This window comes from Mytilus edulis, chromosome 8 (assembly GCF_963676685.1).
Source record: "Mytilus edulis chromosome 8, xbMytEdul2.2, whole genome shotgun sequence".
NCBI lineage: Eukaryota > Metazoa > Mollusca > Bivalvia > Mytilida > Mytilidae > Mytilus > Mytilus edulis.
The window spans coordinates 53263397-53335485 of record NC_092351.1 but is presented as its reverse complement, the minus strand read 5'-3'; the positions used below and the strand labels follow the sequence as shown (position 1 = coordinate 53335485).

General features: G+C 32.1%; 2 protein-coding genes across 2 annotated transcripts; both read right to left on the bottom strand.

Annotated features, from left to right (window-relative positions):
• Positions 1 to 32080: 32080 nt before the first annotated feature.
• LOC139487042 (uncharacterized) lies at positions 32081 to 42024 on the bottom strand. The gene is made up of 2 exons (XM_071272060.1): positions 41930 to 42024; positions 32081 to 34101 (listed from the first exon to the last, which is right to left on the bottom strand). Exons 1-2 carry the CDS (start codon positions 41934 to 41936, stop codon positions 32228 to 32230), a joined length of 1881 nt encoding a protein of 626 aa, XP_071128161.1. The 5' UTR covers positions 41937 to 42024; the 3' UTR covers positions 32081 to 32227.
• Positions 42025 to 53004: 10980 nt separating this feature from the next.
• On the bottom strand, positions 53005 to 54927 carry LOC139484192 (cyclic GMP-AMP synthase-like receptor). Its single transcript, XM_071267924.1, has 2 exons — positions 54003 to 54927; positions 53005 to 53150 (listed from the first exon to the last, which is right to left on the bottom strand). The coding sequence occupies exons 1-2, from the start codon at positions 54925 to 54927 to the stop codon at positions 53005 to 53007; spliced, it is 1071 nt and encodes a 356-aa protein (XP_071124025.1).
• Positions 54928 to 72089: the final 17162 nt, after the last annotated feature.

Sequence of the window (72089 nt, the reverse complement as noted above, 5' to 3'; positions counted from 1 at the left end):
GTACGTCTGATGCCGGGACTGCTGTAAGTACCGTCCCGACTACCCCTACTACCCAGACTACTACCACTACTATTACTACTCCGCCTAATCCATCGTCTTCTTCTATCGTTGTAGGCTTCACTACTCCTGTCAAAGGATTCGCAGCCTCCTCTCCTCCTGGCCAGGAAATGCTCACACCATCGCCGCAGAAGAGAGCCAGCGTGTACGCAGCCCTGATCAAAGAATTTGATCCTGTGGACGAGAACACCGAATTTCCACCGCCACTAGCCGTGGCAGCCAGGTTCAAGTGTAAAAAGGACAGGGCAAGGCAGATATGCGACTCCTTACGCCACTACAAGTGCAGGATCATCCACGAGAAGGCTGCCGTCCAGCTGTTGGAGTCGGTAGCCAGGCGTCAGAGGGTCCAGCTGATGGATCTGCGGGTCGATGACGTGACCTCACTCATTCCCCAGGACCAGAAGAAGTTCAACGCCTTGTCGACCAAGAACCTCCAGCGTACAGAGTTTACCCGACAGTTGCGGCTGTATTACAACATGCTGCAGAGTGGGTCCTCGCCAGTGGTGACAGCACAGGATGAGACCAACATCAGCTCCCTCATCGAGAGCCAGGCATGGCCGAACATCACCCTCCATGCCACTACAGCGACGGGACGAGGAGTGGTAGTAGGTGACAGGTGGATCCGCAGCGGTTCCGTTGTGTGTGACTACCACGGCAACTTAGTGACGAGAGCAGAAGGCCGACGTCGCATGTACGAGCACCAGGTGGAGGAAGACGGTAATTACATGTTTGAGTTCAAGTATGCCGAGCAATTCATGTGCATCGATGCCGCGACTGTGCCGTGTGAGTGCCATCCACGCCTACCCACTACATTCGGCCGATTGATCAATCACTCAGCCAAGGCCCCGAATCTGAAGACACACAAGATGGTGATCAACAAGAAAGTGGCGGTACTATTCGTAGCCGTCAGAGACTTGCAACCCAACGAGGAGCTCAAGTTCGATTACGGGGTGCGGCGAAATGAAGACGGTGACAGGCTGTCCTTCCTGGTGAATTCATGAGTCCGTCAGTCACACACATACAACGGTCCCCTGCTGCCACCTACCTTTTAATTTTAGTGACTTAAGTGCTTCAATCAACCTACGTCATGTATACGAAGGTTTAATCGGTGCCATGTAACATCTCAACCTACGTCATGTATACGAAGGTTAAGTCGGTGCCATGTAACATCTGAAGTTTCTTAAGTCAAAATAAGCCTACTTTGGACAATTTTAATTGCGGTTAAATTATGTAAGGGATATAGAGTAAGGGATATAGAGTTCTGTTTAATAGCTGTTGTGTACATAATCGGTTAATTTATTCCATTTATTTATTTATTTATTCATATGTATATATGTATATATCTGTATATAGTGCTTAGCTAAATTTTATCTGCTGTCTCATTTCAGACACCAACGAGAGACGGATCGACATTAGTCCCAGGCCTACGTCCTGTATACGAAGGTCTTATTGCGTGTACGGTCATATAGTCAGTCGATCGACATTAGTCCCAGGCCTACGTCCTGTATACGAAGGTCTTATTGCGTGTACGGTCATATAGTCAGTCGATCGACATTAGTTCCAGGCCTACGTCATGTATACGAAGGTCTTATTGCGTGTACGGTCATATAGTCAGTCGATCGACATTAGTCCCAGGCCTACGTCATGTATACGAAGGTCTTATTGTTTGTTCTATTCTTCGGTCAAACGTCAGAGTTAAGTTGTTTATTTGGTTTTGTGTCGTCAAATTGTTTGGTTACTTGTATTCGTTTTTCTTGTGGTATCACTCCTGTGTTCTCATCGTAGATTTTTTTGTAGGTACGTATTATTTGGAAGGTTTTTTTTATTTCTTTTCATTTTTTTTCTTTATTTCTTTATTTCTTTATTTATTTATTTATTCATCGTTCATTGTGCAATATTACTCAGACTATTTGTTTATTTCAGTGTTTATTTGCCTGATATTTTTATTTTTTTCTAACGTTATCTTTCTTTTTTTTCAGGTCGGGCCGGTACGCTAGATACGTCCTCGTTCGTCCGGCCTGGGTAATGCCAAAATCTAGCAGAAGATAGATACAGCTTCTCCTGTAAGTCATGACTCGCAAACAAGAACAACAGAGTTGACGCGGGGCCACTAAGCTAATCTGCCCGCTTTGCACCAGCAAACGTAAGTACACCGTTTAAAGCTTAGGGTGGGAATCGAACCCACGTACGTCAACTCCGATGTTCTATTTCTTCAACAAATTAAACACAAAGTCCACAAACACCAGTTGCCAAAGGCGCAAAAAAAAAAAGATAAAGAAAAAAACCCGTGGTAGCCCGCTATAGGCCAGCCACCTGTACCTACCCTCGGTCGAGACCCGTGATAGCCCGCTATAGGCTGGCCACATACCTACCCGCGGTCGAGACCCGTGGTAGCCCGCTATAGGCTGGCCACATACCTACCCGCGGTCGAGACCCGTGGTAGCCCGCTATAGACCGACCACGTACCTACCTTTTATTCGCAAAAAAACAACAAAAAAACCCACAAAGTCCACAAACACCCCCTCTCAGGTGCCAAAGGACGCACAAGAAAAGGCAGGTGTATATACCACCTGCCGGACCTTGCTGTGCTTTTATCAGATCACTGCTGAAGAACATGAATTTGGTGGATCATATAAGGTCCAAGCTGAATCTCTCTGTGGACCATATAAGGTCCACGTGGATCATATATGATCCATAATGGACCATATATGGTCCGCGGCCGCTATAGGCTGGCCACATACCTACCCGCGGTCGAGACCCGTGGTAGCCCGCTATAGACCGACCACGTACCTACCTTTTATTCGCAAAAAAAAAAACAAAAAAACCCACAAAGTCCACAAACACCCCCTCTCAGGTGCCAAAGGACGCACAAGAAAAGGCAGGTGTATATACCACCTGCCGGACCTTGCTGTGCTTTTATCAGATCACTGCTGAAGAACATGAAGAAATTGATGGAACAAAACAAAAAAAAAAGACAACAGAGACGGCCGGCTGTTATAGGAGACGCACACATGTATTATTATTATTATTATTATTATTATTATTTTTTTTTTTTTCTCTATATCTCCGGGGTTTCTACGGAGGGGAGTGGCGATGTACAATTCCTGTGAAACCCGACCAGCAGGAATTGGCCGGCCGTGTAGGTAGGCTATAATTAGTCACTACCCGTGTGCTATTATTCTTGTCTCCTATAACTCAACACTTACACGATGAAGTGTTAGCTGCTCCCATGATATGACGTTGCACATGCCGCCTGGGGATTCCCAGATTTTTGGTCGATCACGTACCTACCCGCGGCCGAGGGTTGGGGATAGAGACCAGTGGTAGCCCGCTATATATGCCGGCAACGTACTTACCCGCGGTCGAGGCCCATGGTAGCCCGCTATGTAGGTCGACCCCGTACCTTTTATTCGAAAAAAAAAAACCAACACAAGTCCACAAACACCCCCTCTCAGTTGCCAAAGGGCGCTCAAGAAAAGGCAGGTGTATATACCACCTGCCGGATCTTGCTAGTCACGCATCCTGAACTGATAGAAAGAGTAATTGAACAGGGAATAATAAGCAGCAATTCAGTGGAACAATGAAAGAGACGGCCTGCTGTTATAGGAGACGCACACATGTATTATTATTATTATTATTATTATTATTTTTTTTTTTTCTCTATATCTCCGGGGTTTCTACGGAGGGGAGTGGCGATGTACAATTCCTGTGAAACCCGACCTGCAGGAATTCGCCGGCCGTGAAGGTAGGCTATAATCAGTCACTACCCGTGTGCTATTATTCTTGTCTCCTATAACTATTACACGATGAAGTGTTAGCTGCTCCCATGATATGACGTTGCACATGCCGCCTGGGGATTCCCAGATTTTTGGTCGATCACGTTGAGACATCCTCGTCCGTAAAGGTTTGTTACCATTTGGCGGCCTCGATGGTCGAGAGGCCCGCAGTAGCTCACCCGCGTCTTACGTGCGGTTGCCTGCCCTGATGAAAATGGTCTCGATGGTCGATGGTTCACCAGTTGGGACCGACAACAGAGTCGACGTGGGGCCACTAAGCTAATCTGCCCGCTTTGCACCAGCAAACGTACACCGTTTAAAGCTTAGGGTGGGAATCGAACCCACGTACGTCAACTCCGTTGTCTGAAAAATTGACAAAGTCCAGAAACACCCCCTCCTAGTTAGGGGTATGTTGCAGAAAAAAATAATAATCTCCACGTACCTACGCGCGGTCGAGACCTCCATACACACTCGCTATCGGGCCATCCCAGATTTTTTTCTGAAAAATTGACTAAGTCCACAAACACCCCCTCTCAGTTTGAGGGATGTACCAGAAAAAAGCCGGTGATTAATCCACCGGCAATCTCCTGTGATAACTTTCTGTAGTACGGCGACGGGCATGTAGAAGTCCACAACTTCAAGAATTAGAAAAGAGAAGGAACAGGCACTTGTCCTGTCCAAAACGTACGGGTAATAATGTGGGATTTATAAATATATTATTATATTTTATTATTATTATATTTTATTATTTTTTTTATCCTGGTCGAGTGTTCATGTACAAGATATCCACCTGTACAGTCGAGATAGGGCATACAGATTTAACGATCACATAGCAGAAATGCAAAGTCGATCGTAAAGCAGAAATATTGGACGAGATGAAAAATCATCACCCAAGAAACACGCCAGCAGAAATGTAAGCCGAATTTGATAAATGAAACTGATATAAGCATAATACCTATGCACCTCCATCAAAGTAGGATTAAAATGAATTAGGAGTGCCGTACTACAGAGGGAAATAAAACCCGACGGAAATGGCGGTGAATATGATTTCCATAAACAAAGACAAAGATTATGTCAAAGAGTTTCAAAAACCTGCACTAAGAATGACCGGAACGCTATAAAAGTAACCAATGTTGACAGTATACCAGTTAACTTCCACAGAACGGAAGAAGACGTACGATGTATCTGCTAGAGTAGTATTGTGGGATTTATAAAATATATGTACTATTATTATTATTATATTATATTTTAGGAAATAGATATATATGGTACAGTAGGCCAGATATCATGTTATTTCCAGGAACAGGAGGTCATTGTCAAATATTTGTTATAATTTAATAAATTATTATTATATTTTATTATTTTGTGCCAGGAATCAATACCATATGTTATACACAGAACAATGCAATATTTGCTGTGGAAGACACTGAGAATCATAAAGACAACAATCCAATATTTGCTGTGGAAGACCTGCAAACCACAGAACGGAAGAAAATGTATGATGTATGTGATAGAGAACTCATTACCCAGAGTCCTGTCAATCAGTTTTAGACCTATTAGGTAGGTCAGATTATTGATCTACACCATGCAGAACCATATTCCAATGTGGTACTGATCCCTACCTCAGACCTAGATGAAATAGATTTAGATCACATACAATACTACAGAGGCTTTCAGCAGACAGTTCTTCATTCTTCATATCTCTACGTGCACCCTCCCCAATTTCTCAAACCGGCTGGGGACGGTCTACGGCTGGGTTATGCTTGTAGGAACAACGCGGACCATATATGGTCCAATATGGATCATATATGATCCACAGAGAGATTCAGTTTGGACCTTATATGATCCACCAAGTCGCGTCAGAGAGAGGGTTGGTGCATATATGGTCCAATTTGGACCATATATGGTCCAACCTGGACCTTATATGGTCCAAGAGACAAGCTCAAGGATTGGAACACAGCAAAAGATTTCGATCAGTCTTTCGTCAAGCAATCATTAAAGGTTGAAAATATCGATTATTGTAGTTGTATATCATCTTTCCTTGTTTGTATATATTGTTTTTTTCTTTTGATAACTAATGGAGATTACATATTGTATAATCTTTATTGCAAAACATAAAAACCCTGGTGGGTTAAAATGCAAACATAGTACATTGTATACACAAGTGACAAGAAACAATAATACAAATGTATACGTAGTTTATTCAAAAGTCCACCATTTGAATTATTTGGAACTATAAATATAGAACATTATTCTCACACAATTAACTCTCTATCTTTTAATATGTAACCGCTTCCAACAATTTACATGCAAAATATACACGTGTTATATGTTTTATAGCGTGTAGTTATAATCAAATATTGAGTATGATTTTTAACATTTGCTCTCAATTCTATTTTTTATTTGATATGAAAGATAGCATAACTAACATGAATGATGTCACTATTTTGATTGTCACATTTATGATGTTTTTGAAAATTTAACTACGGGGAAATTAGTTAATCCAACAAGCATGTACAATGGAGTTCTATTGATGATATTATTAATTTCTTATATCATTAATGAAATAATGAACTTATTTTGAAGCATTTTACAAACCAAGAACAACACAGCGTCAAGAGTCAAGTGTTGCAGAACTTTTTACCTTTGTAACAAGTTTAAGATAGAGTTGAGCAAATACAAAAACTGTCAAAATTTTCGTTCATAAAAATGTATAAATTTCGAAAATATTTTGTTTCGCAATCGTTCAACTACAGTTGAAACGAATTTTACATCTTGAAACAAGCAACAATTCGTATTTAAATTTTGAATTCAAATTTTTTAAAAATCTAGGAGTTTGCCAGCAAAGTCAATCATCAGATATATACTACAAAAATCAAATATCATAAATAACAACATTTGGTGACAAGCTGATGAATGTGTACGTTTCAATTACACTTGATCAATTTCAGAATTTGCATATAGTTTGAAGGTGTAATGCCACCATTGCTTTAACCCTTTTCAGTCTTTGTTATATTTGCACTTTTAAAAAAAATTGTGCAGAATTTATTTTTGTCTAGAATAAACAAATAATATGCACGAGAAAAGTGGTATCATGCCCAGTACTATTGACAAAATTTCACATAACATTGCTTTGCATATCAGACAATACCCATCACTGGAAGTTAATCAATCAAATGTTCACCTATTTCGCCTGTTTTTGCAAGCTTCATTAATAGTTAAGCAGCTTACCACACACATCATGCAAATGGTGATACAAGCATGAAACTTTGTAAGAACATGCCTTAGGTGTATGTAATCACATTAGGGTAGTAGCCACGTAAACATTTCATCTGATCATGGCAGGTATCTTGAATTTTCGAAATGGCGTCTTCTCATGGAAACCATGTAACCCCAAGTTTTTGAAATATTCTATAGAAACACTAACAAAAAAATGATGCTTTGAGACACCCAAGATATAGGTTTATGGCTCAGAAATTTTGTACTGCAATGAAATGTAGGATTAATTTCCAACAACTGTCAAATTCAAGAGAACATTTTTTCAAGCCCTTTCCGTATGCAACCTGATTTGACGTACTATAACTATGTGGTGTTACACACGCAGGACACAATAAAAGAATAAAATAAAAAAATATGACAGATTTCAAAGTGAATTATAATGAACTCTTTGTCATCGGATTCAAATGCAAGGAATACAATAGTAACATGTTCACAAACGTTATTGTACCCAAAAGGAAAATTACTAAGATATTAAGGCTTCACATACCTCAGCCAAAGTTCATCTTAACTGAATTTGTCTGATCTTTTTGTTAGATCATTTGTTTTAATTTAAGGGCAAACCGTTACTGGTGCAAATATTTCTAGCAACACGGTTTTGACGTGTTCAATATGTAAAGTGTTATTTCAAGTGTCCTTCGTGATAAATGAAGTTGCAAGTTGTCAAATTTCTTGTAAAAACAAGTAATATATTTATAGCATTTCATAAATTTTATTTGGTGTCCTTCGCCACAGAATAACAACAGTATATCTACAGTTCAACTGAACGAAAAACTGTACATTTAACGCATAAACATGAGTCTTTTTACGGCAGAATTATCCAAATGACCTGGCTCTAAATCAACAGAATGTAAGAATGCTTGTCGTGCTGATTCAGTATCACCGAATAACTGAAAGGCAACACCAAGAAGGTTGAAGGCCTGATCTTTGAAATAATAATTTTCTTGTATAACCATTTGTAGACTGTGAAGGGAAAACTTACATTGTCTGACATTGTTCAGATGATAATGACAGAGAAAATTGAGGAAATAAGCATACACTGAAGACGAAAGAAAAAACGGTGCATCATTGACGTCTAACAGTAGTTCATCCGGTATCAATATAGAATTCTTTGTAAATTGAATAATATCTATAAGAAAGTATTTCCACAGATTAACAATACATTTCTTCCGAATCGATTTAAGTTTTAGCATTGGGTAAAAAACATCCGACACATGCATGAAGTGGTACAGTTTTTCCGGAGTGAATTTCGCAATAGAATACCTGATGATTTCTAAAGCTTCAGTATATCGATGCTCCTTGTAAAACAACGAAGCTAACATCAGCCATCCAGATACAGCGTCATGATAGATACTCTGCAGTAGAGTACAGATACATGTGTTGTACTGTTTGTAATTACATTTATTATTGATGTGTTCAATGTTCTGGGGTAGATATTGGGCATTTAATGCACGTAACTTTGACATGTAGTATGCATATAAGTACTTTATCGAAGATTTGTCAGATGAAGCAATATGTTGTATTCCTCTACTGAATACACCCCCGTCGTGTGTTGGTATTCCGCAAACGAGGATATTTGCCACAAACATTAAACCTGACCTTATTGTTTTGTCAACTAAATGCACATACAATGTATGAGATTCTATATGAAAATTCCTCTTTGATACATTAAAGTTAAATATTTGATCTGAAAACAAGATGCATTGCCAACCGTAACTATACAAGTTAAATAGTTTTTCTAAAAGTATTTTACGGGGACGTCCCTCTATTTTATTCTCAAACATGTTGTACTCTGGAATAAAATAATGCAGGCAGACTGAATATTTGACACTATATATCAACCTGTTCAAGCATCGCATAAACGAAGGTATTATATTTTCACGTGTCCATACGGATAGAGGCAGTTCTTCAGAAATCCAGAATATAATTGTTTTCAGGAAATACGAGCAGAGTAAATCTTTACATTCGAAATAGGTGGAAAGTACATCCTTAACAAGAATTTTCATGAGACCATAGCATAATAACTGAGTGTGTGTAAAGGTATTTATCAAAATTTTTTCACCAACAGAAAATGATATTCGCCATTCTAAATTCTCTTTTTGTGATCCCTTAACTCCGATTGGTACAAAAAGTACTCCGTGTTCTACAATACTTTGCTTGACATTGTGACTGGGCCATTCGTTACTTGATCTTGTTATCCATTGCAAAGCAGGCGCTATCCAATTTTTGCAATGTAAGGAAGCTGCAAGGTCCAACAGCCCAGTTTTATTAGTTAGACACGGTCCATGAACTTTTGGATAACCATTAGATAAGAACCCATGTTTATATAAAGCACTCGATAAATAATATTTACCATTTAGTTCATCACACTTTGGAACATGTAGAAGTTTATAATAATTACTAATATGTTCTAACCGCAACAGACTATAACACGGTTTAATATCGTCTGTATCCATTGAAACATATGTTATATTTGGTTTAAAAGGGGGTTTCTTAACATAAACCTCTATACTCTTGTCAACCTGCATAAAATCATAATCACTGCCTCTCATCTCTAATCCTTCTCCAAAGCTCCCACTTGTTATATCTGTATAAATCTTGTTTCTTGTTAAACGGTCTTTGACAGCATTCATTAGTCGTATTTGTTTTACGTGATCTTCTGTTCCTACTATATTCTCACACAAATAACGATACAGTGCTAATGATGATATTTTCGTTGAGTGGTCTGTAATATGGAGATATATATTTATCTATATAGACACATGTTTATATTAGACGTGTTAGGAAAGTCGATACTACTGCTGGCGCTCGTGTTGGTCGGAAGATATATACAATATGATCGGGGACCGTCTCAATGAGTACAAAAACTGAACTCTTTTGTTACCTGTTTGGGCGTGTTTGATACCGCTGAGACAAATCTGTAACAATTGTATTTATTAGAGTACGCAGGAAAAGATCAAATTATTTGTTTAAGAACCAGAAAAGATTCAATAAATACATTTTTAGATAAATTGATATTAGTTTTGTGAATACTTTATCTTGTGTTAACATCTTGTAAGCCTTTGTTATTTTATTAATACTTTTAGCTTTCAGTAACTGCAAGTACTTTGATATTGGTACTGTGTGTCTATTGTCTTTATGTTATTTCTTTTAACGATTCCTTCCGATATAATGAGTCATGCTATTTTCAATCGATTTGCATAGTATGTACTTATGAATTACTGTTACAATTACACGACTGTCCGATGTTAGAAAAGGGTTTCGTCAAGAGCGCTTACGAACATATTTAACCCCGCAATATTATGTATGAACCGGTCACACACCATCAGCCTCTTATTCAGTAATTGACGTTAGATTTTGAATGCGAACACTGGTAGTATACAGCAAATAAAAGTAAGTAAACACAAAACAAATAAACACAAAAATAAATACCCCCCCCCCCCCCACACACACACACTCCTCATCTGTTATAAGACTATAAAAAGGTGTCCACGATTTTTGATTCTATATCATAAGCATACGTCTTTGGAAAGATCGCTATGAGCTTTTCTGATAATTCTGATTTTAGAAACAAAAAGTTTAAACGTCAAAATTTAAGTTGGTCACCGATCTAATTTCCGAGTTCCAATCATCTGAAAATGGTTAGGAAACAACACTAAGTATATAGAGATAACGTCAAATTTTAAAAAAAAATACGAAATTTCAAGCTTTAGTTCATCTGCAGTTTAAACCAATCCTACGATTTTTCTATAAAAATCAAATGTTTTTAAGGTATTGTTTTTCTTTATTTTGATATATAGTTTTCATTTTTATATATCAGCTGTTGATAGGGTGTTGCTGACGGGAAAAGAGAGAAAAACCACGACGTCGCCGAAAGGATTACGCAACGTCAAGGCTATATCAGCAGAATTGTAAAGACAACGACTCCTTCATTATAATTTGTTTGGCTATTATTACATTTTATTTTGCAGGAATTTTGTTGATTCTGAGAATAAAACAAAAACATCCCCTCTTTTTCATGTGTATTCTTAATTTACAAATGTACCACGTAATTTACAAAATGATTTATTTTAATATTTACATTTGAAAATCAATTTTGGTTCTTAACAATGCCCGATCGGTCATGTATTGCACACTTTAAATAACGTATTTCAGTGGCCATACAGGTAATAAAAAACGATAGCGTATTTATAATTTTGGAGATGACCCCCCACATCTTATTGTATTTATCTTCCATCCAACACGAGCACCAAACAGTAGTATCGACTTTCCTAACACGTCTATTTAAATAGAATAAGACAACATCGTATAACTGTTTTGATTAAATACTTTTAACAAAATAATTTAAATATTTTTATACATGTTTATGCAATTAAATAAGGTATTTAATGTAAGACATGTAGGATTATTAAATTTACTTAAGGTGGTATGGTTGTCTAAAATAAAAGATTAAAATAATTATTAATGATTAAATAATAGATTTTTCTGAATCTTTACAATATATACGTCGAAACATAAAAAAAAAAGAATAAGGGATGGGGACCGGTCATATAAGAACATTGTATGAATCTAAATTATTCAAATATTTTAGAGTATTTTGTATAAATTTATCATGTATATATATGGGAAAAGTCAGCCTTTTAGCTAAAAGTCGTAATTACATTAAAAAATATAGGGATTTCTCATATCTTAGAGATTAAATACTTTTATTGTATAGCAATATAATATTTCCCACAGAAAGTAACCAAAAGTTAGCGTGCAATAAATTCCAATATTGCACTAGTGCAATAAATCTTCAAAAATTTATGAGGTCATCAACGTCAAAATCTAGTTTAAACCAATTTTTACTTTTAAATATTATATTGCTATACAATAAAAGGGTTATTGCATAAATATTGGGGAATATTGTCCCTCGTAGAACATATATTGCACTTGCAAGCTCGTGCAATATAAGATTCTTCTCGGGACAATATTCCCCAATATTCATGCAATAACCCTATAATATTACATGTATTATAAGCTTTATTTTTTTCTAATTCAGAGAAAGTTATTGTCTCAAAGGGTGGCAAAAGTGACAGATTTTCTAAATCCTTTGTTAAGTTCTTTGTAGACGTCAACCTTGCTACATAGGTATTTGAAAAATACTTTAATATTTTGGGATGACCGGCCATTCAATTGTTTTTCACTCATTGAAAAAGGGAAAAGGGCAAACAACGTGTTTGGTTAAATATTCACAGCAAAAAAATAAAAAAATAAAAGCAGTTCACCATTTTCTATGACATAAAGCTTGAAATACTTACCAATTGCAACGACTCACCTTTACCACTTCAGGGCATACGATACAGTTTTGATCCCATGATCATGGTTTTAGGTAGCATACAAACTACTTTTCATCTGAGCAATTCAAATATGTAATAAATATACCTTCATGTGCTACTTTAAGAGATAAAAGGGGTTGAACCTTTAGACATTTACTCAAAACTTCGGTTTTTATTAACATTTCTACCCTTTAGATAGACATGCCTTACTTTTTTTTTTTATTTTAACAGAGACACACAAGCGAATTGGGTAAAATATAATAGAAATCTTGTTTACATAATAATGCATTTAATATGTAGAACAGTTCTTTGGAAATAACTAATTTTAAACAAAGTTTCAGGATTGTAGATAAAAAAAACGGGATTTTTTGGTGGTATAATTATCAAAATTAACAAAAATTCAATGTTGGCTTTTTCATTAAAATTGGTACCAATAATCTTCAAACATAATCCAACCCAATGCCATTTAAAAAAAAGATGGATCCATGCATTTGTTTTAAAATTAAATCAGTTAATATCATTAAGAAACAGTCGAAAATTTATCTTTTCCCCGAAATGTCACAGTTTGACGTCGCGAAAATAACAATTTACATTAACAACGTCGTTACCTCCTCTGTAACTGTATCGTATGCCCTTTGATCCCATGTTGATTTTTTTACGAAAATTTGCATACAAGCTATTTTTCAACTAGTAAATTCAAAATTATTTTGTTATTAAAAATAGACCTGTATGTGCAATGTTTTAAAAGAGATAAATATTGTCGAAATTTTAGACATTTACTAAAAATTTCAGTTTTTTGGACATTTCTATCCTTTGGATACTATTTTTTGTTTCAAAAGATAAACACAAGCGGTTTTTGTTAACTGCTAGATCATTTTCTCAACATAGGAATGCTCTAAAATTGTATAAAAATTATTTTGTATTAATCAATTTTTATCAAAGTTTAAGGATTAGAAAAAAAACAATTTTTTGCTGTTTATTTATCTAATTTCATTTTTTTTTTTTACTTTTTAAAAAAAATTGGTAAATATTCCTCATACGAAATGAAGCCTAATGCCATTTTTAATAAGAGTGTATGAATGATAAAAGAACCTGTAGAAACAAAAGTCACATATCTGATAAATAATAAGGTTCATTTGTACGAGTCGACAGTTTAATAGTATATGTTGTTTTATTTTCTTTCTTCATATCATTTTTGAAAAGTCAATAAACAAAAAAAAAAAATAAACAAATTCAATTCTGCTGTAGGAAAAAAATATGTAAAAGTCAACAATGGAAATCACAAAAGTTCCTGTAAAATTTTGACGTCGTAAACGGAATTTAGAAAATATATGACGCCACAATGGAAAAGTGATTGATGTATGACATCGAAAGTTCAAGCGGTCATAGTAGCGATATGGTGTATTTTTCCTCAGCATTAATTGGAAATGTAACACTTTAAGTCTTTTGATACTTACAATTCTGAGAATTAATATATTTATTGTTAATTATTTGCTTTACTTTTCACAAAACTTTGTGTACTCACTGTGATACATTTTTTTAACTTTTTTGTTACATGTTTTTTTGAATTTTTGTTGAAAATATCAAACATTATTTGGTATATGCTATCTTTTTTCTCTTGCTTAAAAATATGTGACAAATGGATTATTACATGTCATTTTCCATATGGTCCGTGGTATCAGCCCACGACCCATATCAAGCCCTCGGGCTAAAGCCCTCTGGCTTGATATGGGAGTCTAGGGATAATATCAGGGCTAATATGGAATATACCATGAAATAATCTATAATTACATGTTCATATTGGCTATTTTTAAAATGAAAAGTACATTCATAAGTTTTTAAGAAATAAAAGTACCCAATAACATGAGTAACCTTTTTTTTTCATTTTGAATACTGATCGGTCATTATCAAGTTTTGTGAAACGATTGAAAAATTTAAGATCTTGCCAATTTTAAAACAATAAAAAGACTACAAAGGTAAACTTTCAAGTTTTTTTAGATGTTTAACCATAAAAAAAAACTTGACTAAATAGTGTATTACAAAGCAAATATTACAGAGTTCATGTTGTTGACCAATGACCAATGACCATAATTTTTATTAAAGATGTTTTTAGCTTAAAGATAAGAATGTAGGAAAGATAATCGCAGGACAAAAAGTCACAATTCAGTTTTGTGATATTTGTCACAGGGGTTAAGAAATCCACTAGCCCGACGCCCGGGGCTACAACATTTAGACCTCGGGCAACCAAAACTTGTAATCCAATATGCCCGACGGACTACTAGTAACAAAAAATTCTTGGCGTTTCCAAAATAGAAAGTGGAAAATCCTCTCATCACTTTTCTATCTTAGCCAATCAGATTCGACTACGTCATCCGGGATTCTTAAAATTTGAACTGATTTGTACAAGTTTTAAAATAGAACAAATAACTTTGGGTGGATCCCGTACTTTCAATATCGATGTGTCAGTACAGGAAGTGGTATTGTACATTGCTTATGCAACCTGATTGTACCTTCTTCTGATTAATTTATTGTAATATAAATGTGAATCCCTTTTGAAAGCAGAAACCTGACTTTTGTCAGATATAAATTTGAAACGTGTGCACATGTTATGGACGCCATTTGGTTGTGTTTACATACTGTGAAGAAGCCTCCAGAACCATGACCTAAACAATAACAGTCTTCAGAAAACTTAAACTTGATGCAATAATAGTTCATCAATCATTATTATCTTCATTGATAATCAAATGAATTTGATTTTTAAAGAAATATAATTAATAACAAATACAGTTTCAGTTAAGAGACTGTGCTCAGGTTGTAATCTATTTATAGCCCACGATTTGCAAACCTGTGATAAATGTAAATATGGACATTACTGTACTTCGTTTATAAAACAATTATAATCTTGAGAATAAAAGACAAACTATGGATGGTGATATTTATTCACATAAATATTTGAGGTCATTTAACATGTTTAATTTATTTTAATAAATAGAATTTTAAAACTGAAACAAATATGAGTATTACATAATTAACCAGCTGATAATTCTTTTACACAAACGTGATGATGTACCTCCAATCCTTTTATATACCCATGTATATCAATGGTCAAGACTTGTATCATCTCCGGATTTGGTCAACTCTTATATCAGAATATTCAGTGAATATTCCATTATCGATTAAGGTTTATGTATCCTTCTGTAGCCATTTTTGTACGAACTTTTCAAACTTCAATTGTATCAAAACTACAGATATAATGAAGAATAGAGATAGGCCATTTTGTACATACTCCAAGGGGAAACTTGATGCAAAGCATTATTTTTTACTGTTCCATTGCACTTAATAGAAAAAGAGGACTTTGTGGCAAATATATCAAGATTTTTATAGAAAATCCACAGCCTTTATCCTTGTTCTCTCATATTTGGTAATTTGATGACTGATAGATATAGGATTATTGCATGCAGTGCTAGCATTGATTTCTTTAAAACAAGTTTATAAATGTAGCTATTGGTTAAGACAAGTATAAATATGGCCAAAATCAAGTACACCTTTTAGGGTGCGCTCGACTTTAGTGACTCAGCACGAGGTGTTTTGGAATTTACAGGTTACTTAGAACTTTTTGTAAAAAATAAACACTAGCACATCATAGAAAATCAAGTGAGTAATTTATGTTTCAAATTTTATAACAAAAATCTCTGTATTAAAGGCTGTGGATTTTCTATAAAAATCTTGATTTATTTGCCACAAAGTCCTCTTTTTCTATCAAATGCAATGAAATAGCAAAAAATAATGCTTTGCATCAAGTTTCCCCTTGGAACATGTACTAAATGGCCTATCTCTATTATTTATTTTATCTTTAGTTTTGATACAATTGAGGTTTAAAAATTCGTACAAAAATGGCTACAGAAGGGTACATAAACCTTAATTGAATATATCTGCTAAGAAGTTTTGGGTATTCAATTTGCAAAAATCTTCTGTACAATGGATAAAAAAATTGTTAAGTTTATAGAATTCATGGTTATTGCAGCAAACTCTGAATGTGTAAGGCATATTAGGGCTAGTGTGTCAGTTTTGTTGGGCTAGTAGTTCTTCCAATACGGCTAGTAAAATCCTGCTAATTGGTAGCCCTGGGCTAGTGAGCTATTACAAAATTTCTTAACCCCTGAATTTGTGTGATATGTTTTCTTATATATAAAGTAACTTTGTTAACAGACCTTATTCATGCCATCCTTAAACAGTTGAAAATAGTGCCATGGATAAGGGGCACATAAAAAACCACATCCTACCTCAAAATATTTGAATTTGAATTGTAATGTCACCCATATGATAAAGATGGTAACTGGAAGCATTTTTCGGAATTTCTTGACAATTATTTGGATGGTATTGGCGACCTTTCCTCGTAATGATCATTTTGTAGTGGTCGGCGAGATTGATTATATGTAAGCATTTCTAAGATTCTAAATCCGAAAGACCTGTCGTACCAAATAACATTACTGTTTGAATTCTTGCATGTATCATTTGTTGGAATCTTGGGTTCTTCATGGCGTTTTAATTTATAAAAAATATTGCCCCAACTGCTGCGAATGGCACGCATTGAGTAAAATATCATGTCTAACATTTGTTGAAATCGATAAAATATATTTGTTTTGTTTGCATCAATCGTGTATGAATTGAAGTGAACTTTCTTTTTACATGCATGCAACTTAAAAATGCTGAATAAAGAAAAAAAAATGATAACCACTTATTTGAAAATTTTCAAATTACATCCTCAGATAGATTATCAAAAAGTAAGAATTCCAAAATACGGACTTCGTTAAAAAGGGGAGGTCCTTATATTCGTGCAGAAAACGCACACAAAAGCTGTTCCAACCAATAAAGGAGGAAGAACCACCAAAATAGACACTACATAACTTTTACGGTTCTCATCAAGAATTGGTTGACTGAAATAATATATCGGTTTCTGAACTCCCTAGCGACATGTTCGCGGTCCAAATTTTTATTACCAGTATATAGTCATCCGATTTGTAATTTTAAATCGACAGGGGTAACTTAGATGGGTGTTTGAATAAGCTTTAATACTGCTCTTGTGAAATTGAATAGAAGTTTATCATTAATCCGGCAATAAGAAAAGTAATACAGACAGTATGATAATATGACACTTTTCCTGTTGGAATTTAGGGTGATCAATTTTAAAATTTAATTCAAAGTTTTAATCCAATTTTATAAAAATATTGATATCTATGTATTGATCTACTTTTCTCCTAATTCAAGTTTCACAAATATTTAAATAGAAACATAGTAACACAAATATCGGAACAGGAATATCTCTTAGAAAATCAGAATGCCTCTTTTGTATACAATTGAAAAGGGACACAAGCTGCATTTTTTATGTCACAAAGGTTAGATAAAGTACTCAGTGTCCAAGTGGTCTACGAAGTCACTAATCACTAGGCAGTCAACACCGAGGTTGTGAGTTCGAACACCGCCCGTGCGGGAGCACTGGATTATAATCTTAATTGACTAGGATTGTCAGTTTTCTTATCGGTGTCTTTCTCCGGGCACTACGTCTTCCTCAACTAATAAAAACTAACCACCACGAAAAAGCAAAAAAGGTGGCGCTTAAAAATGTCGTTAAAACACAAGCACTCAATAAATAAATCATTCACACAACTAACAATTGTTTTTTCCTTTTTTTAGTTAAATCCCTACTTTTACATGAATGTTTTGGACCATTTTTTTTACATACAAATTAAAAGATGTGTTATGCATGTAAATAAAATAACATTCCATCAGAGGTATAACAACAACGTTCACGCAATTATCGGTCATCGTATGGCCCTCAGCAATGTGCAAAAACCATAAACCGTATACCCATTTACAAAAAGGTCCCGAATAACGAACGTTCAACAATTAAGATGTAAAAAAACTAACGGCCTGAATTGATATCCATAAAAATTACGCAAAAACATAGATGACAGTTAAGCACTGAAACACAGGTTTCAGACCTGGGACAGGTACATACAGAACTTTTGTATTAGAAGTCAACGATTTGAGATTTTAAGATTGAATCTCTCTCAACTTTCAAATGTTCTCATTTTAATTTTCATTTTGTTATTTGTCTCATTGAAACATTTTTTCACGCCTTTATCAAAACATATTTCCAACTTGAAATTTAACTCTCGAACTCTAAATGCAATACTACAAATTTGATCTCTAATTTTCTAGTTTATTTTCAGCTTTATAACTTGTTTTCAAATTTTATTTGTCCATGTGCTGAAAAAAATAACTTATATGTAATTGAAAATAATATTGACGAACTTCATGCAACGTATGCTTAAGTAATTTTATACCTGCCATCTTGTTGAGTCCTTTGAAGTGTTCTTAAAATCTTCTTCGTTTCCATTTCCTTATTAAAACGTTACAACTACGTAATACTTGGCATTATCTTGTCAGGAATAACAAGTATTATTTCCCTTACGTTTTGAAGTACACATTATCTAGCTACGATAACAAATGTTCAAAATTTAAACTACCATCAAAAGTTATACTCAACGAACTTACATATAGCATACTTTTAGTACATAAATTTGGCTGTTACATGTAGTTTTCCCGTTTGAATTGTTTTACATTTGTAATTTCCTGGCCTGTGTAGCTGACTTTATGCAAGGGCAATATCCGGTTTAAAAAGTACCAGTGCCTTTAACTTTTATTCGTTACCATTCAAATGTCGTACGTGAAGTCCTAAAACTGTCATTAGGTTTTACAATTTAAAACTTTGTTCAGTCACTCTTCCTTTACAATGTGTTCTTTTTTTTACAATGTGAAGTTTGTGTATTAATTCATTTACCATTACCATGTAATCTCTAATTCATGTTGTCATTTTAAAAGACGAAACAGTCTTCCAAAAAGTATTTTCTTGAGTATTTTAAGAAGTCAAATTGTTTTTCGAACTTCTACAATATCATGAAATATTTATGTTCCTTTTCTGCTTACATATGCAAGCTACTTTATCCTAGTTCTGGCTATGATTAATTCATTGTTAATTACTTGTCTTGAAAATGAAGAAGAATGCTCATCGTATAACTGAACATGACTGAACCTGTTGTATGCATACATGAGATAAATATATATGAGCTCATACTGCAATGTATCTCTAGTAACAATAATAAGAGTGTGTCTAGGTAAATGTTGTTATCCTTTAAAATAAGTTTCAAATTATTTGTTTGCAGTTAAAATTAATGAATTTATTCTTTAAGGTAGTACCTAACCTAAAGGGAGAAAACTCTGTAAAGTCAGCTTAACGTTTTAATTACGTTGTGCTGTAAAAGGAATATTAAGCTTCTCAATGATCAATATTGGTGTTTGTAAAACTGCTATATAACCAGTGTAATTTTTATGACAAAACTGTTGGTTCATAATTTCTGAATTTTTTTATATTTTTGTTAAAGGGTCAAAGTAAGTACTTTGACAAAATTTTATGAAAAATTAAACGAGCCAAATTAATTTTAGTGCAAGTGTTGGGTACAACCTTAAATGCTACCCAGGTTAGATTTTCTATTTTAACATATTATTATTTACTTATAACTTTGTCGAATGATTCAAAATATCAACTATATGTACTTGACTCGATTTTGCTGATGTACTATGTACTTACTTAATATTTATTTATATGATTGTTTATACATGTATTTTTTTTTAAATAAACACATTATCAAAAGTAATATTCTATAAATGCCGTTATGGTGTCACATTACGTTGTCTAATAATTCTTACGATAAAAACTGGTACTCTTTAAACGCCGTTTTTTTTATACATGTATAGATATATCAAGAAATCCGGCATATTACTGTTTAAATCGTTACAGTAATATCTCCATATGTACAGAGACTAGACTTTAGAAAATTTTGTCTAATTAGCGGATTTGAAGACACAAACCGTTACCTAAAGATTTTGATAAAGAAGTCTTAAATTTAATATCAAAATGAATAGTAGTAGTTTTAATTACATTTTCGACTTTCAACTTTAAACTAATCTATAACTTAAATTTTATTTGGCCTTCGATTATACACAAAGTGGAAATGGATTAATATAAATTGCAATAACTTGTTTCAATTATAGTACACTCAAATTTTAACTAGATCTCGATCTGTAATTTAATTGTTGGCTACCATATCATTGCAGCCTTTGGCCGAATTTGCTCTTTTGTCGGGTTGTTGTCCTCGATACATTCCCTGTTTTCATTTTCAAATGTGTTTGTTCATATAAATGCGCTTGAAATTCAATTTAAAAGCATATAAAACTTAAGATGATAAAATACAAAATTAGTATCTTTAACCCTACAATACATGATTTTGTAGAAATACATCCTCAAGATATGGCTTATCTCGAGCGTTTTGAAGGTTGTTAAAGAAGGGATGTTAAATTGGGTTTCTTCGTGAAATCAGTATCTATTTCCTTTCCGTTAAAAAAATTTAAAAAAAAACCTATTCAATACGGAAGTAATATTTAGTCATTAACGATGAGTAATTTATAAAATCAAATGTGTGTTGTTATTGTTATTCAGTTTCAAAGTCCAACCTTATGTGCATCTTTTGACATGCAATTACTCTCACCTATATCTATATATGTAACATCTCTAATATCAGATTGAAATCATTTCTGGATTCAATAAATGTACAGTTTTATGGTAGATCAATCCAATATTCAAAATCATATATCGTATCAAATCCTTTATTTGTCTCAACTCCACAGCTTACTGTATACCTAGTTTTAAATAGAAGTTCACAATTCCTGCCTATAATGGTCAGTTTAAATATCTTGTCAACATAATATAACTATATATCTAACATTAATTTGTTTATATATGACCTTTAAGTGTTAAAAAAAGCCATATTTGAAAAATGTGTATGCATAAAGCTACTAATTTGATATATAATTCTTAAAACGTTTTATAGAAGTGACTACTTAAATCTGTTTTTTGTCAATTTTCATTGCAAGTTTATTGTTTTTTCATTGAAATCTCCCAAGTTACACCTGATTTGGACGAATTTTAGTGATTTTTTTGTCCTCCAATAAAGGTTGTACTTCTGTTTACGTTTACAATTCATTATGCCATAGGACCTCAGTTTTACTACATTTGAAAAAGACTACCATAATAGAAAAGTGATTGGGCATTCAAAAAAGGTGTTCAATGGTTTCCTCACCAAGATAACAAAAAGTACACATCTTGGTGTCTTTTAATTTGATTTTGTATAAAACGTTATAAGTTGCTATGATTCTGTGCAAAAATTTGAATTGAAAGGTTCTTAAATAAACATCTCTACAGGATTTTTTGGTTATCCAGATATATTCTACCCATTTTGAAAATTTGACTGTTGGTAGTTTAATAACTTTATTTACAAATTTTTCACATAAAAATTGGGCTTTCACATTACCTATAATTATCTTTAAATATATCACCATTATCAAGCTTACCCAAATCTTGCTTTAAACAGTTATTTTTCTCTTTAAGTCATTTTTTCATAGTCTGAGTGATTCTTGAAATCAGACCATGATAGTTGATAAAATTGTTGATTTTTACTCTTTCTTGAAATTGTTCGAATTGATAACAAATCATATTCTCTTTATTAATTCGGTCACTTACTGACTGCACACCTCCATGTTTCTATTGAGTATAATATGGAAAATCATTCAAAGAAGAAAGGTTCAAAATATATAATGACAAAATGTCACTAAAAGAATTCTCAGTGTTAGGTTTTGCGATAAAAAAAGCATAGTAAAACATCCTTCCAAAAAGGATTTTTACATCTTTTAGAAATCTAAATTAGTTTTTCTTTCTGTAGATGTAAAACCCTTTCACACCCATACTGTGTGAGGTCTGCCAGTAACAACTGCTGCCAGCCACCAACTGGGCTTGACATCAGTCTTTTTATTCAACTAATATTTCAATAGATATTAAAGGAATGAAGGTGTACCATATTAAGTTAACCTTGTCTAAAATATCACCAATAAGTGTGTTACGCTTAATTCTGTCTGGTTTTCCATTCCATATAAAATTATAAAATAATAAGGTGAGCTCTGTTAACCTAAAGAGTATGATAGGTTTGGTAATGCTGTCATAAAGTGTACCAATTTCGAAAGAACAAGTGATTTAACTACTGTAATTTTCTGTCATCTGCATACTGGCTTAAAAGTGATTCATTATTATTTACAGTTATCCCCTTTATTTCAGGATTATCTTTTAATTCTAAAGATAGTAATTCAACCCCAATTATAAAAAATCCTGGTCTTTGTCTGCAGCCTCTTTCCAATTGAAGAAAAAAAAGAAGTATGTCCAATGTTTATAACACAACTTGATGGCCCTGAATATAAACTTTCAAGCCATTTACAAATGTAAGGCCCAAAATTAAAGCTTTTTAAAGATTTAAAAAAAAATTAACATTCGATGGAATCAAAGGACTTTTCAAAATCAACAAGTAATAAAAGACCTGTCATATTATTTTCCTCAAGATAGTGCATTAAATCATAAAAAAGGCGTGTGTTCTCATCCATAAATCTATCTTTGATGAAACTTTTTTTTGTGGATCACTTATAACAAATGGTAAAATGTTGTCTATTAGCTATAGCAGCAGAAGCTATTTTCATATCAGTATTCAAAATACTAATAGGAAGCCAGTTACTTATTATACTGTCTGTCTTTCCCCTTCTTAGGAGTGCATGTAATTACACTTTGATACTGAACATCAGAAAATTTTCGAGCCTTGTATCCAAAACGAAGAAACCGAAATGAAAGCGCCAATATCTTTCCAAAATAAATTTCAAAAGTGTACTGTGTACCCATCAGAACATGGATTTTTACCATTTGTCATAAATTTTAACGATCCAGCACACTCTTTAAAAGATAAATTTTCCTCGCAAAAATTTCTTTGTTCTTCTGTGAGCCTAATGTTATGATTAAAAAATGATGAATCATCACACACATGTCACAATCTCATTTTTTGCTTGAGTATAAATTTCTATAAAAATTTTGTTGTTCCGTTACAATTTTTGATTGCTCTGATATATGTTGACCTTTATCATCTATTAGTTCTGTTATTGTTTTCTTTATAAAAATTTTCTTTTCTAATTAAAAATAATTTTGAACATTTTTCACCATTCTCATGCCAGTTAGAACGGGACCTAAGCAGCAAACCTTCAACTTTCTTTTGTCGACAATTTTCTAATTCAAGTTTTTATCACGTTAAGATGTTTGAACCTCCTCATTTGGAGAATGGTTCATAATAGTTTCTAGATGTAAAATATTATTTTCAAGTTTCAGGGTGAGATTTTTTCCTTCTATGATTTATGTATGCTGCAATTTATGGACAAAGATCAAATCTTCATTTTCAATATTTCAAAAAACGTTTAATCATTACATGACAAATCAACAGAAAGAAGATCTTCCATATCAGATATCTGACGGATAGTATTCCAAAATAGTATCCTTAAAGCATAATTTAACCTTTTGTATATAATCTGCATCTCTGAGTAACTTAGGGTTAAATTTCCAGTAACTTTTGCACCGTTTCTCTAAACAAGCTGAGAGGGTGAAAATAATTGCTGAGTGGTCAGTTCTATAACCTGGTATAATTTTAGTATTTTTCATTAGTGTAAAAAAGGTCTTCTAAAATAAAAAAAAAAATTCTAAACGACTTTGTATATGTATGCATAAATTTATCTATAACAACATTCCAGTCACCACATTATAAAACACTTGTGTTTTTAAAGGATAAAATGTTCTGCATTAGTATATCAAAGAATAAAGGTTTATCAAAATTATTACCATACAAACAGGCAAAACTCAATCTTTGTGGAAAAAATTGTTAAATCTAAAACAATTTAACGACCATTATCATCAGTAACATAATTCTGCACAACAAAATCCAGACCCTTTTTAAACATAACAGAGACACCCGCACTTTTACTGTCTTTATGACTGACAAAAACATGTACTTCCCCATTTATTCTTCCGGTTTTTTTTCAATGTCTTTAATACTGTGAGTTTCCTGGAAACATACTATTGAAGTATTTTTACTCTTAGCCCAATAAAATACCTCAGCCCTCTTTTTGAAATTTGAGAAAAGACCCCTCACATTCATTGATAATATCGTTACATTATTATCCATTTTTATAGATGAAGTGATGTTTTATAAACCATATAAAGAAGTTCATAAGTACAAATATACAATTGTAACAAATTTGACATACACAAACGTACACACATACAAACATAAGATGTCGCATATTATTTTGTTCATTCAACATTGAATCTATTAATTAATTTACAGTATGGCATGTAACAATCATACAGAAATCTATCACAGGAATAGATGTTCAAAAGGGGGATAAAATTGAATATTTATATCATTATAAATGTTAGAGTTATTTCCTCTTTACTGTAAAGTGACAGTATAATTTATTTTAAACAAATTTATCAAGATGAATATCTCTTAAATTCTTTACTACAAATTAATGTATGTATATAGGAATATATAATTCATGACTGATATAAAATACTTTTTACTTCAGCAATTATCTTTTACATTAATATCTATCTATTTAAATTTGATCTTTTTTGTCGCATTATCCGTATTTTAGTGTCAGTGCTTCTAACCTTCACGATAACAGGCTTCTGACACCTTCTTTTCTATGTATTCTGTGGATGGCTAGCACATCACTGGGCTCAATTTTTACAATTAGGTCACTATTTACTAGTTCAACAAAGGCTTTTTTTTCAAGTTCTCACTATGTCAAGTTGCTTTTCAATTATTATTATTTGGCGTGCATGTTTCATATTAGTGATGGATATCAGCTTAGTCAAACAAAAAACGTATATTTAAATAAATTTATATTTTATTTTCAATCGACGCATTTTCAATTTTTATGAAATGTTGTCAATCTATTTAAGAATCGGTTATTGATATCATATATCTCATAGGAATAATCAATTTAGCTAAATTATATACTATTTAAAAGTGTTTGATCTTGTTAATGATAAACCAACTTTTTTATTAAACATGTTGCTATTGTTGAAAGTTTATTTTCACAGTAACATAAAAAACACGCATTAACAGGTGAGCAGTACCGTATTTGTGGCCATTGTTAAAACTTCGCCAATGAAGTCCAAGGTTCAATGTGAGTTATCAGTGATATACTGGTGAATTAGACTTTGTATCTCCAACTGTTAGTTAGGTTAAAGATCCGTATTAAAACCTTTGTTAAATTCGACAGGTATCAGAAACGATACCAAATACGACTAGCAGTGAAGGTACATCCAATGCATGATCCCCCTTTTGACAAACAAAAAATACAAGGGTCTTATCTTTAAAAAATATATTTACAGTATTACAGTTGAATTACTTGTACGACCCAGTAATCATTCTTATTTAAAAGATCTTATGAGCATTCAATATCAGGTCTGTTGATTTTCGTAGTTTTTTGTTGTATTTTTTTAAGGGATAATATATGCCTTTTCTTAACATGGTGAACATGGCGTTTTTGCTGTGAGTCGAACATTATTGGTTAACGTTGTGTGTCCAAAACGCACATAAGGCATATTATCTTATCACCTATATATTTATAGAGATATGATTGGTTAAAGGAATACACGTGGTGACTATGTATACTTGATATAGAGTGTCATAAAAATAGGGTAAGTTACCATACATGGTTAGTTACCATATGGGGTAAGTAAGGAGTTACTTCCCTTTCAAAATAAATCAGATGCCACAGCCCTTTATAAAAACAACACGGTGTTGAGGGAAAATATGAAAGGATTCAACAGACGAAGAAATTGATTATGAAAGATTGAAATGTATGCATAAAACATAATTCAAACGAATACAATGTTATTGTTGGCATAACGGAGTTACTGTCCTTTCAAAACAAAAACAAAAAAGAAATCTGAAAGGATTCAACAGAGGAATAAATCGATACATGTATTATAATGAAAGATTGAAATAAATTCATAAAACAAATTTAAAACTAACAAATTGTTACAGTTGGCAATAGGTTTCTGTATAGACCAATGCAAGTTTAATACTAAGTATTGAAGACTTGATCACTTTGATAGGCCGCTAGTCAAAATAACACTTGTGAATTTTAAGATAGTCGGTCTCACCCCATATGTAATTTTTGACCTCATATATATCGTATTAGGTCACGAACACACCATATAACTAATATTATCTTACCTCCTATGCATTTCTAGGAATATGATTGGTTAAGAGAGTCCTTGTGGAGACCATGTACATTTCATATTAGGTAAGTAGGGAGGTGAAGCTTATTTTATACACGGTTAGCAGTAGTTTTACGTCCCTTTATAATCATCATTAGGTTCAAAGGGAGGCGGTGCTTTTTCATACACGGTTAGTAGTGGTGTTACGTCCCTTTATAAAAACAAAACGGTACTGAGAAAAAAGTTGAAGGGTTCAACAGACGAAGAGATTCATTTTGATGATTAAGATTGAAATAAATTCATAAAACACATTTAAACTTGCAAGTGGTTATTGTTGGCATCTGTTTTTGTAGGATCATTGAAAGTTGTTTCGTAATGCTGACAGTATTGAAGACTTGCTCATTTTGATATTTCACTAGTCTAAATTTTACACGTTAAGATAGTTTTCCTTTTTATAAAAAAAGATCATCGGAAGGTAGAAGGTACCAAGACCTTGTTGATAAATATTCCGTATCAACTTCACACATAATACATGATGGTCTTGGTGTATATATTCTGTGTACTGATGTTGTTCATCATCTTAACAACGTGTTATGTTGTTTTTTCATTTGTCTTTTTTCTATTATTAATATTACTTTTATTGTTGGATTGCTTTATGAGATATCCATTCGTTTGATGTGTTTGGACTTTTGATTTTGCCTTTTGATTTTAGACTTTCCTTTTTGAATTTTCCTCGGAGTTCAGTATTTTTGTGTTTTTACTTTTTGTACTTATTGTGTTTCTTTGGTATACTTTAAAAGATCCCGTTAGTATGTTATTGTTATATAATATGTCAGTATGATATTTTTATATTATGCATTAGACAATCCTGTGAACCACAAACGTAAATATTATTCAATCACGTCGTGGAATGAACTTTTTGTGGATTCTTATAAATTCCATTGAACTTTTGAAATATTCAAATATCGGTCTATTTCTGAAATTAATTCTTACATACTTTTGATTTTTTAACCCTGCATGCTAACATTGCCCATGTGAAATTTTAAATTTGTATGTATAAACATTGAACGACAGTGACGTATAAAATGTTCTGACTTCAGACACGCGAATCAATGAATGTGTTTGTAGATAGATAGTTTTGTGTTCTTTTAAATTGTTCCTTTTTAAATTGTTACACGATGATGACTGCTGTACCCATGTTTTGACTATTTTATTTGTTATGTCTGTTTAGTTCCATCATCATTGTAAGTATAACGGAATTTGATGAGCCTTTCAACAAAGTGAGAGGTTTAGCGCTATAAAACCATGTTTAATCCACCATTTTCTACATTTAAAAATGCCTGTACCAAGTCAGGAATATTACAGTTCTTGTTCATTCATTTTTCATGTGTTTTGTCATTTGATTTTGACATGTGATTATGGACTTTCCGAATAGATTTTCTTCTAGTTCAGTTTTTTTGTGATTTTACTGTTTTCGTTACATAGTGTGCTAGTGACGTAATACGGTATATATGGGGTCAGTAAATTCAATATGGGGTTTCAAGCTTCGCTCTCGCCCCATATGGAATTTACTGAACCCATATATACCGTATTAGGTCACTAACACACTATGTTACTAATAATATTCTTTCAGAAAGAGTAGAGTAATTAAAAGCATTTCACTCATTGAAAATTATATTCTCCATAAAGATAGTAACACGCTCTTATAACATAGTCTTTGTATTGTAAAAAGTAAAAACACAAAAATACTGAACTCCGAGGAAAATTCAAAAAGGAAAATCAAAAATCAAAAGGCAAAATCAAAAGTCCAAACACATCAAACGAATGGATAACAACTGTCATATTCCTGACTTGGTACAGGCATTTTCTAATGTAGAAAATGGTGGATTGAACCTGGTTTTATAGCTAGCTAAACCTCTCACTTGTATGACAGTCGCATCAAATTCCATTACATTGTCAACGATGCATGAACAAAACAAACATACTCAAAGAGTAAAAATGTCAAAAATAGGGGTACAACAGTCAATATTGTGTTATCATCTTAATATCACTACATAAACAACAAATGTAACAAAGTAGGCATACATCAAATTTAACATTCTCATTTTGCTTTTCTTATACGGCTGAATTTATCTATGTAAAGTCTACCCATAGATGAAAGAAGGTTTTCATTACTGGTGTAAATTTGCGCGTTTGAAATTCGCACAGGTAGACCTAAAAATAATTTTGTCATATGACGGCATACATAAATGCAGACTCACGTAAAGTAGATATAACAAAAAACAGACTTACAGTAAAAATAATAAATAAAATAATGGTGTGGTTCAAAGTATGACGGGACACATAAGTACAGTTTCACGTCAAATACGGCTGAATTGTATGATGATTAAAGTAACACGATATCAAATGATGTTACACTATAGAATATCGTTCCTAACGATAAATGAAGAAGGTGCATAAGAAACATGCAAGGAATGTAGCAGGTTCTCGCTTGTTCCGACAGTGGGTAACAATACACGTTTCTTCGGCGTTTATTATCGTGAAAACAAAATAATAAAATGACTTCATTTCCTGTAAGAGTGTTGAGATATTTGACAATGATGCCTTCTATCGTCTTTATCCTATTCTTTAAAAATTCTTCACATATATATATTTAAACGTCTGTGTTAATTAATATTTAAGCATTTAAACGATTTATTTGAATATGTTCTTATGCATACTAGCGTTCTTTTTCAGGGTTGAGCTTTTTGGCATTACATTCTTATTCATGTTGCACGCTGTTTCCCGATGATTTTATTTCATCAGATAATTCAAAATTATTTAAAGCATTCATGATATGTGACTATTACAGTTATGTCGTTAAGATACTCATTTGTTTTGCAAAAGCAAAAAGTGAAATTTATTTGAAAAAAGAATAGATATATCAATTACCGAAATACTCACCTAATGGATCAAAATGAAATTTAAACATTCAGATCCCGTTAAATTATTTTTTCTTATTTCATTATAAAACATATAATTATTTCTCCATATTTATAATAAAACATAAATATAACAACAAGTTGCCCTCCAATGAATCGATAATTGGTGCTTTGATGAAGGTAAACCTAGAATTGCGATGCAAACGCAAAACTATAAAGATGTATATACATGATATATGTTAACCTATTAAGGTGGTACCCAACACTTTAACTAAAATTAATTTGGCTCGTTTAATTTTCTTGAAATTTTGACAAAGTATTTATTTTGATCCTTTGACAAAAATATAAACATTTGAAAAAATTTGAACTCAACGTTTTATCAGAAAAATTACACTGGTTACATAGCAGTTTGACAAACACTTATTTTGATTATTGAGAAGCTTAATATTCCTTTAACAACACACCGTAATTAAAACGTTAAGCTGATTTTACAGAGTTATCTACCTGTAGTGTTAAGTACCACCTTAAATCCAAACGACGGAAACAAACTTAAAAAAGCCAACGACTTTTAGGAATTTAGATTCCTGTAAAACCAATGCTTTGGTGAACAGGGATGGGTGTATTAATTGAGTTGAACATGATGTACAAGTACAGATAATGACAAGTGTATCGTTTCATAAAGTGATGGGACTAAACGACTCATAAACAATAAAAACAAAAGGGTGATTATTTGGGGCGGGGAACATTACTAATATCACTGTCGGTAAAAGCCAGAAAGTATTCATTTTTTTATATAAATAAGGTCGTTTGAATTGTTTTACATTGTCATTTCGGGGCCTTTTATAGCTGACTTTGCGGTATGGGCTTTGCTTATTGTTGAATGACCTATAATTGTTAATTTTTGTGTCATTAATGGTCTCTTGTAGACAGTTGCTGCATTGGTAATCATACCACATCTTCCTGTTTATATGGTATCTTTAGGAGATTTCATAAGCAGTACATATACAAGTATGCATGTCAAAGAAAGTGTATGTATTGCTTTGCTAGTATAAATGGGGAAGTGGGATATACAAAAAGACAAGAGTTTGTGAATTTAAACCACAGAAAACTAAAGCAATCTAGATAACACATGACATATTCAGAATGGACGAGTATTTGTTTTACTGGTAATTTGTAGATTTGGTTAACTTTGTTGGTCCCTTTAATTTGAAATTAGATAAGTATATTTATTAGAGCAAATTTATCAATTTATAACTTCACATATTCACAAAAATACTTAGAATTTCATTATAGCAATGACATATTTAAGTTTTATCAAAACTTACATTGGATTATACCTATAACACAGCTATCATAGGATTTACGAAACGAGGTCAATTGGATATGACACCATTTTCAAAAGAAAGCGGTGGCCATCTTGAAAAAATGGATTTTTTTTATGGCCAGCATTTTTTTTTATTATTATAATTTTGTCAACCTTTATACAAAATTTCATACTCATTTTTGATAAACAGAATTATGGATCCGTTAAAGAAAAGATAAAATTAAATCAGAAGAATCGATAGCAAAACGAAACCAGATTGGGTTAATGAAAACTAAATAACAAAAACCATTCTGTTCTCATTTCTTTTTGCAATACCGTTAGCACAATAACGTCGTTATGTTTTCAGTAACGTCACCCTCTTTCCTTCAAATTCTTTGCATATGGGTCAACTTTGAAGCAATTTCTCTAAACAAAATGTTTATATAAGTTTTTTATACATGCAAGAATTCAGTATACAACCCTTGATATTGTGTTAGTTTTTACTCTCTCCCCGTATATAAGTACATACCCAGCCTTTGCATAATTAAAAAACGAAAGTATATAGACAGGGTATTTTCCTGACATATCTATCAAAAATGACGTTTTATTGTGAAAATTACAAAAATAAATGTACTTCCGTTTTCTTATTTCATATTCCGATGTAACTAAAATAAAATAAAATAACCTGTGTATCAAAATCTAAGAAATCAGAAGAAAAGCCATTAGGTATCGTGTAACCTTAATTTTCCGATACAATACAACAGAAGTTAAAAGCTATAAAATCGAAATGCTACTCATAAAAGTATGGTAACTATCAAAAATTAAAACACAAATATAATGCCAATTTGTGTTCGGAAAGTAAATGAAATTGATATACTTTTTATTGTTTGTGAACTACACGAACATATAATTATCAACACAAATGAATGCTAGTTACTAACATTCAGTACCTAGTTACAGAAAAAAACAATAAAACAAATCAATTTTATTGGATAACTTTATTTTTTTCAAATAGAAGAAACCAGCTGTCTTGTTATGAATTGCGAATGCAAACAAATCAAATTTGCGCCAATTTGCTACTTTCCTTAGATTTTTAATGTAGTTAAAAAAACATTTAGTTTGTAAATATATTTTTAAATTTTACAAAAAAGTTCACTCGGTACAATATGAGTGAAATATTGAAGGAATTTTCCTAAGCTTTGTATTGTCTCTGAGAACCAAAAAAAGGATCTAAATATGTTTTATCTTTGTAACCATTGAATGCATAAATATACCAATCAATCTATTAATCGAAGTCTTTTTATCGCAGGATTAAACGATTCTGGGAGTAATTCAACAGATCGTAAGAACGCTATTCGTGCGGATTATGTGTCGCCTAACAGCTGAAAAGCAACACCGAGAATATTATTGGCTACAGCTTTTAAACCCAAACCTCCAATTAAATAATTTCTTTTTATAACAAGTTGTAAATATTTGATGGTATAATGACACTGTCTGACATTATTCAGCTGATAATGACAAAGACAATGAAGAAAACAGGCATAAACTAAAGACGGAATAAAAAAACGCTTTTGGTCAACTTCGATTTGTAGTTCAAATGGTATTAACATAGAGTTCCGTTCGAATATAATACTGTCTATAAAAACAAATTTCCACAGATGTACAATGCTCTTTTTCTTAAATGGTTTCAATTTATTCAATAGATGGTGAATTTCAGACATTTTCATAGACGGGAACTGTCTTTCAAAAGTACATTTTGATAACGTATACATAATGATACGTAAAGCTTTGCCGTATTGTTTTATTTTGTAGAAAAACGAAGCTATCATCAGCCATCCAGATACAGCATCGTGATAGATATTCTGTAGCAGAGTACTAAGACATGATTTGTACTGTCGGTATTGGGATTTATTATTACTGTATGTACTGTTGAGAGTTATACGCTGGGCACGCAATGAACAGCCAATTGACATGAAATATGTATACACGTATTTTATAAACGATTTATCAGATGTAACTGCCTTTTGAATTATCCCTTTCAACCAAGAACTAAACGAAATATTTTTGACATTGAAACTCCAACGGAAATTAATTTTTGCTAATTGAAATAAAAAGGAATTCGTTATTTTTGTAATATTATAAACACACAATTCATTGTAATCCATATTTAAATAGTTCATTGATGCGGCAACATTGTATACTTGATCTGAAAATAAAATGCATCGCCAACCGTAACTATGCAATATTTTTAGCTTTTCTAGAAGTACTTTACGAGCACAACCCTCCATTTTATTCTCAAACAAATTGTTCTGTGGAATGAAGTAATGTAAACAAACTGAATATTCAACGCAATAAACCAGTCTGCTAAAACATCGCATGAAACAAGGTATAAGATTGTCAGGTTTCCATACGGATTGTGGCAGTTCTTCAGAGATCCAAAAAATAATTGATTTTAAGAAATAAGAACAGAGGAAATCTTTACATTCGGAGTAGGAAGCTATAACATCCTTCAAAAGAATTTTCATCAGAACATAGCATAATAATTGAGTGTGTGTAAAGGTATTGATTAATAATTTTTCACCTATTGAAAATGATATTCGCCATTCTATATCCTCATTTGACGACCCTTTTACTCCGATAGGTACAAAAAGGACTCCGTGGTTTATGATACTTTGTTTTACATTGTAATTTGGCCATGCGTTAGTAGATCTTGTAATCCAATGTGCTGCAGATGCTACCCACGTCTTACAATGTAGACAGTCGGCAATGTCAAATGCTTCTTCCATGTCAGCTATACACGGTCCATGAATCTTTAAAAGGTTTGTTGTATCGACCAGCTGGTAACATAATTTACTAGATAGATAGTACTTATTAGTGAATTGCACACAGTTCGCCAATAAAGTCTGACTACTGGTGTATTTTAGTCTCAACTTAGTAAAACCAGGCTTTACAGCGTTTGTATCTATGGACAGATATGACATATTTGGATTTACGCAATGGGGTTTCACAACATAAACCTCAATATTTTTCCGAACAAACATAATATCTAAGTCACTGCCTCGCATCTCGAGTCCTTCTCCAAAACTTCCACTCGTTATACTTAATCTATGCTCCTCATTTAACAAGCTATCCCTTGACGCATTTAACAACCTGATTTGTTTAACATGCTCCTCTGTCCCTACTATATTAAGACACATATAACGATATAGTTCTTTTGACAAATTTTGTGTTATGTTATCTGTAATAAACAAGTTGATGTTATTTAAAGATGAATCATTTTCAAACATCATTAAAATAGGCGCAAGCCATACATATACATATAAAGTATTTTCCATGAATAGAAAATCAACTTTCCTTGTTAAATGTGGCACAAAACTTAAAAATGAAATTTAATATGACAGAGAAGATCATAACGGATCATAACGAGGGTCTCGATACATCAGAACATTTTGGAAACTTTAATATGATTTATATGTTTAGCCATGGAAGCATATCGGTTTAGAAATGTTATGAAAATTTATCCTATCTATATGAAACCTAGTACTTTGTGAGATTATTATATGCAGCTGTGCATGTAGGTAGAATGCTTTGTGTTTCCCAAAGAGTTTTGGCCCTTTTTAATCCCTACCTGAACATGGAAAACCATTCACATGATTAGTCATATCCTCGTGGTGTATGATTATATTATTTAATCATAATATTCAAGTTTGCATGTTGATAGTATTATAAAGACCAACGATCATGAGTTTTCTAGAGTATTGTCCAATGAATTTAAGATATTATGGTTTCGTTCCGCTACTACCTTGTCATGGTAACACCTCAAAGACTGTTAAAATATGTATGTTTAATTGGTATATTGTAACATCCTTTTGTGGAATGTGCATGTTTGTTCAATGTAGAATTATAATTTCATATAATGATTTCCGGTGTATTTCAGTCGCTGGATAACTAGTACTTAAACTTCTTTAAACCAGGTGTATGTTAATCTTAAATGTGAAATTCCGAAAATTGATATAAAGAATAAATAATATCATAAAAGAATCTTTGGAGGGTGAAATTACTTAAAGTGAATTAACGACAGTATTGTAAAGAATGAAATATGAAATAAACCCTGGATAAGATGGTTTACAAATGAACTTTTCAGGTTTTTCTGGAGAAATATAGGACAATTTTGCTCTATTGTTAATGGTTATAAAAAGGGGCAATTGTATATTACTAAAAGAGAAGGTATGATGAACAATATTCCAAAGGGAGATACCCCTATGCAGTACATATAAAACTGGCGACCAATAAGCTTACTTAATACCATATATAAATTAATAACGAACTGCATAACAGAGCGTATAAAATTAGTCCTACCTCAAATTATTAATAGTGATCATACGGGTTTCATTCCCAGTAGGTTAATTGGTGAAAATATTCGTCTTATCTATGATACCTTTTTCATACAAAACTTAATGATTTACCAAGAATGCTCCTGGTTATAGATATTGAAAAAAGCTTTTGACTATGTATGGGTCTTTTTCAAAATATGTACATATTTTCAGACTGTCCTGTGCGGAAAATACGATTTTATCGTCATATGAATTTTGGTGTTTTGCATAATGCAACATTAGCTCAAAACTTCATTGGTTCCAATATCGAATATTACATAGAATTATAGGCACAAATGAATTTTTATTTAAAATTAAGATAAAACACACAGATAAATGTTCTTACTGTAGTGAATCTATTGATGATATTGAGCACATTTGTGGCTATATTTTAAGATATCAGATTCATGGTTTAAACTAAGTGATAAGATTTAAAACCAAACAAAACATATATAATCCCATTTAATATGTACATTATTTTATTTGGAAATTTAGAAAAACATTGAAAACAATAAATTAAAGACTGAATAATACTGTTGACAAATTTCTTTGTTTATGGAACAAAACTTTGTGAAAATCAGGTAAAGTTTACCGAATTAAAGAAGTACCTCAAAGAATCTCTTACACTGGAAATGTGTTTATTTTTTAAAAGAAACACTTTCAAGATTGCCAATATCTGCTGGAACCCCTGGCTCTCAATACTAGAATCATTTCTACTATAATATTTTAATTTGTAGGTACTTTATATACCTAAACTAGTCTTTTTTATTACACTTCTTTACCGTATCCACATATGTTCTTTTTCTCTCTTTTTGAAATATTGTTTTTTACTAATAATTTAATGAAATTTTCTAGGTAGGAAATATAAACTAATAGAACGTTGACAATTTTTGTTTTAGCATTCTCGTCTTGACGTCACATTAAAACCAATTATGATGTCACACGAAAATTTAAGAAAATGTTTAATCGCTGTTGATTTTTTTTTACATATAGCTTATGCGTCGACATATTAAATAAGGTAATGTAAGTTTACTTATCATATTAAAAAATCAACTTGTCGAAGACTAAGCTCTAAATAAACTCATTATACATGTTATAGATACAAGGATTGAAATTTTACATATGCGCCAGAAGCGCAGTTTGTCTACAAAAGACTCGTCAGTGACGCTCGAATCAAATAGTTATCAAAGGTACCAGGATTATAATTTAGTACGCCAGACGCGCGTTTCGTCTACATAAGACTCATCAGTGACGCTCAAATCAAAAATATTTTTAAACCCAAACAAGTACAAAGTTGAAGAGCATTGAGGATCGAAAATTCCAAAAAGTTGTGCCAAATACGGCTAAGGTAATCTATGCCTGGGATAAGAAAATCCTTAGTTTTTCAAAAAGTTCAAAGTTTTGTATACAGAAAATTTATAAAAATGACTACATTATTGATATTCATGTCAACACCGAAGTGTTGACTACTGGGCTGGTGATACCCTCGGGGACGAAACGTCCACCAGCAGTGGCATCGACCCAGTGGTGTAAATAGTTATCAAAGGTACCAGGATTATAATTTAGTACGCCAGACGCGCGTTTCGTCTACATAAGACTCATCAGTGACGCTCAAATCAAAAATATTTTTAAACCCAAACAAGTACAAAGTTGAAGAGCATTGAGGATCGAAAATTCCAAAAAGTTGTGCCAAATACGGCTAAGGTAATCTATGCCTGGGATAAGAAAATCCTTAGTTTTTCAAAAAGTTCAAAGTTTTGTATACAGAAAATTTATAAAAATGACTACATTATTGATATTCATGTCAACACCGAAGTGTTGACTACTGGGCTGGTGATACCCTCGGGGACGAAACGTCCACCAGCAGTGGCATCGACCCAGTGGTGTAAATAGTTATCAAAGGTACCAGGATTATAATTTAGTACGCCAGACGCGCGTTTCGTCTACATAAGACTCATCAGTGACGCTCAAATCAAAAATATTTTTAAACCCAAACAAGTACAAAGTTGAAGAGCATTGAGGATCGAAAATTCCAAAAAGTTGTGCCAAATACGGCTAAGGTAATCTATGCCTGGGATAAGAAAATCCTTAGTTTTTCAAAAAGTTCAAAGTTTTGTATACAGAAAATTTATAAAAATGACTACATTATTGATATTCATGTCAACACCGAAGTGTTGACTACTGGGCTGGTGATACCCTCGGGGACGAAACGTCCACCAGCAGTGGCATCGACCCAGTGGTGTAAATAGTTATCAAAGGTACCAGGATTATAATTTAGTACGCCAGACGCGCGTTTCGTCTACATAAGACTCATCAGTGACGCTCAAATCAAAAATATTTTTAAACCCAAACAAGTACAAAGTTGAAGAGCATTGAGGATCGAAAATTCCAAAAAGTTGTGCCAAATACGGCTAAGGTAATCTATGTCTGGGATAAGAAAATCCTTAGTTTTTCAAAAAGTTCAAAGTTTTGTATACAGAAAATTTATAAAAATGACTACATTATTGATATTCATGTCAACACCGAAGTGTTGACTACTGGGCTGGTGATACCCTCGGGGACGAAACGTCCACCAGCAGTGGCATCGACCCAGTGGTGTAAATAGTTATCAAAGGTACCAGGATTATAATTTAGTACGCCAGACGCGCGTTTCGTCTACATAAGACTCATCAGTGACGCTCAAATCAAAAATATTTTTAAACCCAAACAAGTACAAAGTTGAAGAGCATTGAGGATCGAAAATTCCAAAAAGTTGTGCCAAATACGGCTAAGGTAATCTATGCCTGGGATAAGAAAATCCTTAGTTTTTCAAAATGTTCAAAGTTTTGTATACAGAAAATTTATAAAAATGACTACATTATTGATATTCATGTCAACACCGAAGTGTTGACTACTGGGCTGGTGATACCCTCGGGGACGAAACGTCCACCAGCAGTGGCATCGACCCAGTGGTGTAAATAGTTATCAAAGGTACCAGGATTATAATTTAGTACGCCAGACGCGCGTTTCGTCTACATAAGACTCATCAGTGACGCTCAAATCAAAAATATTTTTAAACCCAAACAAGTACAAAGTTGAAGAGCATTGAGGATCGAAAATTCCAAAAAGTTGTGCCAAATACGGCTAAGGTAATCTATGCCTGGGATAAGAAAATCCTTAGTTTTTCAAAAAGTTCAAAGTTTTGTATACAGAAAATTTATAAAAATGACTACATTATTGATATTCATGTCAACACCGAAGTGTTGACTACTGGGCTGGTGATACCCTCGGGGACGAAACGTCCACCAGCAGTGGCATCGACCCAGTGGTGTAAATAGTTATCAAAGGTACCAGGATTATAATTTAGTACGCCAGACGCGCGTTTCGTCTACATAAGACTCATCAGTGACGCTCAAATCAAAAATATTTTTAAACCCAAACAAGTACAAAGTTGAAGAGCATTGAGGATCGAAAATTCCAAAAAGTTGTGCCAAATACGGCTAAGGTAATCTATGCCTGGGATAAGAAAATCCTTAGTTTTTCAAAAAGTTCAAAGTTTTGTATACAGAAAATTTATAAAAATGACTACATTATTGATATTCATGTCAACACCGAAGTGTTGACTACTGGGCTGGTGATACCCTCGGGGACGAAACGTCCACCAGCAGTGGCATCGACCCAGTGGTGTAAATAGTTATCAAAGGTACCAGGATTATAATTTAGTACGCCAGACGCGCGTTTCGTCTACATAAGACTCATCAGTGACGCTCAAATCAAAAATATTTTTAAACCCAAACAAGTACAAAGTTGAAGAGCATTGAGGATCGAAAATTCCAAAAAGTTGTGCCAAATACGGCTAAGGTAATCTATGCCTGGGATAAGAAAATCCTTAGTTTTTCAAAAAGTTCAAAGTTTTGTATACAGAAAATTTATAAAAATGACTACATTATTGATATTCATGTCAACACCGAAGTGTTGACTACTGGGCTGGTGATACCCTCGGGGACGAAACGTCCACCAGCAGTGGCATCGACCCAGTGGTGTAAATAGTTATCAAAGGTACCAGGATTATAATTTAGTACGCCAGACGCGCGTTTCGTCTACATAAGACTCATCAGTGACGCTCAAATCAAAAATATTTTTAAACCCAAACAAGTACAAAGTTGAAGAGCATTGAGGATCGAAAATTCCAAAAAGTTGTGCCAAATACGGCTAAGGTAATCTATGCCTGGGATAAGAAAATCCTTAGTTTTTCAAAAAGTTCAAAGTTTTGTATACAGAAAATTTATAAAAATGACTACATTATTGATATTCATGTCAACACCGAAGTGTTGACTACTGGGCTGGTGATACCCTCGGGGACGAAACGTCCACCAGCAGTGGCATCTACCCAGTGGTGTAAATAGTTATCAAAGGTACCAGGATTATAATTTAGTACGCCAGACGCGCGTTTCGTCTACATAAGACTCATCAGTGACGCTCAAATCAAAAATATTTTTAAACCCAAACAAGTACAAAGTTGAAGAGCATTGAGGATCGAAAATTCCAAAAAGTTGTGCCAAATACGGCTAAGGTAATCTATGCCTGGGATAAGAAAATCCTTAGTTTTTCAAAAAGTTCAAAGTTTTGTATACAGAAAATTTATAAAAATGACTACATTATTGATATTCATGTCAACACCGAAGTGTTGACTACTGGGCTGGTGATACCCTCGGGGACGAAACGTCCACCAGCAGTGGCATCGACCCAGTGGTGTAAATAGTTATCAAAGGTACCAGGATTATAATTTAGTACGCCAGACGCGCGTTTCGTCTACATAAGACTCATCAGTGACGCTCAAATCAAAAATATTTTTAAACCCAAACAAGTACAAAGTTGAAGAGCATTGAGGATCGAAAATTCCAAAAAGTTGTGCCAAATACGGCTAAGGTAATCTATGCCTGGGATAAGAAAATCCTTAGTTTTTCAAAAAGTTCAAAGTTTTGTATACAGAAAATTTATAAAAATGACTACATTATTGATATTCATGTCAACACCGAAGTGTTGACTACTGGGCTGGTGATACCCTCGGGGACGAAACGTCCACCAGCAGTGGCATCGACCCAGTGGTGTAAATAGTTATCAAAGGTACCAGGATTATAATTTAGTACGCCAGACGCGCGTTTCGTCTACATAAGACTCATCAGTGACGCTCAAATCAAAAATATTTTTAAACCCAAACAAGTACAAAGTTGAAGAGCATTGAGGATCGAAAATTCCAAAAAGTTGTGCCAAATACGGCTAAGGTAATCTATGCCTGGGATAAGAAAATCCTTAGTTTTTCAAAAAGTTCAAAGTTTTGTATACAGAAAATTTATAAAAATGACTACATTATTGATATTCATGTCAACACCGAAGTGTTGACTACTGGGCTGGTGATACCCTCGGGGACGAAACGTCCACCAGCAGTGGCATCAAACAATGTTAACGTGACCAACTAAAGTATGAAGTTGAAGAGCATTGAGGACCAAAGATTCTTGAAAGTTTTAGTATTACAATGAAAGTTGGGTGAACAGTTTAATTATAGTTATGATCATGTCAATGATAACACAACAGTGCTGACTAATGAGCGAATAGTACCCTCGCGAGGGATAAAAACTCAACTAACGGGGGCAAAAAAGGTTGTAAATAAACTCATCATATTTACCAGGATTGAAATTATATATTTGCGGCAGACCTACAGTTTCCGAGACCAAAATGTGGTACGAAATAATTTTGTCGAATTTCATCAAAATCTCTACTGGTGGCCTATTTGAGTTATATTTCACTCTTTTACGTGTCTTTCGTAAACATAAAAAAATCTTCTTCAAATAAGAGATTTGTTTTTCAGACCTTTATCAATCTTGTAAATAAATGTGTTTCTCTTTTCTCGTTCTTATTAGATTAGACCGTTTGTTTTCCTGTTCAAATGGTTTTATACTTAGTTCAGTGATTTTTGGGGCCAATTCTAGCTTGATGTTCGATGTGAACCAAGGCTTCGTGTTGATAGCCGTACCTTGACCTTTAATGGTTTATTTTTACAAATTGTTACTTGGATGGGGAGTTGTCTCATTGGCACTCATCTCACATCTTCCTATAACTATTTACCCGATTGTGCGGATTTCAATTGCAGGCGATGTATGCATATCAAGCAGGTTACGCTTTAACTGTCTTATTCTTTTTAAACTTCGAGCCGTTTCATAAGTTGGTGTGTGATCTTTTCTCTTTATCTGTTATGAATATGAACATTCATTTTGTTCACTCATATTTCTTTATTGATTGGGTTATAAATCTACAAATTGTGGTGAATTTTTCAACATCTTAACACTGCTACCTGCGCATTATCGCGCGCCTAATTCTCTTTTCTTCAAAAATATATGTAATAGGACCTCATATATGCAACACTGTTGAATAAAAGTACATGTTAGTCTGTAGTAAACCTTGGAAACGTCATAAACTTGATTTTTTTAAAATACATTTAAAATTTGTACGGGGAATAATCCTATAAATACATTGTATACAGTTTCTTTTTTCAATTATATCATCGTATTCAGATTGTGTTTATCATTTACGTGCATTTACATCCTTTTAGATTTAAATTTTCTATTTTAAAAACATAACCAACATAATGTTATAGTGTAAAATAATTCTTAAGAAAACTTAAATCAAGTTAAATAATAGAATATATGTTTTTACCTGACATCTTCTTTAGTTAATTCAGATTCAATTGCAAGATGGATTTTTATGTGAAATGTTCTTTCGTTTCTGTTTCCATTGATACGTTACACTAACAATGACTAATACATACACAATAAATGATGGATTACATAGAATTGTATACAAAATCAACGTACCATTAAAAATGAGATTCAAATTTTATTTACGATAATTACATATAGAATTTCACTTTTAGAATAGAGATTGTATACACTCGACGCAAAAAAATTGTAACATAATCTGTTGTCGTCACTTTAATCGTTGTTTTGTGATTGAAATTCAGCCATATTGTGTTCATATGACTTATTACTTGTTGAAAACTATAGATAGTAATCTTATTTTTCTGCGGAGATGGATAAATTTTACATATATCTCAGATAAAATTGTGGACTATGCACATGCACACATTACACATTAGGCCATATAAATGTAAGATCAATTGTCAATTCTGGATGCGAAGAGTATTTAGTTCGCGATGTTAATCAATTAATCAAATTTATCGTCACAAACACGATTTTTCTTTTTGTTTCAGTTAAATGTCAAGTTTTCCATAAACGTCAGTATATCCATAAATGTATCCAGAATCGTGGCCTAGTCTTTATATGAAACTATACTTTTGTTTAAAATAAACCAGGATTTTCTTTTCTTAATACCTAAAGTTCTTTTCGTATAGATAGATAGATATTTTTATTTTAAAGTACAACTTGGTACATATACCTGAAATACAATATATTACAATTTTAAACATAAGCAGTCAATTAACATAAAATTATACTTACCAGCCTTTAGAGGCTTATAATGCACTGTCATTTATGTACGAAAATTATATGAATAAATTTTAAATTCATTAATCCTTATTATATCTGAGGCTTCATTCTTATTAGATGCAATGTAGCTTCAATATATCAGTTGTGTTTAATAATTAAATGAGAACATAAGAATGACAGTAACTTAATTATTGTTTGATAATGTAATGGTTGTTCATGTAAAATTAGGAAGATAAGAGTCGTCTCTCTTTGTACGTATACATATTATATTATGAAGAAAAATTATGATATAAAAGATAAAAGTTAATTTATCACCTAGAATTGACTGAATTCTGACAGTTGATCAACATAATAATAATAATTTATTCCATTTGTTGTGATAGCAAAATAGTATGTAAACAGTACGACTAATATTTGAAAATGTAAACAGGTACATAAAAAAATTGAAACTATTTATCACTAGTACATAACAAGCATGTGTAACAATAAACATACCAGACCCTACTAAGAACAATGCAGCGATTATAAAATATTTATTTAATTACTAGAAATTGTTTATATGTGTAGAATGCCTTTTCGTCTTGGTGTTAATTAAGATTATCTCCCTTTATAAAATTTGAAATAATCATCCTGTAAAATCCATATTTATGCTTCATTAGATTTTTAATTCAGGACACACAATTTGGTGCCGGTGATTTAGTTATTTCGTTGGTGTGCAAACATACCCAAAGATAAATAAAACAAAAAAGATCTTCAGGTTGTAGTATGATATTGTCCAAACAAATCTTTTGGTTGCGTGATGTTTGCCACAAACAAACAATAGGTTTTTTTCTTGCTGAAGGGAGAAAAAAGCTTGCATATTTTGACGTAAATATTGATTCACTTATAGGGTCTTTGCATCGGAACTAAACACATTTATTCAAAAACCAGTTGTTGGCATGACACGGGTTATGGTCTTCTCATATATGTTATGATGCTATGATACTAAACCCCTAACGGGAAGGATTGTGCCTGATGTTCATATGATGAAATCATAATCTTTCAGTCAGTTTAATTGAAGTCTGGAGCTGGCATGTCAGTTAACTGCTAGTAGTCTGTTGTTATTTATGTATTATTGTCATTTTGTTTATTTTCTTTGGTTACATCTTCTGACATCAGACTCGGACTTCTCTTGAACTGAATGTGCGTATTGTTATGCGTTTACTTTTCTACATTGGCTAGAGGTATATGGGGAGGGTTGAGATCTCACAAACATGTTTAACCCCGCCGCATTTTTGCGCCTGTCCCAAGTCAGAAGCCTCTGGCCTTTGTTAGTCTTGTATTATTTTTAATTTTAGTTTCTTGTGTACAATTTGGAAATTAGTATGGCGTTCATTATCACTGAACTAGCTTATATTTGTTTAGGGGCCAGCTGAAGGACGCCTCCGGGTGCGGAAGTTTCTCGCTACATTGAAGACCTGTTGGTGACCTTCTGCTGTTGTTTTTTTCTATGGTCGGGTTGTTTTCTCTTTGGCATATTCCCCATTTCCATTCTCAATTTTATTACTACACCATGATTCTTATTTTACTTGTTTGAGATAGAAAACAATCAGTAAACTTTTTCTGTTGTTCAGTTGTTTTAATACTATGTTTTTGTTAGTGTCAGAATACACGTAACAGTTATACTATGGATTGTCAAAAGGTCCTGTATTAATCTTTAAGAAGGCGTAACTCTTGGTATCATACCGGCATACTGAACGGATCTAAACATGGTCTGACACTTTTGAAAGTTGATTTTGAGTTTTGATCTGTTTCGGTCTGACACGGTCTTAACGGATCTAAACAGCTCGCTAGAAGATACAGTCTTAAATATCTTTACATGCCTTAACGGACTAATTTACATAATGAGACTATTGATCCGAACGGAGACTTAACGATCTGACAAGTCTTGACGTTTTCCTCTAGCGATAAATCCAGTCAATTAAGATACGATCAGACCAAAATGACCGTTTCAGACTGAAATCGTGCTACTAGTGTATATAGTCATTTTTTTGGTTAAATTTATTGTTTGCAAAAGAATGAATTATTCTAAATGATAAGGATGTTCTTATCACAGGCAGAAAACCCCAGTCGTTTTTGGCACAACTGTTTGGAACTTTTGGTCCGAAATGCTCTTCAACTTTGTACTTGTTTTAGCTTTCGAAAGTTTTTTCATCAGAGCGTCACTGGTTAGTCTTTTGTAGACGAAACGCGCGTCTGGCGTATTAAATAGTAAATATTTTTTTATGTAAAATCACTGGCCATTTTCAGAGATTATATATAGTCAGTAACCAGTCTACATAGTAATCAAATTGACAGTAATTCCGATTAGAATTGGGACGCTAATCCCAATAGCTAGTGTTAAAAGACTGCCACACTCTCTGCACGTTCATAACCTTTGAAAGTACTCTTTTGATGGTCTGTTTTATGCAATATCACTGTCACTATCCAATATACCAACATTTGCCAGTGACAGCCCAATTTTTATCGAACTTCATACCAGAAGGTTCTATTACAAGACTTACCTATTGTATTAATGGTTAATATTTTTATCGTCCTGATCATACTTGAAGAATTTGCCTTGGACCACAACAAAAACATTAGTATAGTATAGGGTTGAATTATGAATAGAAACATAATCATTTCTAAACTTCAAATGTTCGAAACATATACATTTCTAGGTCGCCTGGGACGATTAGATATTCGATGCCTTTCTTAGATTTAGCCCTCTGTATATTAAAACTTTTAAAACAATACTCTGAGCGATGCAATGTTTGACTATTTCTAGACGGTATTTTCCTCCTATTATCCGTGCCCTTAATTTCTAGTGGCAGTCCATAGTGTGTTCCCATGTACCGTCCGATGTGCCTTTTTTATTAATTGTTTTCTATTCGTCCTGAATAAGCTATTTAAATGTATGCACAAACCAATATGAAATGAGGACATGTGGTTTGATTGCCTATAGGACAATTATCCACCAAAGTGTAAATGAAGTGGGTGTAATCATTTGTATGCAACCGTTCTCCCTTCAACAATAAAAAAAACCCATATCGTATAGTCGGCTATGGAAGGCCCCGACATGAAAAATATGAAAAAAATCAATTGAGGAATGTTACATGTGTTACGGCCTGATTTATAATAAAACAATTTACAAAAAACAAGTATTAACAACCACCATTGAATTTCAGGCTTCTGACTTTGGATAGGCAAAACAAAGAACGTACTGGGATTACAGCATTTGTTTTTCGAAGCAAATCTTTAAAATTGACCGCCTTTTAAACTTTCATACTTTCATGTTATATGTTATAATCTATTCAACTTAATACTTAGAAATAACTTCTTAAGTAACTATCAACTGATTTTTTTCAGTTACACATTCATGCAAAATGGTAGCAAATATATAGTTCAGATCGTAAGTGTCTTTTCTTTTTAATGAATAAATCTGTTAACTCATTTACTGCTACGAGATTTGGACATGTTTTGTTTCGGTCTGAAATCTAACTATGACTTGTTACCTAGGCAATTTAGAATAACAACTATAGTTTGCAGGAGATCCAATAAATTACTAAATGATCATACTAGTTGGAAAAATCCTTTCAGTGCTTTTGCTTCTCTCCTATCTTGTTTTGTTCATCTTGGTATTAAATAAAGGCAACAGTAGTATACCGCTGTTCAAACTCATAAATCCATGGACAAAAAACAAAATCGGGGTAACAAACTAAAACTGAGGGAAACGCATAAATATAAGAGGAGAACAACGACACAACACTACAATGTAACTAATACATACAGAAACGGACCAAGCATCAGACAAAATCCCACGAGAATAACAAATGTAACATCAAAACCAAATACATGAATTTGGGATAGACAAGTACTGTGACACGTCTTATCGCAATGTCAATTTACACTCAAAATAAGAGAAAACAAACGACGCAACGTTAAATTGTAACACACACAGAAACGAACTATAATATAACAATGGCCATATTCCTGACTTGGTACAGGACATTTTTAAAGGAAACAATGGTGGGTTGAACCTGGTTTTGTGGCATGCCAAACCTCGCACTTTAATGGCAATGTTAAATATAACATAGAAATGACAACATGATATTACAGGACTACAATACAAATAAATAGGAAAACGTATTACACAAAGAAACACATAATTAATGAATAACAAAAAGCATCAGGTTTACAATTTAATACGCCAAAAACGCGCCTCGTCCACACAAGACTCACCAGTGACGCCCAGATATAAAAGATCGAAAGCGACAAAAAGTACAAAGTTGTACAGCACTGAAGATCAAAAGTTGAAAAAGGTTGTGTCAAATACGGCTAAGTTTGTATGCTTGGGATAAGAACATCCACAGCATTTTCAATCTAGTAGAATGCTATTTCTTTGCCAGGTAAATAACAATAAAAATGTCATTATTCAATGTGAAAAAATGAGGATTTCATTTGCAGTTTTTTAGTTAACTACCTAAATTTATACATTATATTGAGTACGAATTAGTCACTTCAGCAACTCGTGAAATCGGCACTTATTCAAATCAGCAACCGTATTTACTGAATTTTCAGTAATGTTTCTGTATGTAATTGTTATAGATTTGAAATGATGTTACAGGTTCTGTGCTGACAGCCTTAAATAAATCATCCTTAGTACCTCTTATCTTGAAATTAAAGATTTGCTTTCTAGCAATGTGCAGTAAACTATAGCTATGCACGTCAGTATATATAACTGTTAAGTAAACAGACTTAGATAGTATACTGCACACTGCAAGTTAACACACAACCATTGGTGCCAACGTTAATTTAATTATACAAGTAGTCAGAAAATGCAGGAAGAAAAACTATTTGTTAGTTAAGTTGTTGATTGAAAATAATAAATGGATATGACTAGCGATTACTCATGCCGATTCTCTTCCATGAAAATATAAAAAAAAAGATATCAACTACTAATTGAGAAAAGTAAATTTGCAAAATGCAAAACATTCTCATGTCTCTAGTAGTGCAAACACGTCTTATCCTTCTTGGGTATTTGAGTCCTTATTTTTTTGTGTATATATATATATATGAGTGCGTTTGTTCTACCCGAAAACTCATTTGACACTTATCGTATGGCCTATACAATGTGACTTAAAGATGTATTCCTGTCAGGTTTATGACCAATTGACTGATCTTCGGACTCAATGGATTTTTGTCCTCCGATACAGATAAAATCTTTTGTCCCATATCAATAACTTTTCTTTTCATAGAAGTCTTCAATATCTCATCAAAGTCATTAACACAATTTAAGCAGAATTTAGTTTTCTTACGATTTGAGTGAGACCCAAATAATGTCAATGCTAGATGTATGGTAAAAGTCAGAGTCAGCCTGTTTGCGCCATTTTCAAAAAATCAAATATCTCGAAAAGGAGTTATATAACCTATAAAGGCAACAGTAGTATACCGCTGTTCAAAACTCATAAATCCATGGACAAAAAACAAAATCGGGGTAACAAACTCAAACCTATCATTGTTTTTGGTTAATTTTGTTTCTTAACTTATCCTCCTCTGATTTCTAGTATCAATATTCAAATAATATAAAAAAAAAAAATCAATTTCACACGACTTCACCCTTAATACCAAATTTTTATATCAACATGATCAAGTCAAAGTTAAGAACAAAATTTTTTAGATAAACTAAATAAAGTCCCTTATGAATTTATTAATGTCTAAAAATTTAACAAGAGAATTTCAACAAACCACGTATGTTTTCTTCGTTATTTCCAAATATGAGTTATTAAGGTATTTTAACTGAAGTTTCTGCAGATTTCATGTGTAGAGCTGGAACATCTGTTCTTCCATGCTCTCAAAATACAACTTGTGTATTTGCCAGTCTTTGTTTTGCTCAAAATCAATTTTCAATGGAATTCTTTGTGAATCATTGTTTATCTTTTTGTTATGTTATTGGTTATCTATGTGTTGTTGTTTTTCTCTCGTTGTGTTGTTATTTGAATTACATCATATACATAGTCTGCCTTTACATCATAAATATCAATGCGTCTGCCTTTACATCATAAATATCAATGCATGTTCGGGTCCGTCCTTGAAACATAATTCAGCTTATTCTTTGTTGATGAATCATGTCATGTATTGCTGATATAAAATTTACTGTAAGGTGCAGCCGTTGATATAATAGATTAATAAGATTTAATCATTCAGCATTAAATCAATTTAATAAATTGAGAGTATCGTCTGCTAAACTAGAGTTAATTTTTCTTTAATTTTGACGGACTTAAGCGTCTTTTGTTAACCTACATTTTTCATAAGCGGTTTTCCCGCTTTTATTTGGTATACAATTGCATGCTTTTCGTGATTTGTTCATTGCGTGATTTGAACTCTGAAGGAACACAAAAAGGACAGGTAGATTCGGACATAAGATAAGTACATAATGTTTTCTTGATAGTTAGATTAGTTACTACAATTGTATTTTCCGGATTATTTTTATTTCTGTAATTTGTAAAAGAAATTATTTGATTTTAAATAAAAGTTATTTCTTGCAAATAGTTCGATTCATTAATTCAATTTTTCTCTCATTTGAATAGCATATTACACGGAACAAACTATATTCTAATAATAATAGTTATGTTATATTGTGCACACTTATATTTCATTGACTAGCATTAGAATTAAATGCTTTACTACAGGTGATATATTTTGTTTTAAATGTATTAGCGATACACTTTGAACAGGTAATTACAATGTACATGTATGCCGTGTTATCATTAACATGACCGGAAACGTTTAATTTTATTAAACGTTACATGATTTATACATGTGTGTTTAATTTGCGGAAACATAGTTCAATTAAGTTAAGCTTGGTAATAGAAGCTATCAAACGTTTTTAAAACGATGTTTATTTTGTTAAGAAAGCACACATCGTAGCTGTTTTGAGTTATGTTTTTATAATCAACTTCATTTGTTTTGATGCATAAAAAGATATCAAAAGTTTAGTTAAGACTACGCAGTGTAAACATTTTGGTATTTCAATTTATTTAAATTTGAGTAATTTATCTTATGTTAAATTCATACATGTTTAAATATGATCTGGACTTTAAAGACTTGATGTATGTATCTAATCTGTATTTATGATTATAATAGTTATAACAATGCCAAGAGGTAGAGGTAGACGTCGCCGACAGGACCAGGTTATAGGTCCGGAGCTTCGAGTTAGGAGGGCTCCCAGGGAAGTACAACAGCCACAACCAGTTGTGAGAAATGTGGGAAGGCGTCCGCAAGCTGATGTAGAGCAAGAAGCATATATAGAAAGAAGACTGCGGGTTGATGAACCCGAATTAGTTGCCATGCGACCTGTTGACATTAGAGTGAATGAGCCGCAATTAGCTGCATTAGGTGAGGTAAATGAAGTTTATGATGAACCTCTAATGTTACCTGGCTTTAATGAAGTTGACATATTTATAAGTCAAAAACTTAAGGACAAAATTTGGAATTTTGAATACATTGATTTGTCTCTTATGCACCGTAAGAATTTTAACAGTCAAACAAATAATGAAAACACAATTGGCATCAATGAGGGTATGCTAGTTATTCAAAACAAAGTTAAAAAAATCCATACTGTTAGTTCTGTTGAAGATTGGACTGATTCATTTATTGCCTATGCCCAGGTCCTTATCGAAAGGTATCCTGGAAAGGCAAGTGAACTTTTTTCGTATATGTCCATAATAAGGGGTGCAGCAGCTGATCATTCTTTTGCAAAATGCTATTCTTATGACCAACAATTTCATTTAAGGGTATCAAGGGATCATACAAAGAAATGGTCATCTATAGATGTTTTTTTTGTGGTTACGTATTTTAACTGCCAGTACTCCAAAACAACAACACGCTGATGTTAGTAATAAATGCTACGATTTTAATTTTAAAGGTTTTTGCAATAAACGCAATTGCCAATACAGACATGCATGTCTCAAATGTGGATAAGATCACTCTTCCTTAAGATGTCGTCAATTTATGGACAATGAAATTGATACTGATCCATCTAGGTATAATGGGAATGGCATTGCACCTTTCCTAAACAACTCTGCTAATAGACAAAACCCAAAAGGAAGTTTTAACAAAAGATAATTTACATATAATGTAAATGAACTCTTTTCTAATGCTGATTTACATTCGAATGCTGACAGTGCAGGTGGTTTTTTCTTGGGTTGTGCAGTTTATTTAAATGGGTCATGATCATTTCCAAAATAGCCATATAATTTGGACAAAGTTTTATTAGTTGACATCACTTATTTAAAAATAATGCCTATGCTTTAGTCATCTTTTTATGCATTTAAATTAATTTCATTGTGGTAATTTAGCTATTGTTGCAATTTGAAATATAAAAATTATAAGCTTCAAACAGCATGTAACTTCGCATTTGCTGCATTTTTACGTGCAAGTGAACTTGCCACTCCATCACATGTTGAACATAGGCGAGATATATATATTGATCATGTAAAGTCAGCTTTTTATTACTATAGGTTTTTATGAACTGATAAAAAAGGGAGATCCATTACTTTAAAAGTTTGTTGATAAAAATAAACAAATGAGATTTGCCCTCTACATTTACGTAGTTTGATAACTTTTTTGCAAATAAGACCTGGAAATAATGGTCCGCTTTTATACCATATTAATGGGAAATCCTTTATGAGAGTTCAGTTTCAAATTGGTTTGAACATAGGACTCCAGTCAAGTGAATAAATGTTGAGTTGTACACGTTGCTTATATTTGTATTGTTGTATAGTATGGTTGTTATACTACTTTGAACTGTTGTATAGTATGGTTGATATACTACCTTGAACTGTTGTATAGTATGGTTGATATACTACCTTGAACTGTTGTATAGTATGGTTGATATACTACGTTGAACTGTTGTATAGTATGGTTGATATACTACGTTGAACTGTTGTACAGTATGGTTGATATACTACGTTGAACTGTGGTATAGTACATATACTACGTTGAACTGTGGTATAGTATAGTTCATAAACATGTAAAACGTTGAACTGTTGTAAGTATGGTTGATCTACTACGTTCAATTGATATGGTTGGATTTAAAAACCTATGTAATTTCAGAATTTGTTTAAGTGTGAATTTTTTGTCATGGATTGATAAATTTTGTTTGGCGATGCTTACAAACGGAGTTTGCTAGCATTTGGCTGAATTTATCACAGTTGGCGTCTGGTAGCCCAGTTGCCATTTGGAGAAAACATATGATGGTTGCCCTTCAATGTTTTTATCTTGGACATTAATGAGAAATTGTCGATGAATGCAAATTCGTTGGCCGGTTGATACATAGTTGAACTGTCCTAATAAATCCATGACAAAAAATTGCCAAAATTCAAACTTACTATTTGTTGTTTTTTTATTATGATCATATACTAGTTTGTCTTACAATTTGTTCACATTTGTATAACGAAGGTAATCTGGAGTCGTTGGAAATATTACGAGGGATTTCAATGAATTTGGGTTATCTTTTATTTGGTATATCGTATTCCTAAATTGACTTCTGTTGGTTTCTTTCGAATATTTAATAATGCGTCACCAGCATATAAAACAATGCCAAAGTAACCCGTTCCTCCCCTTCAAAATACACACAAGAAACAAAAAAAGAAGATTTGGTAGACATCCGGAGCCGGTGATTGTAAAATCTCACCAAAGAAACTCCTATTTCGTAGAGAGTACAAATACGATTTATATTTTCCGGTATATATGCATTGTACGTTTGTGATAAATATATTGAACATTTAAACTACATTCGAATAATTTATGAAAGTTAAAAAAAGCATTGAGATTGAACTTGTACAACTATGGCAGATGTTTAACAAATTATTATCACAAAAAAAAGTTTCCAGACTTTCCAATCTGCGTCGATTACAACGATCAAAAGTCTTCAAATAGATGCAAGGCGCTATCACTTAGTACGTTAGAAAAAAACGAAAACAATCAATATGGCACATCATTTTAATAGAATTACATTTATCTTTTCTTACAAATAACGAACAGCAATTCTAGACCATAGTTGATTCTTATATAGAAAAAAAGCGTCACTTCTATTGTTCGTATGCAGATTTAAATTATAGTAAACTAAATGTAGTGCAAAAACCTTTCTTAGAGAGAAATACAATTACTAATAATTTATTAAATGCAGTTTCATAAATTGGGCTCATCTGTAAGGATAGGACAAATACAGAAGCATCCTAATATTTGAATACACAGATTACACAATTAACTCATTAACATAAGTCTCTTAACAGCAAGATTTTTTGATGAATCCGGGAATATTTCAACAGATTGTTTGAACACTTGGCGTGCGGATTCAGTATCGCCTAATATCTGTAAAGTGATACCAAGAAGATTGAAGACTGGAACGACTATTGAAACATTAGAAAATATATGTTGATTTCCTAAAACAAATTGTAAAATTTGGAGGATATCCTGACATTGTCTGACGTTATTGAGATGATAATTACAAAGAAAAGAAAGGAAACAAGCATACGCTGTAGATGGAATCACAAGCGGTTGACCATCTACTTCGATTTTTAGTTCATCTGGTATTAATACAGAGTTCTGTTCAAACGTCATATCATCAATAAGAATAAATTTCCACAAACGAACAATACTCTTCATCTGGAGTGATTTTAGTTCTAACAATTGGTGATGAATGCTTTCCATTTTCGTGTTAACGCAGAGTTTTTCAGAGGTGCATTTCGATAAAGAATATTTGATGATGTGTAAAGCTTTATAGTATTGTTTTGTTTTATAAAAAAATGAAGCTAACATCAGCCATCCAGATACAGTGTCATGATAGACATTCTGTAACAGTGTGCAAATACAGGATTTGTTCTGTCGGTATTGGTTTTTATTATTACTGTTTGCAGGTTTAAGTGGGATGCACTGGGCATGCACTGCACACATCACTGACATGTAATATACATATAAGTAATTGATTGAAGATTTGTTACATCCAACTGTCTTTTGTATTCCTATATTAAATGAAGAACTAAGCAATACGTTATTGCTGTTTAAACCTGTACGGAAACAAGAATTAGCGTGCCTCAATAAATTGGAATTATTTGCTTTTTTAACGTCATATATATACCATCGTTGCTGTTCCAGATTAAAATGCCGCATTGATGACGAAAAATTAAATAGTTGATCAGAAAATAAAATGCATCGCCAACCGTAAGTATGCAAGGTATATAGTTTCTCTAACAGTATTTTACGTGCACGGCCCTCAATTTTATTTGCAAACATATTGTTTTCTGGAATGAAGTAATGCAAACAAATTGAATATTCAACACAATAAATAAGTCTGTTAAAACATTGCATAAAACAAGGTATAAGATTGTCAGGTTTCCATGCAGATTGTGACAGTTCTTCAGAGACCCAGAAAAGAATTGTTTTAAGGAAATAAGAGCAGAGCAATTCTTTACATTCGGAGAAAGTTGTTATTACATCTTTCAAAAGAATTTTTATAAGAGCATAGCAACATAGTTGGGTGTGTGTAAAGGTATTTACTAAAAGTTTTTCACCAATTGAAAATGATATTCTCCATTCTAAATCCTCTTTTGGCGAGCCTTTAACCCCAATTGGTACAAAAAGGACTCCGTGTTTGATGATATTTTGTTTGACATTATTGCTCGGCCATGAGTTGGTTGATCTCGTTATCCATTGTATTGCAGATGGTACCAACGTTTTACAATGAAAGCATTCGACAAAGTCATATAATCCATTTTTGTCAAATATACATGGTCCATGACTTGTATATTCCTTATTTCTGGTCAGACATCCTTGTTTCCATAATGCGCTTGATAGATAATGCTTATCAATTAATTGATAAAAGGTGTACGAAAAATTCCGTCTACTATTATTTTCTAGTTTCAACTGAGTAAATCCAGGTTTCACATCGTCTGTATCCATTAGCAGATATGGTAAATTTGGAAAAAAATGGGGCTTCACATTATAAACCTCTATTTTTCGATTGACACTCATAACATCTAAATCACTGCCTCGCATTCCAAGTCCTTCTCCATAACTTCCACTCGTTATGCTTATATATTCATCGTTACTACACAAATGATCCCTGACAGCATTCATCAATCTTACTTGTTTAACATAATCTTCTGTCCCTACTATATGTTGACACATGTACCTATATAGTTTCTTTGATAAATTATGTGTAACGTGGTCTGTAATCAGAAATAAGTCATGATCATCAACAAAAAATCTTTAAAACTGCATAAAAATTAGTGCAAACTATACAAATGCCTTATGTACATTTTTTACTTAATTATTCTACTTGAAGTTAAAAATCGAATCGGCGTGTAATGTGCGGTATGTTTACTATTTAAATTAGAATTTGGATCGCTAGTCTTGGAAACAGTGGATATTTCGTGACAAAAAGGTACACTAATATATTGAATCTGTATTTCTTTAATTTACGAGGTTGTTATGCTTATTTTAAATGTCAGAAACGGGTGAAATCTTTTGTGTGGTGTTTTATTACTTTTATGCCAATAAATTCGGAAATTAATATTTTTGAATGAACTTGTTAGTACTTTACATTTAAAAATTAATAAACAATCATTTAATGTTACTTTTGCTGCTTGGCTGCTTGGCTGCTTGGAAAATATACTTTATTGAGTATTTTAATTATATTTATTATATACTTAGTAGTAAATACAGATACATTGTATGTGTAATACAATCAATGGCAAGCGTGCTGTATCAGCCACCCGTGATGATATCGATATCAGCACGGTTGCAAAAGCTTTATCACACCTTTAATCTGTATGACGTCACGTCATCGATTGCAGTCACTGTTGCAAAGCTTTATCAAATCCCTAATCTGTATGACGTCATGTCAAACCTATAATCTGTTTGACGTCATTTCAAAACTCCTTATATATCTGTATGACGTCATGTCACATAAAAAACATCTACTTGAGGTAAATGTATATAATAAAGTGTATTGATATGGCTTTTTCAATATCACACACCGTATCAACCCTCAGAGCTCTTGGGATTATATTGGTGTCTCGGGTTGATACGGATGCGATATTGAAAACGCCATATTCTCTATTTATAAGTCAATAAACTAACATGATACATCTTTCTGATCTTTAAATGCATCAACTGTTTTCCTTTAAGGATGTCTGCTGCTCTAATTTAAAATAACAAGGATTTCATGTGGTTGCTTAAAATGAAAACAACTTTGATATTTAAACAAAATAAAGTAATAAAATCATTAGTCTCGTGTGTAGTTTTTAAAATACGAGACATTTAGAAAATGGCGGGAAAAGGGTTTTCTTCAGACTTTACTATTTGTTAACATTGGAATTGTTTTTTACCCTTTAAACCAAGAAAAAATAACAAGGATTTCATGCCGCCGGATCACTAAATCTGAAATGATCTATTGAACAGATTTATGAAGACAAAAGTGGGGTGTGGTGTAAAAAAAAATTTAATACATTTGGATGGATAAAACCTGAGAAAATCGAAAATATGACAAGAATTCAAAAACATGACCAGCAGACATCCTTAAACGTTGATTTACTTAATTTTTTTAAAGTGGAAAAAACAAACAACTCAGTTGCATACAACCATTTGTGATATTAGAAATTACCACAGTATAACTTTTAACTTAAACAGTCTGGTGGTGTACATGTAATGGGAAATGATAGCTACAAAAAAAGACTGGTGTCATAACCAATTTAAGATAAACTAGTTTAATTATTTGATATCAGATTATCTCCCGTGAAAACTCATTAATAGCATTATTTCACTTCACAGTTCACCCTTAGTTTTTAAATCCTATGACTCTTAACTTGTATGAGACTATTGCTGCATACACACTTAAGACTGAAAAGTTCCAACTATTGTTTACCTTGGCCCGTAAAGCATAAAAGGACAATTTACGCCCATTTCGTTTTTATTTTATATATAAAAACATAGTTTATGCATTAAAACGACCAGCAATTTATCAATAAAAACGCATTTTACCATCATTTTTGTTGTTTGATATTTTAATATAATTAAAATAATCGTTCGAGTGCATTATATCTTAATTAGGGAAAACTAGTGATTAATAACATTTCATATGACTATTTACAAACTGTCTAAGCACCATCTATAGGTTTCTTGATCAAGAAATTATACAATCTTTCCAAAATAACATATCAATAATGCTAATTCTGTAAGCTATAGTATGAAAAATTGTCAAACATTATTTTTGTTTTGTTTCAATTTTGTTTCCCTTAATTTTTAATGATTCTTCGACATAACTTGTTTTAAAATAAGCATAAACTTCCAACTTTTAGCTGTTTGGGGAATCTTAAAAGTCTTACTGTCCAAAGCATAACCCATGCACTCTTGGTATTCAGTTAAATATTGCTTATTAATGTAAAAAACAATATTTCTATATAAAAATATATGGGTTTTATAAAACAATTTGTTTTTAACAGGAAGCGAGATAATTTTGTTATATACTTTCCTTGCCAATACATTCACAACTTGACATTAAGTTATAAATTAAGTGTACAAAAACCATTTAAAAACAAACTAAAGTCAAAAGAATACATGATACTATTTTATAATCTAAATCCATTGACTACCGAAATGTATCTTCGAAAAATATGAAAGTCACTAGACCTGCCTTATTGGCAGATGATACCAACAAGGAAAGACAGTTCACCACATTTTCCGTTTATACTTATCTACGAAGTCATGACATTAAATTTCAATCAATATCTAACAGTTCTACGGTTTTGATTCATTTATATCGATGTCTATAGAAATATTTTAGACTGTTTTTATTTTCAACCATGTAACAAGAATTTCTTGACGAATTTCTGAAATTGCCAGTGATAGTAAATATGAACTTTTTGAGAACTTTTCACAACTTAAAATATATATTGTGTGTCATTTTTTTTTAGTAAACAGTAATTTTGATAGTCATATCATTCTAATTTCAGTTATCAAATTTTGGAACAGCGGCTAAAATAACATTGGATATATTTCTTTAGACCTTTCTCATTTTCAAAGTACCTGATAGTACCATAATTTGTTGGTATATTAATAAAAAGGTTAATAAACCAATTCAGTACATTCGAGACCACACATTTGAAAAAAACCAACAGTACTAAACATTTTTCATTATCAAAACCTAATAAAACTTTTAAAACAGTAATAAAGTATATTAACAAAGCCGTCAAGTGTTGAATTTTATCTAATAAAGACATAAGCGATGCAAAGTACATTTAATATGATAACATTACTTATCAGAGGATTTTTTAGCTTAAGTTACCAATTTAATGTTGCATGCACACTTAATACTAGGTGGGTGCTACAATTGGATGACATTCATTTTTCTTGTATCTGTGAGTATTTAAACTCTACATTTGCTTCAGATTAAAGAGCACGGTCATGTATTCGTTGGACGTATTTGATAGTTTGTAAATATATGGAAGACAAAGATAAATTTAAAGAGATAAAAATAATTCACAACGGTTTTTGATTTTATTTCTGAAATATATTTATTGGGATTAAACTTTTTTAAACATGAATTCGCTGTTGTTTTCATGATTTGTGTTGCTTGTGTTTACATCCATACTAATAAAAGCATTCTTTTGTATTCAACACAAGATAAAAATCAATGACAACAGGAATTTTAATGGTTATAATTAGTTTGTATTGATTAGGAGTTATGTTACGTTTTACTTATAAATAGAAAGAACAAAGATTTAACGGAAATATTGTCGTACAACAAAGAGTGTAGACGTGTTATGTAGGTACTGTGTTACGCTTTACGTGGAAATAGCAACACACAAAGATTTAACGGTTTTACGGAAATATTGCGTTACAATCTAAATTCATTATCATAGAAACTTTTGGGCTAAATAAAATTCTTTAAGAATCGAAGAGTGCATGTCATTAATGAGAAAATATTCTAGAATGTCGTTTATGTGATATTTAACGTTTAAAAATAACTTGAAAAAATTTAAGTTTTACGGATACACCAATTTCTCCCCTCTGAAACTCATTGTCTCTGTAGGAATTAGAGACTAGGTCTAGTTTCAAACAAGTATTTTATTTTAACTATACTAGAACATACCCGCAAAATCGCAGGCATTTAGAGCACGGTTGAAGTATGTAAACTGTTGTAGGATGAAATTTTGTAAAAGATTTTATGACTGGAGAATTTCAGAAAAGGTATCAAAAGCATATTAAACATGAAATGATGTCAATATAACATATTTAAGGCCGCGAGTTGTTTTGTCACCTTGTTTTTTGTTTCATTGTGTAGACTACATCGAATTCCACTTATAAAATCAGATTATTATGTTATTTTTTCAAATGAGATTGATATTATGAATAGAGTCGTAATAAAATACTCAATAAACAAAACCGTCATATTTTACTGAAATTTTGAAATGGCGTCTGACTTGATAAGGTGTTGACTTTAAGAAAGCAAATTACTTATAATATGGGGGTGCTTATTACGTCATATGAATATACCCAATAAACCACAACCACTATAAATCTACGACATCACAATGCGATTTGTGCATATAAACTCCATATTTTACTGAAATGGCGTCAGAGTTATCCGTGGGAAACTTTACTATATCAGAATAAAAATAAATCATGCATTTCATTATTTGTTTTAATTTTTGGGTCCTTATATTTGTTAATTTTATACCTTGCTTACGGTCGGGATAAAACTCCAATATAACGGCACAGGCTATGTGAAACATTTTCAACAAACGGCTTGAATGAATTATTTCCTAAATAAAACATGATTGTATACCAGTCATGCCAGTTTCAGGGTCCCAAGAAATCGCATTTTTATCACTTCCAGGGAGCGAAAGAATGTTTGATAGCGGTTCCTGTCGCCCAAGTACCAAAAACATTGTAATTGATCAAGTGAGGAATTAAGTGTTGTTTTGTAAATTTACCAAAATTCTGTGTCATTTTAAACAGTCCTAAACAAAAGTCTTGTCTATGACTTAAAAATCCGTCCGAAGTCGGAAACAATATTCGGGCGACTTTATTTTCGTTTTTCTCCCAAAATCACCCAAACGGAAGAATTATCATCGAGAATGACAAAAGCGACTATGCTCGGTACCTATAGGACTCAGAGGCATACTTTCTTGTGGAAGGGAGAGAAGCGATACACAAAATGAGCCATACTATTTAAGTTAAAAGTTACATTGTGGTGGCTCCTATTATGACGACATTCTGCATATAACTGTTCTTCCATTCCTCATAAGATCAAGTTACCAAAATTAAATAGATAAAAACTTTAAGAATCATGTGACTTTGAATTAAGAATAGTACTACTTAAGCAAATTTGAAACGATTTGTTTTTTTATTCTTTTTTTTTTCTAGATAATTAAAACCTCGCTTTATATTTAAGTGTTTGAGGAAATATCATTTCAAAATATTTCCCCTTTCAAACTATTATGTGACTAGTAATTGGTTAGAGTTATTTCTACTAGAGTCAATTTCGATTCATTTGACATGTCGATGGCTGTAATAATTGTTTTGTAGATTAATATTTCTTATAACTGAAACTAAAACCCCACATGTATTCAAAAGTTCAATTTTCTTCAAATTGTTATCTTACAGAAAACTGGTGAAAATTGTATAATACAATTTAGTATAAATATGCCAGAATGTATACTGACACGTGCATTTAGACTTCAGTGTCTTTTAAAAATTTGCAATTCTTGTGGAACGCACCAGCTGTCGTATTTGGTACTCCGATATTACGTTGTGCTGTTTTACTTGATGACATATTGTTTTTACATAACATTGTTTTTACATTACGTTAGTACAAAAATGTTTTGATATAATTCAATATGGTATAGTCATTACTTCATGCTTTTCGGTATCACATGATATGGTTTAGTATTGACTTGATATAGTTTTGTTCTTATTTAATATGGTTTTAACATCACCCGATGTTTTTCCCAATATTTTAATGTAGTTGTGTCATCAGGTAGTGATGTTTTTTTTCATTAGTTGATGTGTATGTTGCATAGAGTAAAGTAATTGTTTCATCACATCACTTTTGTTTATTTATTCATTTATCTTTGTTTCTATTTAGTTGTTATCAATTATTTATTTATTATTTTTAGTCATTTATGTATATAGTCATTAATGTATCATTTCATTTTATTATTTATTCATGCATTATGTATTTATTTGGCTTTTTTTTCAAATCTTATTATTTATGTATTTATATTTTTATTTGTTTGTTGATATCTTTTCTCACTCATTTGTGCATTGGTTTTACTATTGTGCAGGTTATTGCACACACCATATCTGGGATATCGATGTTACTATTTTATTGATTATTTAAATAATCATCTCCTTAAATTCTGATTACTTTTCAATTGTGTTATTACGTAATGAACTTTAATAGTTGTTTATACAAGGCGTTTTACAAAATATAGATAATTAATTATAAACCATCACTTGTTAAGTTTATAAACTGTGAGGCAAACTAGCGATCGGATATTTGAATGTTTCTGCAGACATGTATTGATTGTATATTCCTCGATTATAATAACTCTGGGATATCGACAAGAACGTAACGGTATCGCAATGTCTTGACGAAAACATAAAGCAGTGTTTGAAAGAATGATTCCTTTAGGTTTTCATACGTCCAGTATGCAGTTATTACGACACATGCAGTTTGGTTGTTTGTTGGTATGCAACGTATCAAACACAGTTTTTGGCTTTTATCTTTTTATAGAATATAAAATGTACACTTATTTTATACCGATGAAAGCCAAGTTATGACATTTTATATAAAACGGTGTGGAAAGCTAAAAACGACAAATATACCGTTTGCTTTTTAGAAACAGAATCTAAATTTGTTTGGTATAACAAAAACTATATTTTGTATATACACAAAGGACCCGCCATTTATAAATTATAAAACATGGAGCGCATTGGTCCTTCTTTGGACAGTTTGATTTTTAAATACTCTTTTAAAAATATGCATAACTTATCAATTATGAATCATAACTGATCCGAGACATTTTATAAGAGTTTTCATATAGTTTCTATAAGTAACTTTTAGGAGTGATTCGAAAGGAACATAGTGCGTTATCAAAAATAATACCTTGTGACGACTTGTTTCATGAACATGATGGTGTCAAATAAACGAAAAGATTCTGCTTTTTTTAAATTGTAATTAGTGTTATTTTTATGATTTGTTGATTCATGTTCCATGCAATAATGGTCCTAAAGTGTGGCTTTTTTCAAAGGATTTTTTCCTCACTAGTCTTTTAATCCTTATGATAATCATGACAATCATACCACATCTTTTTTTTATGGTTATCTTTTAAAATGTTCAATAGAAATTCAAAAATGATGTTTTTACTTCAAAGTCATTCACCCAAGTCTATATTCATGATATTGGAATAGTGACTAGAACTCATTAATTTTGAGTCGAAGATCAACTAGTTTAATTGTACTTCAAACTTGCTCGATGGTAAGAAAATTATAGATTAAAATCAAAGCATGAGTAATTGTTTAACTCAATCATCGATTTAAAAGAAGTATTTACAGAAATTCCCAACATGAACTCATTTATCGAATTATATAAATTCCCTTATATAATGAATTATTTGTGTAAACTATACGTAGTTTTAAAAATATTGTAAAGTTGTCCCTTACCTGTCATTATGATTATACTGATAATTCTTAAACTAACGAGAAGCTCGACTAGTGTACTTAAGTAAAAAGCTTGTATACTTAGTTAGATGTTGCCTAGTTCATTCCTTTTATAGTCTGAAATGGTTATTTCCGTAAAAATTATTTTCCGCTTTCGGCTCTCTGTAAAACGTAACATAACACCTACACTATTCCTAAGGTAATCTTTGTCAGCAGTTACACGTTTTATTCTTTTGTTTGTATTGTAATTGAAACATAAAACATATTGCTGCGTAATAATATCGAAAACGAAATAAACATAATTTGTAACCAGTTTTTCTCATTTAACTTCCCGAAGCAGGCACTCATGCGATGTTAATTTGGATATTGTTTCTTTTTTTTTTTGTCAAAAACACAGGATATTACCCGTGAAATAAGTTCCTGTAGTAATATTCAATAACAAAAACGTATGCACGAATTGAAACTTCTATTTGGCTGCTTTTAAAAGGTCAATCTGTTTTAAGATAAAACCATAGGCTCCAGGTTTGTGGTTTGTACGTTGCAAGTCCTTTTCAATGCAGGAACTATATTTTGTCTTAAAATATCTTGTTTAAAACAAAACAATATTAGTTTTTATTGGTAATTTGACTATTTTACCTTTGATCTGAACTCACTATAAATGTCAGTATAAGTGGATTGTGGAATTATTTGGTCAGTTTGCAAAAAGTAAAATCACAAAAATACTAAACTCAGAGGAAAATCAAACTGGAAAGTCCCCAACCACATGGCAAAATCAAATGACAAAACCAAAAAAAAAACGAATAGACAAGAACTGTCATATTCATAGTCAATTGACATGCAAGGTTTCACCGCGTGAGAATCTTCCGCTTCATTCATTTACAAAATAGCGCTTGATTTTTTTTCACACAAACGCACGATAATTTTAATGAATAAAAACCTTGTCATTGTTTCGGTAAAGTTTGCTTAGCTTTATTTAACAAGTGTGTGGTAAATTCAAACAGAAAATATACGAATAACCCGATAAACTTTAACAAAAATGCGTTATCTGCAGTATTATTGGTAGCTACTCTTATTATTCCAATTTGAGTTGTTTATTTTTATAAGCTTGAATGTTAAAAAGTATGTTGCTGTTCAACGATGTCTTCTGTTTCTGTTTCTTGAGAAGGATTTGTTCAGTTTGTTCAGTCTACACTATTTAGACTCAACACAAAAATAGCGACAAAAAGGTGCCACTATGGCATGAGAGAAGCTAAAAAAATGAAAATAGAATATACACCTTTTCGACATACTTTGCCGGACCATCATATAAAAAATAAGAAGACATGGTTTCATTTTCAATATATAGACATCTATTCATAGTCTAACTTCCAAACTAGACAGGTGAATAGGTAAATCGTCTACATTAAGGTCTAAATTATAATCCATAGAAATTTTTAATAATTTGCCAACATGTAGTTTATTTCATGCTTTTAAACAAAATAATTAAAAGAATGGGTTACGGGGCTTATTTTCATGCTACACGGTGTTCAAAATTGACAGATTTTGTAGAGATTATGCATGGAAAATCCATTTTTCTGAAATAAAGAGTAAACTACACCATATAATTTTTAGATAACATATGAGACGATAGCGTTTATAGTATGCTTTCAGTTAAGAAAAAGAAAAAATGTCTTCGGACACGTTTTCTTGCTACATCATAAAATAGGTAAATTCCTAACACATTCTATTGTAAAAGTACATTAACCTGAATTATGTGCCCTTGTATTTAAGTTGCCCCTCCTTATGTGGCAAAGTAGGAAAACTTTTATTAAACAAAAGTTTACTGATTTTTGTAAAATACAACCATAAATTTTCTATTTTGAATCGTAAGTTCTTACACATGAATTACCTACTTCTCTCAAAACTTGCACATTCTATTTAAGACATAGACCTTGTTTTCTGGTATTTCAAAATCAAAGATGGAGGAAGACACCCTATCTAACTTAACTATACACGTAGTTTCATAAAAGATAGTATGGGCCGCCAGCCCCTCCTAAATCCACCTCTGAAATAACAGGTTGCCGCAGGATCTTCAATGTTTCATATTTCTGTCCGGGTCGAACAATGAAATGGCATAACATTAAAAAAAAAAAAAAAAAACACGAAAAGCAAGATTAAATAGACCAAATTGTTTGAAAAAGTTAACAAACAAATGATAATTTACAAATAGCCTACAGACTTGTTACTGACACAAGAAAATCATTAAGTGTCTGCTGAAACAGTGCTTTCCTAAACTAAATATCATCGTTTTCAGGATGAACGCTGACCGTCAAACGAATATTTAACGTAAGTTCTACGCTAATATCCAATCGATAATAAGCAAGTTACTAACAAAAATACTTGAACTTCCAAAACATTGACAAATCTGCCGATTGAGATAGTATCAATATATTGCTATCATGAAAACTTAAGAAAGTTGACTCAACTAAACAAATAATACACGATGGACTAAAAGTACAGAGTTTGCGTACTGACGTTGTTTATCATCTTAATACGTGTTATAATGTTCTTGTATTGTCTTTATTAATATAACTTTTACTGTTTGGTCTGTTTATTGTGATATCCATTTGAAGTAGCTCTGTACTTATGCATCCTGTCATTGTGTTGTTTGCATTATATTTCATATTTGCTTTGTCATGTCACTTTTTTTTTATTTGATACATATGACGTGGCTCTGTGTTAAACATATGGCTATTGTGTTATTGTTCTATTATAATTTTTGTATTTTGATCTTTCATATTTGCAAATGCTTTGCCTATTTGCCCTTTTGTGTTTCTATTATAAATAATGGCGAGGCTTTTTTTTATAGAAGGAATACACTATTAACCTGTAGACATGCGGCAAGAAGGAAATGTAAACTTTCAATTTAAATAATGCAGAGAATATGCATAAAGAACTATATCATTTTCACACTTTGAACGACAAAATTATTGTATATCACTATCTATGCGACGTTTATATTCGGACGTCAGGCGCGCGATTCTGCGTTAGAGACATGCTGATCTGGCCATTCAGTCCCAGGACTTAGAGTCTTTCAGTCGTTTATAGGTGGATTAAACATACATAAATGAAATTCAAAAATAAGAAAGCAACGAATGAGGTTGTTAAATTTGATATATGCCTTGTTGTGCTTCTTTGTTAAATACTTGTTTGTTTATATTGTTATTATGATACTTGTGGAACTTGTACGTCTTGACATTATAGTTTATGATATTCCCGAATTCTTGTCTTTCATTTTAGCTGATGTGCTTTGTCTATATGCCTTTTAGAGTTACTTCAAAAACTTATTTTGTGCTAGAATTTCATTTGAATTATGTGCTTTGTCTATATGCCTTTTTATGTTTCTTTGTTACATAGTTATTACTGTATATGACGTGGCTCTGTACTTATATATCCCGTCATTGTGTTATTGTACCCTGTTAAATTTGTGTATTCTTGTCTTTTAATATATTTGAAATATTATCTTAGCTTATATCGGTCAGTGCTGATTTTTGGGAATGTATTTCCACGCAGTTGTTGTAACATTTAAAACTATCGTCATTTTGTGATTTTAGAATTGTGCAAGTTCATATCGCAAATTTCTATTTTAGCATATCTTTGCGTTGTGTTTAGAAAATTTTTGAATTGTACTAGTGGTTCTATATGATGTTCGGGTAAAACTGTTTTACTGTTTAGTATATTATAGTTTTATAATATGAATAGATTGATATGATTCATTTTTCATCGTGATTATACTGATGACGGATATCTGTTATCCGAAATATTTAACATTTGTTCATTTTATAGTTATTTTGTTAATGATGTTGTACCCTTTTAGACTGGATATATACATATATATATATATTCGTGTTGTCAAACCGGACACTTTTGCCTGATCGGTTACTCGGATAATCGTTCGACCGATTTACCGGTTAACTGGTAGTTAAAGTCTGCAGGCCTTATCTAAAAGAATCTTACAATATTTACGTTTTTATAACACGATACATTGAATTTTATCCTTTATAATTATAAAGCTTGTCTTTGAGGATTTCTGATGATACTTGCTTTTAACAATGCACCGTATCGACTATGTCGTTTGCATTAACTTTTTGATCTTGCGCTGATTTTTTACATTTTCACTTGACGTCTCAGAAAAAAATACGGCGTTTTTCAATTTCAATTGATAAAACCGTTTACTCGTATCATCAATATACACTAGTTAAATTTACGTTGATTTAAATTTCACATTTTTTAAGTTGGTATTTCGTTTAAAGTATGACAAAGCCTTGTACGATTGAGGTTGCACATTCAAAAGTAAGTCTACGCAATAAGAAATCAAAAGTAAATATTGAAGTGAGTCGTAAAATTTATTCGGATGACCAATTTAAAGTTACTGTTTTAAAAACATGCATACTAATTATGTTTACTTAAGATCTTGTCCCGAATTGATAGACAAGTTGTCTAAGTTCTAATCAAATTTATGTTTTTTGGATTAACAATAGCAATCAATTTACTGGACAATTGATATATAAAATTGATTACCACGACGACAATTTTTAAAAAGAACCAATTAGTTTAATGATTTCAATACACATTTATATCAAATCTATTAAAATTGAAAAAAACGTCCGGTTAAGCGGTTAGCGTTTTTGGTATTCGATATTCGGTCCTTCCGACGGTTTACCCCGTTTAACCGTTGACAACACTAATATACATATGTGCACACACATCGTCTAGTACCTGACGTATTTATCAAGCTGATGGGGAATCAGGTTCATTGACATTTCACATGTGAGACAGGGTTTTATTACCCTTTCGGGGAACCTGAGATCACTAACTGATTTTTGCAGGATTTGTGTTAGTCAGATTTTAGTTTTCAGCGTTTTGCTTTGTATACTTTTAGTTGTCTTTTTGTTCTATTTTGTGCTTTGTCATATTATCAACGTTCAGGAATAACAAAAGTAAATTCAGAAAAGTTAAAAAAACCCTACTATAATAATGAATGTGAAGCACAATTTAGAGCTTTAAAACACCATACTAGGAAATTGTGTAAAGAACCATGGAATAAACAACTAAGATTAGAAGTTATGTCCAAAAAAAAGGTACTTAATAAATTAATAAGGAAAAACTATAGACAATTTAGAAATAAAATGCTGACAAAATTTTGGAATCAAATAATTCTTCAGATGAGTTTTGGAAAACTGTTAAAACTTTAAAGAAAAAAGAATTGAATGATCCTAGTTCAAACATTCAAGCTAAAGAATGGTTTGAATACTTCAAAAATCTAATGAATACTACCCATGACAAAAATTCTGATTTCAAATCATGCACTGATGATAAATTTTTGAATAATTGCAACAAAAATTTAAATGTTAGGATAACTGCAGAGGAAGTGCTTCTTGCTCTGAAAGCCTTGAAAAATAAGAAATCATGTGGTTCTGTTGGATTAACAAATGAAATGTTGAAAATATCTTGTACTATGAATGTCAACATGTATGTAAAATTATTTAACTTAATTCTTTTTACTGGCATATATCCTTCTAAATGGAGAGAAAATTACATTAAACCAGTATTCAAAGGAGGGTGTTTTAATAACCCCTCAAACTACAGAGGTATAGCACTTTCTAGCTGCTTAGGAAAATTTTTCTCAAGAGTTTTGTATAACCGTTTAGAAAAGTATTCAGAAAATAATAATATTATCTGTCGTGAACAGATTGGATTCAAAAAAGGATGCAGAACTAGTGATCACATTCTTACTTTAAAAACTATTATTGATAAGGCTTTTAAATCAAACAAAAGAATGTATGCATGTTTTATTGATTTTAAAAAAGCTTTTGACACTATAAATAGAGAGGCTCTGTTGCACAAACTTGCTGAATATAACATAAATGGACCATTCTTTAATATTCTAAAAGATATGTACAAAGAAGTTTTATTTGCAGTTAAAGTCACTGAAGGCATTACTAATATGTTCCCTTCCACACTTGGAGTAAAACAAGGCTGCATTCTAAGTCCTACCTTATTTTCTTTTTATATAAATGATTTAACCTCAATGTTTGATAACACATGTGATCCTGTAACATTACATGACATAAAATTGTCTAGTCTTTTATATGCTGATGACTTAGTATTAATATCAGAATCCTCAGAAGGTTTACAAAATTGTCTAAACAAGTTAAATACTTATTGTGAAAAATGGAATTTGACTGTCAATCTTGACAAGACAAAAACAATGATATTTAATAAAAGTGGTAAAAAACTTACTAAAGAAAAGTTTGTATTGAATAATGAAGTAATTGAATGTTGCACAGAATATAAATATTTAGGTATACTATTCAAGCCATCAGGAATTTTCACTAATGCAGTAAATCTCCTATGTAAAAAAGCTTCTAAGGCTTGTTTTGTATAAAAAAAAATACTCTACTCAGATAAGATGGATGTTTTTTCCCATATGAAACTATTTAATTCTTGTGTTAGCCCAATATTACTGTATTGTAGTGAGATATGGTCGCTAAATATTGTGAAGAACAACAAAACTCTTGAATATTTCAATATTTATCTATGGAATCAGTAAAACTCCAAATCAAATTTGCAAAAGGTCTTCTAAATGTTAATTCAAAGGCATTAAATACAGCTGTATTAGCTGAATTGGGAATGTACCCTATTGGTATACAGGCCCTTAAGTCTTCTGTTGATTTTGGTTACATATTTTAAAGTCAAATGAAAATGAGTCATTATTATATAATCTATATACTATTAAACTAGAAGACCTCATTTTGTGTGTCACTTCTCTTCCTCCCACAATAAATTAATCATCATGCCTCTGTGTCCTAAAGGTACCATGCATAGTCGCATTTATCATCTATTCTTATGACTATTCAGTTTGGGTTATTTGGGGAGAAAAACGAAAATTAAGTCGTCCGAAAATTGCTTCCGTCATCAAACCGACTTTCATGTCACATACGTCTTCCGGTTTTAATATTGAGAACCAATCGTATGATAGATAACAATAATGAAAAATAAACAAGCCAATCAGAGCATTGTCCATATTGTGGTGTATATATCGTAAGAACCACTACTATTATACTTTAGTTGTAAGTTACACATAATTTTCATCAGTTCTCGGACGGGGAAAGGACAATTATTTTTGCGTTAATCTGCATGTATACTATGATTAGTATACTATTATAATATATAGAGACTCTCTATAAAATATAGCAGTGAGTTTCCGTCATCAAACCGACTTAAAGTCCGATCTTTAAGCCAGACATGACTACCGGCTTTAACATTCATAACCAATCGTATGATAGATAAAAAAATATGATAAATAAATAAACCAATCAGACCGTTGTCCATATCGTCGTTTTTAAATCGTAAGAACCACTGCTATTATACCTCGGTTTTACTTACACACAATTTTCATAAGTACTCGGACGGGGACAAGACAATTATTTTCACGTTTATCTGCATTATCCCCATGTATACTATGATTAATATACTACTATAATATATAGAGACTCTCTAAATGATATAGCAGTGATTACCATTGAGAAGACACTTTATAGAATTAATAGTTAATAGAAAATTAAATACACTTTAATATCTATAATATAGATACATGTTCAAAGTATACGGAAACGCGAAAATAATGGAAAATAACAGAAAACAAAATAATAATGGACTTTGAAAAAAAGAGAGGGCTTGTCCTGTCTCCATGTACCTATATAACTTTTGATATCATTTCCTTAAATTCTCCAGGTATATTTTTTTTTTAAATTCAGCCTAAAATAGTTAACATACTTTCAACAAAGCTAAACAATGTCCGCAATTATGTAAGTCAGACAAGACTTCCGATTTTAAACTTGCACAGGAATTTCATAAGAGTACTTGAGGACAGGACAATAATTATTGCGTTAATAGAGACTCTCCAAATAATATAGCAGTGATCGTCTAAGGGAAGAAATTCATAGTTAATAGCAAATACAATTTATTTATAGTATACATATGTTCATAATATACAGAAACGCGAAAATAATGGAATTTAACAGAAAAAAATAAAGGACTTTGGAAACAAGGGAGAGGGCTGAAAATGTTTCCTACGAATTTAGATACCTGTTTTGAAATTTTCGAGATATGAAATCTTTTACTGAAATTCTCCAGACACAAAGTCTCACAAGCTATAATGCCCGCAATTTCGCGGGTGTGTTCTTGTGTTTATAAAGCTAACAAGCAGTTAAATGATGGATTTGCTTCAAAAGTTAAAATGCTACTTTCAAAATTGAATTTCACTCATGTTTGGGAAAATCAATGTACCTTCTCTAAAAAAAGGTTACTTTTAGCCATCGTGAAGAAGCTCAATGGAAATTACATTATATTTTGGAGAAATTGTCTCTTTAATGATGATAATTCAATAAATGGAAATAAACTAAAAACCTATAGAAAATTTAAAGTAAAATATGAACTAGAAAAGTACCTTTTATTGAATTTGATAAAAATGTTACAAAAAATTATGCTAAAATAAGAATAAGTAATAGTATGCTGGCTGTTGAACGTGGTAGATACAACAAAACAGCTTTAGAAAATAGAATATGTCTTTTATGCCATAAAGAGGTTGAAGATGAATTTCATTTTATCATAACATGTTCAGAAATTAATAAAACTAGGATCAAAATGTTTGATGAAATATCTAGTATTGTCCCCTGTTTTAATTCAATGAGTGAAGAAAACAAATTTGAATTTATATTTTCCTGCGAAGAATGTTTTTTTTTTTTACTTATCATTGTTAACTACATAAGTGAAATGTATAATGAAAGAAACAATTATAATGTCAATATATGAACTGTGTAATTGATGGCTCAACTTATAATGTTATATATATTATAACATATTTTTTGTAACATAAGCATAATATTTTAATTGATGATAATTTTAAAGAGGAGGCATGCTGTCAAAAATAGTATTATAATTAATACTAATAATCTATGTTTTTGTTTTTCTTTCAATGCTACATGTTTGTAGTGTTTAATGACTATCGTTTTGTATTTAATATGCCACTGTCTGTTTGTTTGTTTTTGTCGTATATTTTAGTAACAATCCTATTGTTTGGATTTTATACTAATAAAATTCTTATTCTTATTCTTATTCTTATTCTTATTATTGTCAGGTCGTTTTCGAAGTATTTTGACTATCCCTATTGTATCTTCTGCCTCTCTGTTGTCAATGGTAAGCGATGTTGCAACCACAAATGATAAAGATGCATAAACCAGTTACAGGACATATTTCTAGTGCATTTCGAAATACAAGCAACATGGGATACTTTAATCCCAGTCGTTCAATCACAAAGGTATAGTTTGATTAGTGTTCCGAACTTATCCTTTTGAATGTCAGCCCTTTCAATAACAACAAACCACTGCTTAAAACGTACAATAACCCCAGAAACATGTTTCACCTCGCCACATTCTGTATATCCTAATTAAGACGCACACAATTCAGTGTTTTTGTCATTTGTTGCTGTTTATCATAATTGTTTTAGTTCAATGTTTTTTTTTTCCAATGAACTAGGCCATCCGATTATTTTCCTTTGAATTGTATTACATTTAGGAAGT

Coding starts and splice junctions, on each gene's coding strand:
- LOC139484192 (XM_071267924.1), bottom strand. CDS start 54,927: ATGTGTCAACATATAGTAGGGACAGAAGATTATGTTAAACAAGTAAGA. Junction 53,151..54,002: donor TAAAATTGAGGGCCGTGCAC/GTAAAATACTGT, acceptor ATGTTTCAATAG/TCGTTCCAGTCTTCAATCTT.